General features: G+C 35.8%; 2 protein-coding genes across 2 annotated transcripts; one reads left to right on the forward strand and one right to left on the reverse strand.

Annotated features, from left to right (window-relative positions):
* The first annotated feature begins 24,946 nt into the window (after window positions 1–24,946).
* On the forward strand, window positions 24,947–25,309 carry LOC149166686 (phloretin 2'-O-glucosyltransferase-like). Its single transcript, XM_089430223.1, has one exon. It carries the CDS (start codon window positions 24,947–24,949, stop codon window positions 25,307–25,309), a length of 363 nt encoding a protein of 120 aa, XP_089286349.1.
* Window positions 25,310–28,960: 3,651 nt separating this feature from the next.
* On the reverse strand, window positions 28,961–29,323 carry LOC149166687 (phloretin 2'-O-glucosyltransferase-like). The gene has a single exon (XM_089430224.1). The coding sequence runs from the start codon at window positions 29,321–29,323 to the stop codon at window positions 28,961–28,963; it is 363 nt and encodes a 120-aa protein (XP_089286350.1).
* Window positions 29,324–72,089: the final 42,766 nt, after the last annotated feature.

A 72,089-nucleotide genomic window follows, 5' to 3' on the forward strand; every position in this document is an offset into this window, starting at 1 on the left:
GTATGTTCTAATGTTACATCATAATTCAATAAGAACATTTCCATAAAAAGAATTCATCATTTTCCATCATGAGTTTTCTCTTAAGCAACAGAAAGAATGAAGATCGAACCTTGTTTAGTATACATACCATAGATCTTTTTATCATCATGGACTATTCCATTAAAGGCATTATATGATCTGTTCTGCATGCCGCCACCAATATTTTCCATATCAACTAGAGACTTTATATAACAATACATACATACTCTGATCCTTTAAATGATGATAACCTTTAGATTCATTGGATATTACACACATCCACAAGCATATATTGATATTAATTACAAGAATACAAATAGAAGCATCAATAGATATCTTAGGCCATGGAAGTACAAAAGTGGAATACATCAAGGAAAGCAAGTTAGCTTATAGTACCTTATTGTATGGATTAAATAACATGAAGATTTGGCTTCATGATTTCAGACTTAGAACCAAAATCATTTATCAGGTATAGTTACCATTTTCCAACTCCTTAAGCATGGTCAAAGGAATATTGATATGCACATCAAGCCACAATGGATGCAATCATTTCATAAGGAAACATTAACACAGGTAATCTATTTATGAATAATTGTCACATGCCAATTTCTACCATGAATGGGTCCTAGAACTGTTACCCACTGAACATGCTTCTACAATTAACTTCACACTGGAATGCAACCTACATAATAAATCCATCATTCCATAATAGAGATAAATTCAACCATCATTATATCTGAGCTAATTGATTTTAATCTCATAACATGTAAGGATTAACACAAAACACATACCATGCAAGTGAATCTCATGAGATTAGAGGGAAACATCATTAAATCTATTAATACATAAGCATATACTATTCATCAAGCATTCTCATGGTGAAGAAAACTTAAGAACTCTTCTCATAAAAAAACTAGAACTATAACAAAGAGAGAGTAAGAATCATCATACAACCATTCCACGCATTTGACACCAACTAAAACCTCACTTGGAGGGAGGAGCAACACCACCCAGCCATGAATCACCTTTGATTCCTCTCGAGCCGAAGATCTTGCCAAGGATTAAATGTCCTCAATTGATGAGTGCACTAGGTATTTAATACCCTCTTTCATGATTTAGTTTCCATTAGCGGCCTCCCACTTTTATGGATTTTTCCATTTGCCTAGGTCTTTTTCCAGAAAAATTCGTCTTTATCTCCCACGAGGCTTTTCCTCATAAAATCTTGCCTTTATCTCCCACAAATATTTTATGTCCGATGGATCTTTATATCCCATCCATCCGATCGATCACCAATCCATCCAAGCTTATCTAGAATCACATATAGAACCTTTATCATGAAAGATTCATCTCTATCCCATTCCTCATGGGATTTGGCAAGCATGTCCTCTCAATTAATGGTCCACTCTCCAATTGATTTATTTTATTAATTTATTTAATAACACATTTGCTTTTCATATTACATGTCACCTAACGTTCCTCAACTTAGGTTTAGAATAGTTTACCCCACAAAGGAGGGTATCAAACCTAGCTTTCCTCAACTTAGGTTTACAAACATTTAACACCCACAAGGGAGGATATGACACCTAGCTTTAAGTTAGCTTAGGTTTACAATAATTTAGTATAGAAGGGAGGGGTATTACAACTAGCTAGGACTATCTCCACTCAGATAACATAATTAACTACAAAATAGATGCCAAATAACTAATATTGGGTGTTAGTGTTGGGTCCCTATAATACTAGTGATTACCCCATTACTATTGTAGTTATACCCCTTATTTATATTGTTGTGCCCCTATTACCCCCATGTTGTTATTTCTGTGCCCCATAGAATCCCTCTATTGTTATTTTTGTGGCTTTATATTATTATTGTTAGGTCGACTGGATTATATTGTGACTCCTTAGACTCCTATATATAGAAAGGAGGTTTTGTCATTTGTATCATCCAAGAATTGTTCATTAATGTAATGTAAAGGAGGTTGCCCCCTTGAAGAGGCTGAATTCTAAGGCGTTGATCTATCTTTTCTATCTTTTCTTCAGCTGGTTTCATAACATTTGGTATCAGAGCTTTGGATTCTAGGGTTTCACTGCTCCAAACAGGTCATCGTGGCATTTTCGCTATAACTTGTTTTCTGTGACATTTCAGAAGTCTCAAAAAAAACCCATTTGAGAATAAATCATGCTGAACCTTGGGCCCGAATTTCAGATCTTTTCGCGCAATATTTGCGGACATATGATCTGAGGAAGTTGGTCTTTTTGCAGACTCCTGAATTACATTCAAAACAGTTGACTTGGGGAAATCGTCATAACTTTCTCTCTGGGGATCGGATTGAAATTTCATAAGAAGGTACAGAAAGAGGATGGACTGTAGTTTCTTGTATATATGTTTCAGATACAAAGGTTGAAACAGTGACTCATGGCACATCGTACAAGTTCGCTCTACTGAATTAGTCTAAAAGCAAGTCACTGTGGGAGATTTCACGTAACTCTTCCTTGGAGAATCCAATTTGGGTCAGACTTGTGGCATTGGAAATAGGACACAGAAGGCTACTACGGGTCGCAATTTCAGAATTGGATGGTCTGAAATTACAGAGTTACATCAGATTCAATATCAGGCTTCTATAAAGTGAAAAAAGGTGTGTAGTTTTTTTAATTTTTGTGTAAGCTTGGTTTAACGGAATTCAAAGGGCATAGTAAAGCATTATTATCGGTAACTGATGCCCCGAGGAAAGAAAATGCAAACACCTAGTAAGGAACCTGAAAGCTCTAGCATGACTCATGAAGAAGAGGAAGAAATGCTACATGATATATCAAAATTACAAGAACAAATGCAACAAATGTCACACTCACAAAAGCTAACAGAAGCTAAGATAAGTGGCGTGGAATCTAAGATAAATGGCATGGAATCTAAGATAAATGGCGTGGAATCTAAGATAAATGGTGTGGAATCTAATATAAAGGGCATGGAAGCTAAGATGGATGATTTGAAGACTGATTTGAAGACAGACATGGCAGATTTGAAGACAGATTTGACAAATTTCCTACAAGAAATACTTACTAATGGTGAAAAGGTTGTAAAGGAAACTCATGATGTGAAAAAAATTAATGTTAATCATGATTCCATAGACGCTAATGTTGGATCAAAGACCCACCATATTCCAAAAATCGATATGAGCAAGTTTGATGGCAAGGATCCCGCCACATGGATATTACAGATGGAGCAGTTCTTCGATCTCAATAATGTGCAAAACACACAAAAGGTACGTATGGCAACTGTATATTTGGAACCAAATCAGTTTGTATGGTATCAATGGCTTTGCTCTCGTATAAAATTTACCACTTGGGCAATTTTTACGGAAGAATTCATAGCACATTATGAAGATACAAAAAGCAACACTTTTTTTAGCCAATTGATAAGTCTCAAACAAAAGGGTTCAGTAATGGAGCAAATTGAGGAGTTCCAAAAATTGAACATAAGGGTAAAAGATATTCCAGAGGAGCATAGGATTGATGTGTTCATAGGGCCTTTAAAGGATAATATCCAACATGATGTTCGCCTTTGGGAACCTGATTCATTAGAGAAGGCATTTAGGTTAGCAAGAAAAATGGAAAGCAAAATTATGGCAACCAGGAAGCATACCACTCACAACTATAAAGATGGAAGTGTTGTTGCTCCTAGTCTTCCACAACCTATAAGGTTGACACCACAACAAGTGGAAGAAAAAAGAGCAAAAGGGCTTTGTTACAGTTGTGATAGCAAATACACTAAAGGTCATAAGTGTGCTGAGAAGAAATTATTCTACATAGATTGTGAAGAGGAAGAAGAAAAGGAGCAAGAAAGGTCAAAAGAAGAAGATATTCTCCAGGAACAAAGCCTAGATGAAGAACAAATAAATCTGACCATATCTTGTAATGCATTGGCGGGAATTACCACTCCTCAAACCATCAAGATAGAAGGACAAATCAAGAAGAAAAAGGTAATAGTGTTGATTGATTCAGGAAGCACCCACAATTTTATTCATTGTAGGGTAGCAAAAGAATTGAATTTCTTCCTATATCCAGCACCAGAGTGTCAAGTGATGATTGCAAATGGAGGAACAATAAATTGCTCTAGAAGGTGCCATAATATCAAGCTATCCATGGGAGAATATGTATTGACTAGCCCAATGCTTTCCATTCCAATGGGAGGTGTTGATGTTGTACTAGGAGTCCAATGGCTACAATCCTTGGGTACAATAGCTTTTAATTTTCAAGAACTTTTCATCAAATTTTCTACGGAAGGAAAGGAAGTTGAATTAAGGGGTATTGTAGGGAAAATGGGAAAGATAATCAGCTCTAATGGTATGACAAAGCTTCTAAAAAAGGAGCAAAGAGGTGTAATTGCACAATTATGTTTGCTAGATGTTTCCACATCGGAATCATCTATTTCTCCAGATCTCCAAAAAGTCCTGGACAATCATTCCAAGGTATTTGAGACTCCCAAAGGTCTCCCACCTATGCGTGATCATGATCATGCTATTCATCTGATTCCAGGAAGTGTTCCTCCAAACATCAGGCCGTACAGATATCCCTATGTCCAAAAAAGTGAAATTGAACGTATGGTTGCAGAAATGCTAGAGGCTGGTATAATTCAACCAAGTCAAATTTCTTTCTCTGCTCCAGTAGTATTGGTGCACAAGAAGGATGGATCATGGCGCATGTGTCCGGATTATAGGGAGCTCAACAAGCTCACTATTAAAGATAAGTTCCCCATTCCTGTCATTGATGAATTACTGGATGAATTGCATGGATCAATTTACTTCACCAAGTTGGATCTTCGTTCGGGATATCATCAAATGAGAATGAAGATTGAGGACATTCTGAAAATGGCATTTAGAACTCATGAGGGTCATTATGAATTTTTGGTCATGCCTTTTGGCCTTACTAATGCACCTTCAACATTTCAAGGTTTGATGAATTCAATTTGCAAACCATTCCTTAGAAAATTCGTGTTAGTATTTTTTGATGATATACTAATCTACAACAAGTCTTGGAAGGATCATGTTGAACATGTTGACAGGGTGCTACAACTATTGGAGGAGAAACAATTATATGCAAAAAGATCCAAATGTTTCTTTGGAGTCCAGGAGGTGGAATATTTGGGTCATATTGTATCTCATGAAGGAGTTAAGGTAGACCCTAGCAAAATTAAAGCCATTAAGGAATGGAAAATCCCCACATCAATAAAGCATCTGCGAGGATTTTTTGGGTTGACAGGGTATTATCGCAAGTTTGTTAAGAATTATGGGAGAATAGCAGCACCTCTAACAACATTATTGAAGAAAGATGCATTTTCATGGACTCCGGAAGCAACAAAGGCCTTTGAACATCTTAAAGAGGCATGTGCCAAGCACCGGTCTTAGCTACACCGGACTTCATAAAAACCTTTATTGTGGAATGTGATGCTTCAAGAAATGGAATTGGTGTTGTTCTAATGCAAGATGAAAGACCCATTGCTTTTGAAAGTCGTCCAATCAAGGGAATGTTTTTAAGAAAAGCTATTTATGAGAAGGAAATGTTTGCAATACTCCATGCACTTAAGAAATGGCGACCCTACCTAATGGGAAGACATTTCAAGGTAAAAACGGATCATGATAGCCTTAAATACTTTTTAGAACAAAGATTATCGTGTGAAGAGCAACAAAAGTGGGTCACAAAGATGTTGGGTTATGACTTTGAAATCATCTACAAAAAAGGGAAGCAAAATGTGGTGGCAGATGCACTCTCAAGAAAGGATGAGGATGTGGAAGCATTGTTGTGTGCCATTTCTATTATCCAACCAGATTGGATAAACGAAGCAAGTGAGGAATGGAAGAATGATGAAGAAGTGTGGGCACTTATTCGAAAGCTACAACAAGGTTCCAGTAAGTCTGATACATTTAGCTGGCAAAATGATTCATTATGGTAAAAAGATCGTTTATACCTCTGTAAGAATTCCCAACTAAAACAAAAGATTCTTATGGAATTGCACACTTCTCCCTTAGGAGGGGGCATCAGGATTTTTAAAAACTTACCACAGGGTTAAGAAGGAATTTTTTTGGGATGGCCTTAAATCAGATATTCAAAAGTTTGTGGCGGAATGTTTGGTTTTCCAACAAAATAAAGTTGAAACAATTAAGACACTGGGTCTATTACAACCTTTATCCATTCCAAGCCAACGTTGGGAGGAGGTTTCAATGGATTTTATCACAGGTTTACCCAAGTCTGAGGGAAAGAGTGTCATCATGGTGGTAGTTGACAGACTTACCAAGTATGCACATTTTTGTGCATTATCACATCCATTTAAAGCCAGTACAGTTTCTACTGCATTTATGGAAACAATTCAAAAGCTACATGGAAACCCAAAGATTATTGTAAGTGACAGAGATCCCATTTTCACTGGAAATTTTTGGACAGAATTATTTTCTTGTCTTGGTACTCAGTTAGCTCATAGCTCATCTTATCATCCTCAATCTGATGGGCAAACTGAGATAGTAAACAAATGTTTGGAAGGATATCTTCGTTGCTTTGTATCTGATAAACAGACACAATGGGTCAAATGGTTGCCTCTAGCTGAATGGTGGTATAACACTTCCTTCCATACAGCAACAAAAATGACCCCATTTATGGCACTTTATGGGTATCAACCACCATCCATCACATCATATTTAAGAGAAAATTCGAAGGTTCAGGCAGTGGAACATCACATCGAACATCAACAACAAGTCCTCCAACTCTTAAAGGATAACCTCGTGTTGGCACAAAATAGAATGAAACAACAGGCAGATCAACATCGCAGTGAAAGAAGTTTTGATGTAGGTGATTGGGTATTCCTACGGCTACAACCATATAAGCAAATGTCCCTAAAGCAAGCTAAGAATGATAATAAATTATCACCAAAGTATGATGGTCCGTACAAGGTGTTGCAAAAGATTGGTACTATGGCATACAAATTGGAGCTTCCTGCAGCTTCTCGATTGCACCCAGTTTTCCATGTTTCATGTTTAAAAAAGGTTATAGGTGACAAGATCATAGTGAAAACAATATTGCCAGAACTTGATGAGGAAGGAAAAATTATATTCGAACCAGAAGCGGTCACAGAAACAAGAACTCGACAGCTACGAAATCGATCAATTTCAGAGTATCTTATCAAGTGGAAGAACTTATCTGCTGAAGATTCCACATGGGAGGATGAGAATTTTGTGCAGAAGTATCCAAAACTACTCAAGTGTTGAGGACAACACTTTTTTGAAGGAGAGGGGCATGTTGGGTCCCTATAATACTAGTGATTACCCCATTACTATTGTAGTTATACCCCTTATTTATATTGTTGTGCCCCTATTACCCCCATGTTGTTATTTCTGTGCCCCATAGAATCCCTCTATTGTTATTTTTGTAGCTTTATATTATTATTGTTAGGTCGGCTGGATTATATTGTGACTCCTTAGACTCCTATATATAGAAAGGAGGTTTTGTCATTTGTATCATCCAAGAATTGTTCATTTATGTAATGTAAAGGAGGTTGCCCCCTCGAAGAGGCTGAATTCTAAGGCGTTGATCTATCTTTTCTATCTTTTCTTGAGTTGGTTTCATAATAGTTAGTTTTCTTTACTACATGTTCACATCTCTTGGTTCTCTACTAGAATCACCACTATATTATTTTAGCCATCTAGAATATATTGTGTTGAATGGTATGGCGTCACAATTTTCTATATTTTGCAAGAGTAGAATTCATCAATTCTTTTCTTTATCAAATTTCCTTCTTTGCTCCTTACTAGTTTTGTTCATTATTTTTTAGCTACATCCTACCTATGCAGGTTCCATTACAATTTCACGTGGTTTCACAACCCACAGGATCTAGGAAGAAGGAACATAAACAATGTATTTGTAGGTACAAAATATTGGATGTATAGAATAATATGGTCTTTCCACCCTCCCAATTTTTCACACCATATGACTATTTCGAATGGGAGCCAAAGATTCTAATTCAACTCAAACATAGATGCCTATATTGGATACCCATTGCAATAGATATTGAACCAAATACCATTTGAAAAATCTAAATATTTCAGTTTCATGGTCAAGGCCTTTAGTCTACTATGCTTATTAATTTCTCTAGAGTTATTGTTTCATGTTGAAGCATGCACCATTCCAAATAAATTTTGGGCTACTTTGGAGACACTAATTAGATCCAAGTTCTTTCAAAAATGTTAAACACTTCTTCACAAGGTTCAAATGCTTGTGACTCTAGTTGAGAGAAAGAAAAATCAACAAATCCAAACAAAAAAGTCAATTAATTGTTTTCATATTGTCCAAATTGGGTCTATAATATGCTATATTTGTCCCCACTTTTGAGACATTCAAACTTGCAATACGTGAAACCTAAAGGATGCACTCAGTTGATGCTTTTATTGAGTCCCCAATATACCAACAAGATAAATCATAAATATGGGCACAATGAATGTTCCAATGCCAATGTAGTTAGAATGCATGAACAGGGGCAAGGCCAACTTGAATCCAATAAATAATCCAAGGCAAATGAAAGGAAAAATAACTAGATCTAATAAATAGATGCAATCTCAAACCTTGAGATGAATCTACCATCTCAAAGGAAAATAAGGGAAAGAAGGGGGAATCAAAATGTAGCGATTGCAATTATGGTTACTATCCAAAATCATCATGCATGAAGAAGACAGTTGGTCTTATGGTGCATAATCTTCTAGAAAACAATATTAGTGGTTGTATTCTAGAGAGTACAAAGAAGAAGTAGGAAGAAAGAGCACCTAAAACAGGAGGGAATGCACATGCATTAATTTCTATCCATACTTCTCTTGATGCAAGAATCACACATTCTAGAATTTCTCATCACATGGAATCTACAAAATATGACCTCTCATGCTTAAAATCATATTCTAGTCCTCCTATTCCCATGTGAGATGATTCTCTAGTAGAGACAACTAGACAAGGGAAGGTAGATCTTAGAGATGGAATTTTTTAGAATGTTTTTCATATTCCAAAGTTTTTAGTAAATATTCTTTTTGTGTATCAAATGACACATACTAGAAACAAAGGAGAGTTGAATTCACCCCAGATTTAGTGACTATATATGACATCCTAGATAACTACAAAATTACAATTCGTAAGGTAAATCATGTGTCATCTGTATACTTTATGAATTTGTTTCTCAATAAGATTACACTTGACTACTAACATATGAAAAGGATGAAAGTAGGATCTGGCATGAAAAGTTTGGATAGTTAAATTTCAAATACATGATACAACTTAGCAAACAAAGAATGGTGAAAGTTATGTCTACCACATAATTTTTGATGGAGTTTGTGAAGGATGTGTTCTTGGAAAGAATCCACAATAAAATTTTAGGAGTGGACGTGCATGTAGGTCCTCCTCTCCCTTGAAGCTTGTTCATAGTGATATTATGGGGCCATTTCCATATAGTTCAATAAGAAACACTAGATATGTACTCACATTCATAGATGATTGCACGAGATACACATGGATGTCCTTTCTCAAACTCAAATTTGAAGTATTTGAGCATATCAATATTTTCAAAGGACATGCAAAAATGCAGTCTAGAAAGATAGACATGATACTCCACATATATAATGGGAATGAGCATGTTAACAAGGATTTCCAACATTTTTGTGACGAAGTAGGAATACACTTGCAACATAGAGTTCCTTATATTTCGTAGAAGAATAGGGTAGCTCAGAGGAAGAACAAATTCCTTGAAAGAGATAGCTAAATTCATGTTGCATGCAAGGTACCTTCCTTCCAAATTGTGTGTTGAATAAATCAATTGTGCTTTAGATCTCCTCACAAATATGTTGTAGGAAAAACACCTTTTGACGCATGGAGTGACATGTAACCATAAGTTACACATTTCCACGCTTTTGGATCTCTTACATGGGATCCCATTCCTTCAGAAAAGGGGAAGGATTTGAAGCCTCAATATGGTGTAAAGGGATATATCCTATTAAATATTTCTACAAAATATCTTCATTGAGAGGAGTTTTAATTTGATGAAAGTCCTCTTCATGCATCTAAGGAAACCCGTGCATAAAATTATGTGCTTCCTCCTATGGTATATCTAAGAGATGACACATCTTTCCATTCATACCAGATTTCAAATCTAAGTTTCAAAGTTGGTTTAAAAGATCATGAGTGTGCATGTGAATATTTTGATTCCTAACCACTTTTAACACAAAAATGGCACCTCGTGAGTGATATATTAGTTGATCATGCCATTAGATCTCAATTTGAAGAAGAAAAACATGCACTCACAACTACAAAACTAGTTATCGCCATGCATTGCTCCATGGTTCTAACATTTGGTCCCCAAAATTATGAAGTAGTTACAAGGAATCATTTCTGAGAAGCAACTATAGATGAGATGTACAACTCCCTCATTAAGAAATAACATTGAGACTATGTTTCACTTCCTTCAGATCATAAGATTTTCAATGCAAGTGAATCTATAGGACAAAGAAAGTAGTGAATGGAATTGTGAGTAGATATAAAGGCGGTAGGTAGCCAAAGCATTTTAACATGTTTATGGCATTAGTTATGATGAAACCGTTTTTACAGTAGCCAAAATGGAGTCTATTATGTTAACTCTTTCCATTGCAGCAAGAATAAGGTGGGAGGTTTATCACATGGATTTTAAGAAGTCGTTTCTTCATAATTATCTCAAAGAGGTAATTTACATGTAGCAACCATAAGGGCTATATGTAGATGATATACTAATCACAAGTGATGTAGCCACAACCATTTCTACAGCAAAAACCACTTTGCAAGATAGGTTTTTCATCATAGATATAGTTTTTTTACACTTCATCCTTGGACTAGAAATCAATTATAATGATTCGGGGATCAAAATTTCTTATTCCAAGTGTGCAAGAGATCTCTCAGTTTTCTTTCACATGATTAAATGGAAGCCCACAACTACACCTTTCTTAGAAGAGGTACAACTTTATGATGGAAATGATACACTATTGGTTGATTGCACCATGTGAAAACAACTTGTGGGTTGTCACCTCTATCTCACTTACTCTTGTATAGATCTCTAATATACAATAGGAACAATTTCTAGATACATGCATGAGCCACATAAGATGCATTGGAAAGCTGCCAAGAAAATACTCAGATATGTCTTGGGAACCACCAACTTTGGGATTCATTATCAAGCAAGTTTTATTTTGGATATCATTGTACATAGTGATTCAGATTGGTATGGTGATAACATTGACCACATGACCACTTCAACCTATGTTATCAATATGCATTTCGGTCCCATTTCATATTCCAACAAAAGGAAATCATTGACTTCTTTATCGTCAGCAAAAGATGAAATACAGAGGTGTAGTTAATATTTAAATTCATGACATTTAGTTACAGAACTTCCTCACTAAGCTTGGTATTGTTGGCATTATGATACATATGTTGTACTTGATGGCAACCCACTCATCTTAGATGATAAATTATAGTGCAACAAAGTTCACGCACTTTCATGAAGATAAAAGTTTCTTTCATGTAGAGAAAAGTTCACGCACTTTCGTGAAGATAAAAGTTTCTTTCATGTAGAGAAAATTTCATGCACTTTCATGAAGATAAAAGTTTCTTTCATGTAGAGAAAATTTCACGCACTTTCATGAAGATAAAAGTTTTTTTCATGTAGAGAAAAGTTCACACACTTTCATGCAGAGAAAAGTTTCTTTAATGTAGAGAAAAGTTCACGCACTTTCATGCAGAGAAAAGTTTTTCATGTAGAGAAAAGTTCACGCACTTTCATGATTGGTTCATGGTATTAGTCCGACAGTTTTTGATCCTATGGTTTTGGTCTGTGGTATTGCATCCAAAAGTGTTGATCTCACACACTTTCATGGTTGGTTCATGGTATTAGTCCGACAATGTTTGATCCTATGGTTTTGCTCCATGGTATTGCATCCAAAAGTGTTGATCCCAAGTATTGGGTCCGTGGTATTGTGTTATTATGGTTTTGGACCGTGGTATTGTGAAAGGCCTAAGACTATAAAAGAGGAAGGAGATCATTCGGCAAAGCATCATCTGAATTATTGAATATCTGATAAAGTGCTAGATCTGGAATACTGTGATTGGGTTATGGTGCAGATCTGGATCTGAGCTAAAGAGGGATCTCACCGGTTGATGGAGAACAAGATCTAAGGATATATTGGGATCAAATGGCTTGAAATGAACTATCTCTATATAGTTGATTATGCTTATTCTATATCTGTATACTAACGTTTGTAATGATCTGAACTGGGTATAACTTAAGTTTGAAATCACTGCAAGTCATGATTGAATATTTATAGATTTGTACGCGGGTTGGCTTTGGTGAAAGCGCGTATGTACGCAGGTTTGGTTCATTGTAGTAGCGTATACCATTTGAGCTATGATTTTGAAAGTTACAGGTGGTTCAGGTTGTTGATGTGTTCTAATGATTGTTTAATGGTGTCAGTATTCTACATATTCAGTTTGATTGATTGTGTTGATGGATGAGATCTAATAATGGAGTAGGATCATAATGGCTCATATTTATGTGATCTAATGGACTAGATCGGGTTGCTAACACACATATTATCCTTGTATATGTATTGAGTTGGTGATTGGGTGATTCAGAAGACTGATTGATTATGTACTTCAATGATATTAATGGGTCCAGTATGAAAATTGGATGAAATGTGGCCTTTCAGATTATGTGTTGTGCTTCAGGTTTATCCAGTCTGAAAATGTATGAAACGTGGTACCTGGAGGAGAGAATATTGTAGGCCGGTGCCTACGTACTAGTATCTTAGCTAGTACAAGAGCTAAGGGGGTGGTAGCTCCATTCCAGTAGCAGTTGAAAACTTTGGAGCATTGTATCAGGTAGCAGCCTGCGTACTAGTAAATGGATCAGCTAGTACAAGAACTATGGGGGTTGTAGCTCCCTTCCAGGAGAGTCTGGAGAACGAGAGAAGGTTGTAGCCTTCTGCAGGTAGAAGCCTATGTACTGGTATAAGTCTGCACCAGTACAGAACTATTGTAAAAGGTATTTCTTATTAAAGAAGATTGAGACGACTTGCAGCAGGTGGTTTTCACCCACATTGGGTTTCCACCTTACATCATGGTGTTCATGTGTGCTTCTTGTGTGTGATGATCTGTTCTATTTTACTGCTCCAGTTTACTGCTCATATGGTTACTAATGTTCTGATGCACTCATTAGAGATCAACTAACTAAATCATATGTTTACTGGATATATACTTGTTGCATCACATATGAATCTTAATATGGAAAGTGAAAAGTTATATTGATCTGATAATACTGATTCACCCCCCCCCCCTCAGTATTATTTCCAACAATTGGCTTCAGAGCAGGTCCTTTTGTAGAAGCTTGATCGCTTGAAGGAGATTCGTCGAACAATGGGAAAGAAGCTTAAGAAGAAAGAGCTTAAGCAGAAGAAGACATCTCAGAAGAACTATGACAGTGGGAAAATTGATTGGGGATTATATGGAAGAAGCACTTCAAATTCAGAATCATTTCAGAATGAAGATGAACTATCAAGTATGAATTTGTTATCCTCTGATGTTCCAGCTATCTATCCATTTGGAAAAGATGAAAGTGATAGCGAAAAAACTGAATTTGCTTTCATGGGTGAGCAAGAAAGATATCAAATAGAGGCAGAGTTTAAAGGGCTTACAGACAAAATTAGAGATCAACAAGATCTATTGAACAAAAGGGAATGTGTTTTCAAAGAAGAAGCTGCCAAACTAAAAGCTCAACTAGAGGAAGGAAACAAGGTAAGGAAGTTATTCAAGGACAAATATCAAAAGTTGTAGGATAAAGTAACATCACTAAGAGATGAAGTCAATGAAAGAAGCACAACCATCAAGAAACTCAGAGATAGATCCAGTTACTATGAAGGTCTTGAAGCCACGATCCACTCGCTAAAAGAAGATCTTGAAGAATCAAAGAAGCAGAATAAAGAACTACTCCAAGCTCATGAAAATGAAGTTCTTGAACTAAGACGTCAGTTGGAAGAAGAAAGAAATGTTGAAGAAAACGTGAAGAAGTAGTATCTTGAAAAGGAAGAGCAACATCAAGTTGAGGTAAATATTCCAAAAGATAAATTAGAAGAAAAGGATAAACTGTTACTTTTACAAGATAGTAATAAAGTCTTGGATGATATTCTTAATAGTCAAAGGTCTCCTGCTATCAAAACTGGTCTTGGTTTTCATGAATCTATTGAAGGTGAATCTAGTTCACAAAGTAAGACAAGGGACTCTACTGCAAAATCTGAAATGCTCAATAAGGAGATGAAAGGTCAATCTCATCATCAACCAAGGAAAGAAATTCTTCAAAGAAAATCTTTTACTCCTCCTATGAATAATGTTGAATGTTATGTATGTCATAATCTTGGACATGTTGCAGCTAGATGTAGAAGAATAAGGTTTCAATACCATCATGCAGAAAGATCATCACATTCAAGGTACTTTAATGGATATTGCTTTGCTTGCAATATGTTTGGTCACAGAGCTATTGATTGCTATAGAATAAATATGAGATGTTACACATGTAACAAGCTTGGACATATAGCTAAGGAATGCAGGAACAAAGTATGGGCACCATACCAAAAGGAGAAAACATCATCATCACACTTGAAGATGTGGAAGAAGAAAGAAGTACAGTCAGGAAGAGGCGGCACAACATACAAACATAACAGAATCAGAGGGAGCTGGAAGTGTAAAACTTTAGTGTCCTAAATCTCATACGCAAGTTTCTTAAAGAGAAGTCACGTATATACGCGAGTATGGCATAGTCACGTATATGATTGTTTGAGGAAAGGCAGTAGGGATAGGTTCAAGAAAAGGTTCAGTTATGATCCGGTTTATTATTTGCGCTGTTTGATAATGGTTACAACTTGCTGATGATATGTGGAAATGACTTGATGGTTAGAAGTGTTTTGTTTCTAACTTGATAATGATGATGTCTTGATACTTCTTGCTGATATGCATGATCAGATTTGACAGTAAACAAGATGGCACAGGTTTAGGGGGAGCATATGCTTTTAATGCATTGTTGGCATTATGGTTAATAGTCCTTCGTGATGATGCTTATATGGATAAATGATTCATCGCGCTATGATATGGTTATGAGTTGTTTATATGATTCTTGGGGTTACATAGTTGATATTTAGATCAGATTTGTGGTTGATTCTCTAATGGTGCTTACATGCTGATCTTCATAAGGATAAGGAGAAGTACATAGCTTGAATTCACATATTCTTTACTTGATGATGAGTCAATCATATGCTGTTGTCGCCATATGCATGAAGATCATATTTTACAGTTATGATGCCAGATTCCTATTGTTCTTGGCACATATATGGATGAGGATTGTTGGCTGGATACATGGATGATTATTCAAAGTTGCATTGTTGGAGACATGATGATGATGAGTTCTTACCTATATGATGATAAGTTGTTTCATACATATGTTGATTGATGCAGATATTCCCAATTGATGATACTTGGTTCATGTAGATCTGGATGGCTATGGTGTTTCTCACATATGATAAGAATGTGAATGATTCTGTATATACAAAATTCTGTTCAAAAGGATGAGTTGATGCAGACATACCTTGATGATTCATGCACTAATACAAGTTGCTGGTCTAGTCGCTCTTTACAGATGCTATGGAGCAGATCATACAGTGTCGTTGCTGATGTTTATCATGATCTTATTTAGGTGATTGGTCTCTGTAAAGGTCATATCAAGACTCATGATGTAATAGTGTGTCTCTATCTATTGTAGTCATTTGATGAGATCTCTTCAGGTCATGTAACGACCTATGTTGGTTTCCCCACTATGCCTGGGATGAATGATGTTATTCTCTTATGATTTTTGGTATATCACCATTCTGATGGGAGATAGATGTATGTATGAATCTTTGGTGATAGGAAGGTCATTTATGATGTATAGAGTCATGTTCTTCTTGTAGAACATCTTTTTGCAGACCTTGCTTACAGTCAGGGGGAGCATGAACAACACACTTTAGCAGAGCAGAGATTTCATCATGTAGCATGGATAGATTGGTACACCTTGACATATACAAAGGGGGAGCTCATTCAAAGATTTTAGAAGGTACTCAGAGGAAGCATGGACAGAGTGGTACTTCTTGGCATATACAAAGGGGGAGCTCATTCAGAGATTTCAGTAGGTACTCAGGGGGAGTATGGGCAGCGGAATGTTCATCTAGGAAAGAGATTATCTTGGTCTGCCCTTTGCCCTTGATGTCAAAGGGGGAGAGTGATTGGTTGTTGTTGCCATCAAGTCCAAAGGGGGAGATTGTTGGCATTATGATACATATGTTGCACTTGATGGCAACCCACTCATCTCTGATGATAAATTATAGTGTAACAAATTTCACGCACTTTCATGAAGATAAAAGCTTCTTTCATGTAGAGAAAAGTTCACGCATTTTCATGAAGATAAAAGTTTCTTTCATGTAGAGAAAATTTCACGCACTTTCATGAAGATAAAAGTTTCTTTCATGTAGAGAAAAGTTCACGCACTTTCATGAAGATAAAAGTTTCTTTCATGTAGAGAAAAGTTCACGCACTTTCATGCAGAGAAAAGTTTCTTTCATGTAGAGAAAAGTTCACGCACTTTCATGCAGAGAAAAGTTTCTTTCATGTAGAGAAAAGTTCACGCACTTTCATGCAGAGAAAAGTTCCCTTCATGCAAGAGAAAAGTTCATGCACTTTCATGATTGGTTCATGGTATTAGTCCGACAATTTTTTATCCTATGGTTTTGGTCCGTGGTATTGCATCCAAAAGTGTTGATCTCACGCATTTTCATGGTTGGTTCATGGTATTAGTCTGACAGTTTTTGATCCTATGGTTTTGGTCCATGGTATTTCATCCAAAAGTGTTGATCCCAAGTATTGGGTCCGTGGTATTGTGTTATTATGGTTTTGGACCGTGGTATTGTGAAAGGCCTAAGACTATAAAAGAGGAAGGAGATCATTCGGCAAAGCATCATCTGAATTATTGAATATCTGATAAAGTGCTAGATCTGGAATACTGTGATTGGGTTATGGTGCAGATCTGGATCTGAGCTAAAGAGGGATCTCACCGGTTGATGGAGAACAAGGTCTAAGGATAGATCGGGATCAAATGGCTTGAAATGAACTATCTCTATATAGTTGATTATGCTTATTCTAGATCTGTATACTAACGTTTGTAATGATCTGAAGTGGGTATAACTTAAGTTTGAAATCGCTGCAAGTCATGATTGAATATTTATAGATCTGTACGCGGGTTGGCTTTGGTGAAAGCACGTATATACGCAGGTTTGGTTCATTGTAGTAGCGTATACCATTTGAGCTATGATGTTTAAAGTTACAGGTGGTTCAGGTTGTTGATGTGTTCTGATGACTGTTTAATGGTGTCAGTATTCTACATATTCAGTTTGATTGGTTGTGTTGATGGATGAGATCTAATAATGTAGCAGGACCACAATGACTCATATTTATGTGATCTAATGGACTATATCGGGTTGCTAACACACATATTATCCTTATATATGTATTGATTTGGTGATTGGGTGATTCAGAAGATTGATTGATTATGTACTTCAATGATATTAATGGGTCCAGTATGAAAATTGGATGAAACGTGGCCTTTCAAATTATGTGTTGTGCTTCAGGTGTATCCAGTCTGAAAATGTATGAAACGTGGTACCTGGAGGAGAGAAGATTGTAGGTCGGCGCCTACGTACTGGTATCTTAGCTAGTATAAGAGCTAAGGGGGTGGTAGCTCCCTTCCAGTAGCAGTTGAAAACTTTGGAGCATTGTATCAGGTAGCAGCCTGTGTACTAGTAAATGGATTGGCTAGTACAAGAACTATGGGGGTTGTAGCTCCCTTCCAGGAGAGTCTGGAGAACGAGAGAAGGTTGTAGCCTTCTGCAGGTAGAAGCCTGTGTACTGGTATAAGTCTGCACCAGTACAGAACTATTGTAAAAGGTATTTCTTATTAAAGAAGATTGAGACGACTTGCAACAGGTGGTTTTCACCCACATTGGGTTTCCACCTTACATCATGGTGTTCATGTGTGCTTCTTGTGTGTGATGATCTGTTCTATTTTACTGCTCCGGTTTACTGCTCATATGGTTAATAATGTTCTGATGCACTCATTAGAGATCAACTAACTGAATCATATGTTTACTGGATATATACTTGTTGCATCACATATGAATCTTAATATGGAAAGTGAAAAGTTATATTGATCTGATAATACTGATTCACCCCCCCTCTCAGTATTATTTCCAACAGGTATCTTATTCCATTATCGTATTGTCATATGTTGTGACAATTAAAGCACACTATTGCTTTCAAGAGTTGCAGTGCAATGTAAATGAACAAAACACATTGAGATCCACATGCACTAACTCAAAGAATTATTACATGATGTGATCATCCAATTCTAATATTATCGCAATTCTGAGTATTCTATAGATATTTTCATGAAGACTTTCACTAAGAAAAAATTTCACATTTTGCGAAACTTCCTTGGCGTGAAGTACACAACTACTCAACAATTGTATTTGTTTCTTAGTATTGTATTTTAATAGGGGGCTTTTCCCATGTGGTTTTCCATCTTTCATATTCTTGTATTTATTCTATGTTGCTTAGATGCATTGTAAAATTGGTACCTTCCATGCTTTCTTGTTGGGACCCATTCATATTGTTCTCCCTAATACTGCTTCAGGGAGATATTATAGATAACATACAATTAATTGCTCTTCAATTAACTAAGACTATCTCCACTTGCATGAGATAGTTAAATGATGACTACATGGCAAGTTAATTAGGACTATCTTCGCTTGCATGAGGTAGTTAACTCGTTACTGCATGACTAGTTAACTAGGACTAGGTGTCAATTTTATTTAATGAATGTTCACATCTCTTTAGATTCACAAATAGAATCACCACTATATTAGCTCAACCATATAGAATATATTGTCTAAATTGTTTTTTCTCACAATTATCGTTTTTTGTGCATGAATAGAATTCATAAATTATTTTCTTTAACAATTTTGTTTCTTCTTTCTTGGTAGGTTATGTTCATTATTTTCTAGCTAGATCTAACTTGTGAAGATTTAGCTACAATTTCGCAGATACTAAGGATTTATTTTTATCAAATATTTTTACTAGTAGTGAATAAAGTATTTAAATTTATGTCAAATATAATTATATCCCTTTTTATTTCCCATTTAATATATATATATATATATATATATATATAGAGAGAGAGAGAGAGAGAGAGAGAGAGAGAGAGAGAGCATAAACCATGGAATTAGCCTAGTGATCTTGAAATAAATCTAAGTTAGGAATATCCATGATAAATTGGATTGAATCTCCATCTTAACAATCTTGTTACATTTTCTATTTTTTTAATGTATAGATATTTAACATATATACTATTTTTTTAATTGCTAATAATGATAATAATTTAAAATTAAATTATAATTTAATTAATTTTTATGAATTTTTAATTTTGGAAATGTGAGATATTATTAAATAACTATTTTAATTCTAATTATAAATTAAAGTTTATCACTATTTTCAATTCATCTGACTTATATAGCCAAAATAATAATAATAATAAATTAAATAAAAACTATTTTTTAAATAAATAAATATCATTAAATAATCATAATACTTATAAAAAATTAATAAATTAAATTAGTATATATTAATCTTTATTTTATGTTTTCATATCTTTAAAAATTATTTATATTTTATATTGTTTTTATTTTTTAAAATGTTTAGTAAATATAAGTATTCGGAGACACTGCAATTGGTAATTGAATTGATACTGAATAGTGGAAACCAAAATATCCAAGGTTCAATCCCTTCTTCCAAACAGGTCGATAGAGAGTAAGACCTGTATTAAGTTGTTTGATTCCTTTAATTGGTTGGTTGTTTATTTGTTCATTAAATATAAAATAAAAATAGTTCTCGATATTCAATAAATCAATTTCGATATGCCTTCATTCCTTCATTATTTAAATAAAGTGAAGGCTTAAACTTTTAAGAACATGGTATATTTTAGAAAATTAAAATAAATTAGTTTTGACTTATTATTAGGTGTAATATAATTTTTATATTAATATATAAAAGGAAAAAAATATATAGTTTGATATTTTTTTTTTGGTAGAAAGTAGTTATTTTGGTGGGTAGGAAAACTATTTAATGGTCAGAAGTATATTGTAACATTTCAACTTATTTATGTTAGCATTGCATATAAGTCTATCATATATATCATGAGTGATGTTATGTTCCACTTGAGTGACTAAGGTGAGGCTTACCCATTGGTAAACCAAACTCTTCTCTCCCAAGACTACTAATATACCTACAAGGATATATAATTTATTTAAAGGTTGGTATTTTTTGTAAAGAAATAAAGATCATAAGTTACTTCTAACCTAGCATACTCATTAAATTTGCGGAAAGTAAATGCAAGAATTTAGGGAAAACTAGAAATAGAAATGGATTAATGATGTTGGTTTTTAAAATGCGTGAAGTTACGAAGAGGGAAAGTTGATGAGAATGCCTTGAGTTCGAAGCCAACCTCACAACCAAATATGACACTTTTCTGTTTAGAAACTCACTTACATATGGCAAGAAAAACCTGTCCTTACTTCTCAACCAATGTCCATATGCACAAGCATGTCTAGTCTCGTAGCCTCTCAGACCGTGAAAGAAAGAACGTGTTACCATCAATTTCATATGCGAATATATCTCCAAGGTTATGAAACATTGGGTATTTTGGGTGTGACTGGTAGCCATATTTGAAAGAAACAAAGAAGCTTCAACTTCACTCTCCTCATCAGTAAGTGAAACTCTCTTAGACTCAAGATCATCCTTAGTCATTCTCAATTTCCTCTAGGTTGTGAGTGTGACCTCTCTATGAAATAGCTGAGTGACCTACCTGATTATAGCTTTGAGCAGCCCTGGTGTATCGTCTATCATATGAAACGTGGCCATGAAGAACAAGACAGAGACCCATCAGAACTTCAAAAAGTGTGCAACTACAAAGCAATGGATGTAAAAAGACAAAAACGCGAAATAATCATGAGAAGGGAGAAAGGAATTGACTGTAAATGGCAAGCCATAATCTAATGTGAGAGGACCTACTCACATTAAACACTACAACATTACCTTCACGTTAGTGCTAAAAGTACCAATCTAATAAGACAATAATATTCATGATAACCCATGTAAGGAGTGGAATTACCATAATGAAACAATTTTGAAATTCCATATTAGAATATATGAAGATGGTGACAAGATCCCTTGCCTCCTATCCCATGGATCTCTCTGTTATCTAATTATGGAATTTAAATTTATAATTATATAAATAATTTTACTTATATTAAATTTTTAATTTTTTAAATTTATTTTTTCTATGTAGAATTTAAAAATGTATTGGGGAGGTAGGAGCGGAGGGTTTTTTTATCATTTTGATGATGAGAGTTGAAATTTGCTTTGAGTATTGGCGGAGCAAAAAATAATTAAGAAGTATTAGCTCTAGGTCAAGGATTAGATGTCATCATTTCAAAAGGGATCCATCGTGGTGACTTCATAATATTCATACAAAACATACATAAAATTAAAGATCATCCAATTACGAGTTTGTCTTCAATATATCTTAAAATAAGTTTGCAACTCCAAAAAATTGAAAGTGTTAAATTATATCTTATAAAAAAGACATAATAACTGAAGTGTGGATGAATTAGCCAGCAAAGAATCAACATTGGAACAAGGGATAATTATTCATTACCAAATAGATTCATTTATAATACATATCTCGTGATAAGGAAATTAAATGTCTTGGGATTCTATATCCTGATTAATTTTCGTAAGGATAATGATTAGATTGGATCAACCATATGTCAAGTATCTTAATGTCAACTGAATCTGCATTAACAGGAAGGGATTCATCGGACAACCTTCGTACAAGTCGGAAGGCATTAGTGGTTTAAAACTTTAACTAATCGGGAGAACGAGGAAAGCGACGTCATGCCTCTGGACAAATGATGTACCTCCTCATGCGGATTTATTCTTTGTCTTATGGAGGAGAAGGATCAAGCCTTACAATCGTTGGAATTGTTGATTTCACATCAGTCTAGTAGTAGCAAGCAAGATATAATAGTGATAAAACTCTTGTCATGAGATATCAGGAACAGGTCCGTGAAATTGAATGTGAGCAGGAGGATGATCGATCAGGAAGAGCTTGAGTGCATGGCTATAAATAGTGACGGTCGGTCATGGTTTGCTCGTTGGAGCATATCGAAATTTGAGTGTTTTGCAGTATGGTGAAGTCATATAGAATAGTTCACGAAGAGGATGCAAAGCAACAATGTGCTTCAAGTATGCCATACCTCTTATCTCTTATGGTCAGTCAAGGAGGAGAAATGGCCACGAAGACCAAATCTCATTTTGTTCTAGTAACTTGTCATTTGGAGTCATTGCAAGCACAGGTGGATCATTTGCGAGGGACAATGGATAATTTGGCTTTGAATATGGACAATTTGACACTAAATGTCGACAACATGAGTTGATGGTTGAAATAGTAAAGTTGGGCATCTTTAAACAAGTATTCAGGATTTCTAACATTCCCCCTTAGGGAACACAAACATAATAACAACTTTGAGGGGATTTTGGTTTGGTCTATGGATCAATAGGTGGAACCAATGTAGGAAGAACATATTGGAAGTTCGGATGCTGAGAAGGATGTTAGTGGTTAGTGAACAACTATTTTGATAGGTTTTGTAATTTTGTCAAATATCATGTAGTTTTTTTGGAGAATCTATCAAATAAGGAGGAAAGGTAGCAATAGGTTGTTTTTTTGTGCGATTTTGGAACTTTGGTGAAGAAGATCTAGGTCTGAATGTAAGGGTGTTGACCCTTATTCCAGTTGAAATAATATAAATACCCATTTCTTAAAAAAAAAAAACTAAAATGTATTTTATTTTAATAAAATTCTAAAACTCATTCATTTTCTATATAAAAAACTAAATTAACATAATCAATCTCATATAAAATTAGAAAATTTTTTAATATATAAACTTTCTAATAAAATTATAAAAGGTGTAGTCTAATTTATAGATAAAAATGATGTTTTTCACAACATTTTTTGTGGTTAATTTTAACCAAAATCCACTAGAATTTCTTACAAATTTGAGGGTATGCTGTTTAATATGTAAAATTAGAATTCCAGTGCCCCACAGATTCTTCATGGTACTGAATCCATTTATATATTCAAAGATGTATTTTAAATAGCAAAAATATCACATTCTAGCTTGAAATTGTATAGGGGATTCTAGTGAGAAAAACTATTTCATCTATAAATTAAAGTAAGTCATTATAAAATATATTTATTTTTTCCATATTTAGAAAACAAGATTAAAATAATCAAATAATACTTATTTATAAAATAATAAAAAATAAAAATCATTTTATTAAATAACATGTATTCTTATAAATGAATATTTTTTTATTACTTTATTATTATAACATGTATTCTAATATATAGAAATTATAGATTGTTTAGACTATTCTAAAGAAGATATACTCTCAAAACCCGAAACATTTAAGTAACAAGTGCTATACAATAGCTAATAGCTAGTATGTCGGGCTTAGTTTAAATATAGCTAAATCAAAGTTAAATAAATTGTCTCCATAATAACAACTTATAAAAATATAACTATAGCTAATTATAAAATCTCCATAAAAACATGTGAAATTTTAGGGCAATAAAACAAAAGAATAAAAATAAAAATGCCCCACTCTTAATAATTCAAGCATATCACAAAACCATATAAAAATTTTAAAAAAAATAATTAAAAAATCACACAGAAATTTAAATTAAAATTAAAAAAATTAAAAAAATAGATGAATAAATTTAGAAATAATTATTTACAACCAATACAACACAAACCTTAATTACAATTAAAATATGAAAATTACATATACATAATTAAAATATGAAAATTACATATTCTAAACAAAAGCAATTTCAAAACCTACTTCAAACCCAATATTTCAGCCGATCCTAATATCCTTAAAATTACCATTACAATTTTCTATTAACCTTAAATTTCAATTTACACATTTTGATAGTTGAGATTTTAACAGAATTGAAGGGGAATTTTTGAAAAAATGAATAAATAAAGCAGAGGGGCGGTTTAGACCGTATCCAAGAAATAAGTGAATTTACCATGTCGTCATACATTTTGATACTTGAGATTTTAAAAGAATTGAAGATTAACTTTTTAATAAAATGAATAAATAAAGCAGAAGGGCGGTTTAGTGACCGTATCCAAGCCATAACTGAAGTTACCATGTCGTCACGTGAACGTCATGTACCGTTATCTTTGAAAGTATTTCTACAGACCTTCAATGCAAAGGCAACAAATAAAACCCATGCTATTGGGTCATAAATGCGGTTTAAGAGTGCTATGATGGGACCTCAAGTCGGCCAGCAATCCCCTAGCATCTTCACCATACATGCATGGCATGTAACGGGACGGCAGCGCTCTGGCCGGGAAATGACTCCAGCCTCCACCAGAAAATACTGACGTGACCACTGGATATTTCAGCAACGTCGAGGAAGGGACAGGCCCATTTATTTTTTGGCAAGTGTACAGCTCCAGAGATTTCTTCGCAGATATGCCTTCAATGCTATCTCCGTGCCCAAAAATTCAAATGCTTCTTCCGCGCCAAGAATTTCACAACAGACCGGTGGGTGCCCAAAAATTCAAATGCTTCTTCCGTGCCAAGAATTTCACAACAGAATGGTGGGTTAGGACAATCTTGAAATGAACTCATGGCGCATCCTGCTACAGGGGGCTTTATGTCGCACTGCGGATGGAACGCCGTGCTGGAGACGACGACGATGGGGGTTCCCATGATTGCATGGCCGCTGTATGCAGAGCAGCACTTCAACTCAAAGTTTGTGGTGGACGAGATCCAGATCGCACTGGAGGCACCGCAGAGAATCGACCAGAATTGGCTGGTCACAAGAGAGGACGTGGAAAGAATTGTGAAAATGTTAATGATGGAAGAAACGGGGCAGGAATTGAGAGAGAGAGTCGGAGAACTGAAGGCGGCTGTCAGAGCAGCGGTGGCCGAGGGCGGATCCTCCACAAAGAATCTAAACCTGTTCGTCTCCGAAATCATGTCTCTGTAGACCTAACATCATCATTAAATCTGTAATCTCTGTAGGCATCACACCATCATTAAATGTGTAATCTCTGTATGCAATTTGAATATGTCACGCCTCTGAAAATATAATTAAGAGAGTTGCTTATTTTAGTAAAACTTCGACAGTATTGCCCTCCTTCAACCTGTATTTCAGTTATTGTGATTGTGTTAAATTAGAATTAATATATCAATTTTATGGATGCACACTTTAAGAGTTTCGAGTTTAAAAGAGAGAGTCTCTTCTCATAACAGATTCCGCTGTTTATATGAAAATGAATGCCGAAGTCGTCTTTTTTACTCTTATGGAAATGTTGCTCATAATTTGAAGGGATTTTTGTTAAATAAAAATGGTTAAATTTCATAATTTTAAGTGCTTTAAAAGTTGTTGTTGGTGCTGAATTTATTTTCATCATATGATGATTCAAATATTGTTTTTATAAGATTTTTAAAATTTTTTACTAGGATTCAGAACATTTTTGACTTTCTTCCTATTTATCTAAATTTTTGATGTTGTTGAATCTATTTTAAACACCACCTTTGTAAAAATTTTAAAAATATTTTTACAGAATTCAAATCACTTTTAACCTTCCCAGCAATTCTTCAACCGCGACAGACTACTCCAGAATAAATCTAGGCTAGAGTTCTATATGCCCTCTGGATATAAATTGTGCTTTGGAATGGAACCCCAATTTTAAATTTACTGTATTGTATTGCCCGCCAGGTATAACGCTCAAGGCCTGAATGGTGAGTTTCATTTGCAATGAAAGCTTAACAATTTAATTTTTGCTAACTATTGTATAATTAGTTTACTCATGTATATTAAATTTACTTCTTGATCTTGGTTCGATTCCCCCTAATATTGATGTCTATGAATTGCATAACTTGACATCATTGACAACAGATACTACCAACATAGGGACCCTTGTAACCATACCTTTAAATGATTATTTTGTCATTAGAAGGTGTTGAACTCTTTTTCGGAAAAGAAATGAGAGTAAAATTTTGAGTTACAACATTGTGCATGTGGCTATGAGTTCATACTTTCTTTTTTTTCAATACACCATCCATACTGACATGGAACTGTTGTTTAAAGGAGAATGGAAATATGTTCCTTTCACTTTCTATGTGTTGTTTTAATTAACATTCCTTTGCACCTTCCAGGGAAATTACTAGTCTTAGTGTTTCTCTTGTCATGAAACATGGAGACAAATGTAACACAATTCTATGTATTCTTATCATTGATGGGCATGGGACAACCATAAATCCAATCTCAATTGTGTATATGCACAAAACTATCGTCAATATCCTTCATATTTCTATCATCTCAATTATGTAAAGAGATATTTCAATAGTTAGTATTATATATATGGCATATATTGAGGCATTTCAAATTAAAATGTTTCTCCCAAAAAATACTTTGCTACTCAAGGACACTCATCACCTCGCTCTCTTAGTCATTGATCAGGAAATCTCCTCATATGGTGCCCAATGAAGGGACAACCTTCTACATGTTCTTCTAAATCATAGATTTCAATGTTTCTTTCGAGAAATAGATCAAACATGAAGTAGACAAACTCTCAAATACCAAAATACTAGAAAACAATTTTCATTAGGTTAGAATTAATTGAAATAATGAGGATTTTTCACAAGCTTTTTCAAGTTTGTGCAATCATGAGAAAGGAAGTAACTATGACTAGTGATGCCCGATTTATCATGAGATTCAAAACATTTGAACTTGAATTTTGTCTTTTCAAATCAAAATATTTAGAAGCTTCAATACAAAAAAGAATCTATAATTTGTAAATAGACTTTGTTACGATAACTATGATTCAATACCATGTTACAAGACCATGGGTGAATAAGCAGTTTATAAATACAACATATCCAAAAAAGTCATATATATATATATATATACACTCCTAACCTGTGGCTTAGCTTGGGCCACACCAACCCTTAGCATGGTTGGATTTTTACCCACAAGTTTAGAATTAGTGTCTTTTACGCCACTAAATGTCTTAACAGAAGACCCTCTCACCATCTACTCAACACCTCATAAGCTAATTATAAATACAATTTAAAATAAATTATATTATAAATAAAAAATAATAATATTGCAATATCAATATAACATTTATGTTACATGTTGAAAAGCTAGTGTAATATTGGGGTTTTATATACTTTTACATATTATTCATTAGTGATAATTTCTCTCATAACTCCTTGTACTTACACATTGTTTCTCAAGATACTTGAGAACTTTTGGAGAATGGTTGAGTATGATTTGCAAAATATTTGAATTTACATAAATAGTGACTATACATTATTGCACAAATCATTGGCTAGTTTGATCTTATTACCTAAATTTTGTGCAAAGATTACCATAAATTTTGGTGGACACTAAACTTTAATTTGCATATTTAATTTTTACTTCTACCTAAATTTGTAAAAATAATTGCATAAAATATGGTGCACAATATTTACCTAAATATAAAAAATGTCTAAAGTAACTCTTGGACGAATATTTATCTACATTTATCTATCATCTCTTTTTATTCTCACAATCTAATTTTAAATTAGTGAAAAAATAATAATATCAATCATCCCATCTATATTTTGTATAAAAATTTGCCTAAATTTTAATGAACACTATATTTAATAAATTTAAATATTTACATTTTTATTCCTACTTAAATTTAAATTTGTATAAAAAACTAGATAAATTATAATAAACAAATTTTTAAAAAATTTCAACAATAATGTTTAACTGACGCCTATTAATATACATGAGTAAACTAATTATACAATAGTTAGCAAAAATTAAATTGTTAAGCTTTCATTGCAAATGAAACTCACCATTCAGGCCTTGAGCGTTATACCTGGCGTGCAATACAATACAGTAAATTTAAAATTGGGGTTCCATTCCAAAGCACAATTTATATCAAGAGGGCATATAAAACTCTAGCCTAGATTTATTCTGGAGTAGTCTGCGGCGGTTGAAGAATTGCTGGGAAGGTTAAAAGTGATTTGAATTCTGTAAAAATATTTTTAAAATTTTTACAAAGATGGTGTTTAAAATAGATTCAACAACATCAAAAATTTAAATAAATAGGAAGAAAGTCAAAAATGTTCTGAATCCTAGTAAAAAAATTTAAAAATCTTATAAAAACAATATTTGAATCATCATAGGATGAAAATAAATTCATCACCAACAACAACTTTTAAAGCACTTAAAATTATGAAATTTAACCATTTTTATTTAACAAAAATCCCTTCAAATTATGAGCAACATTTCCATAAGAGTAAAAAAGACGACTTCGGCATTCATTTTCATATAAACAGCGGAATCTGTTATGAGAAGAGACTCTCTCTTTTAAACTCGAAACTCTTAAAGTGTGCATCCATAAAATTGATATATTAATTCTAATTTAACACAATCACAATAACTGAAATACAGGTTGAAGGAGGGCAATACTGTCGAAGTTTTACTAAAATAAGCAACTCTCTTAATTATATAAAATAAGCAACTCTCTTAATTATATTTTCAGAGGCGTGACATATTCAAATTGCATACAGAGATTACACATTTAATGATGGTGTGATGCCTACAGAGATTACAGATTTAATGATGATGTTAGGTCTACAGAGACATGATTTCGGAGACGAACAGGTTTAGATTCTTTGTGGAGGATCCGCCCTCGGCCACCGCTGCTCTGACAGCCGCCTTCAATTCTCCGACTCTCTCTCTCAATTCCTGCCCCGTTTCTTCCATCATTAACATTTTCACAATTCTTTCCACGTCCTCTCTTGTGACCAGCCAATTCTGGTCGATTCTCTGCGGTGCCTCCAGTGCGATCTGGATCTCGTCCACCACAAACTTTGAGTTGAAGTGCTGCTCTGCATACAGCGGCCATGCAATCATGGGAACCCCCATCGTCGTCGTCTCCAGCACGGCGTTCCATCCGCAGTGCGACATAAAGCCCCCTGTAGCAGGATGCGCCATGAGTTCATTTCAAGATTGTCCTAACCCACCATTCTGTTGTGAAATTCTTGGCACGGAAGAAGCATTTGAATTTTTGGGCACCCACCGGTCTGTTGTGAAATTCTTGGCGCGGAAGAAGCATTTGAATTTTTGGGCACGGAGATAGCATTGAAGGCATATCTGCGAAGAAATCTCTGGAGCTGTACACTTGCCAAAAAATAAATGGGCCTGTCCCTTCCTCGACGTTGCTGAAATATCCAGTGGTCACGTCAGTATTTTCTGGTGGAGGCTGGAGTCATTTCCCGGCCAGAGCGCTGCCGTCCCGTTACATGCCATGCATGTATGGTGAATATGTATGGTGAAGATGCTAGGCGATTGCTGGCCGACTTGAGGTCCCATCATAGCACTCTTAAACCGCATTTATGACCCAATAGCATGGGTTTTATTTGTTGCCTTTATTTATATCTCGCATGAATCTGCCGTGATAGTTAGGTAGGTGGAGCCTGAATGTTACGAACATCAAAATTATTTCACGGCCTGAATTATGTAAGTCGTGTGAGATAGAATTTGTGTAGTTTAATTATGAGTATAGTTTTATTTTAAATATGAATTTAATATGAGTGGAGTGTGATTTAATTTTTGTAAGTATAATTTTTTGAGGTGTAAATTTGTTTATGAGTAGATATTATTTAAATAATTTATATTGTTATTTAATTTTTTTATTTTTAAATTGATAAAAAAATTAACAGAAACACTTTTACATATCAATTAGATTATAAAATAAACCTCTAAACTCAATATATATTTTGCTTCACACTCAATAAAATTCACACTATATTCACACTATATAGCTGACTCATTCCTTAATTCCTTAAACGTACATATTAAATGGAGATTTATAAATTAGTTATTTAGTTATTAATATACAAATTGCGAACGGGGGGAGGTCTGTCACGAGAAAGTTTTCTTCTGATTTCACGTGACGACATATATTATGGCCACCACTGTCGAGCTACAATTGGATGCCTATTAAACACAGACTGCAATGATCCATAATTATTTCAATAATAATCCATCAATCTTCCTGAAAGAATGAATGGGTTTCATACGGTCTCTACAGCAACAGAGACATCGTGCAGACATCACTAAAGGTGGAGGGTATCACAAGGAAAATAGGTTCTTTGTATCCATATAACCTTAACTTGAGGACCCCTTTGTTAAGGATCATAGAGCTTTGCCTCCAGTGGTGTCCTAGGGAATATGATTAGGTAGAAATACAAGTGCCCTTCATAACAAGGAAACATCTCCATTATAGTTTTGTCATCAAGTCAAGGTTACTTATAAAAGCATTTGGCATCTAAAAAGTTAAGCTAGAAAGTTAAAATCTATTTAAGTAAATAATTTTTATTTGGAAATTGAAAAGCATATAGCGTGACCATTTTTGAATCGAGAAATTTGAGGTACATGTCTTTTGGTGGAGTGATTATTGGTTTGATAACTATCAATTGAAATTAAAGGCTATATTATATATAGATGAGAAAAAATTTGTTTAAAAAAATTCTCCATTACTAGTGATGATAACCATTAAAAATGGTCTTGAGATTTCTGGAGACATTAATTTTTTTTAAAAAGGTATAGAATAAAATAAATATATAAAAAGGTAAAGAATAAAATAAATATAAATTATATGATTTAGTAACCAGAAAGAGTATTTAGAATGATTGTTTATACCCATATAAAAATCTTAATGATCAAGACAGATTATTAATGATTTTTTTTTACATATATTTTTTTTTACATATAAGAAAACTTAATGAACAAGGTGATGAACAGTTACGGAAAAATATATAGAAATAGGTGACATGGAAATAATGAACAAGGTGATGAATAGTTACGAAAAAATATATAGAAATAAGTTACATTGAAATAATAAAGAAAAAAATTAAATTAATCTATTTAAAAATATTTAATTCATAAAATTAATGAATGATAGTTTATGTTAGTTTATAGATATAAATCTTTATGATTTACTAATATAATTTTTAGTTTTTCTAATTAATTATTAACGAAAGCTTGACACTTTTTTTTTGTTTTGGTTTTAAAATGGTATATTAACCAAAATTACTCTTTCTCGAAAATAATTTATTTAACTGGTTCGCTAAATATTTACATTACAATAGTGATATTTCTATTCTCTAAAATGATTTTAGATTTGAAATTATAAAATAAAATAACATTTTATGATCAAATTTTCTAATAATACTCCGCAGAAAGTGTACTCTTAACTATTTACATAATTTTATTGTCAACAATTATATTAAAGTAATTAATATACGAAAAGAAATATCTATTTTTTTTTAATATTAAAAAATCTTAATTTATGCTTCATAGAAGAAAAATATAAATTTAAATTCATTTAATTTTCTTATTCCCCAATAAAGTGTTAATGCTAATGAAAGGGAAGTTTTCGAAGTTGTCCTGTCCCACTCCACAGATATGTACATTAATGTATGGGGGCGTGGCCAGCCTTCGCATGTTATTGCATGCAGATCCGCAGTTGGTATTGACCTTTAAATACATGCCATATGAAGCGTCTAGAGGTTGAGGTTTGTTGTTGGACTGGAGCCGAGGGCTAGTTCTCAGTCTCATCATCATTTTCCTCTGTTCCAATTATCCACATCAAGAGTTTTGTCTTCGGGCTTGGGGTGGTAATTGATTTTGCTCTGCTGCCGTTACCGTTATCCACATCAAGAGTTTTGTTTTTGGGCTTGGGGTTGTAATTGAGTTGGAGCAACGAGAGCTCTCCAGCTCGCGCTCGAAGGTGTTGACGATAATACTGGAGTACTATTAGCATTCTGGCCTGTCTCTGGATGCCTAAAGCCGGGAATACGGTGGGCTACTGAGGGAATCATTCTTCTATCTGTTTTCCTTCATTGTATTTATTTATTTATTTTGGGGCTTGAGGCACTATGGTTAGTTTTTCATGTTGCGAGTATTGGTCTCACTCCTTGAATTGTGGTTGGGAGTATTGATAATCTGCATGCGTCTTTCATTTTGGGTTTGATTGAATTGATAAGGTCAGGGAAGGGGCCTATTATCCGGGTTAATGAATGTGGGAGATGTTGCCTGAATTATAAGGTAAGGCTTGAAGGTTTTTTGGGATTGGTTCTCATGAGAGTCTTAGATGTAGGGTTTTTTGTTTTTTATGTGTTATTTTTGTGTTTAATGGTGTTAGGGAATGGGTCTTTTATAGAGATTTTTGTGGTTTTTGTTTATCATGCAGTTATTTTTGTTGAGTTTAAGGTTTGTGTCTTCAGTTTTGGGATAATTTAGTGGGTTGGAAACCGAGTTCTATAGTGGGTGTGTCTGGCCATTTTTCTTGTTTTTTGTAGGAAGAGGAATCTATAGTCAGTAATCTAGGCGTTTCCCCCTGGTCTCAGCATTTGTCTGGCCTTTTCTCTTGCTTCTTTGTCGGAAGAGGAATCTATAGTCTGTATTCGATGGTTCCCCCATGGTTTGAGTCATGCCGCAAAGACAACGTATGCATTGTACATGGGTTGGATGGGGAAAATATTTGTACGGTTAGGAGGAGGGTTGTAGGAGTGAGACTCTTCACTCACAACTTGGTTGCCACTTACTTCAATGTTGTTCCATCGGATATAAGCAAGGAAATTTGGAAATTAAAGAATCATGTGGGGGTTGAGAGACAATCTCATTCCAACTTAGAAATCATGCAGGTCATGTCATCTTACATTCCTAACCCTAGTCACACCAAGGGCAAGAAAAAGCAATATTTAAATTATGTGGCTTTTCATTGGAAAACGAAGGCTCTGTTGGATCTGGTCCTAAAAGATAAGTAGGTGGACTTATACAACTTATTTGCCACCATGCATGATATTAAAGGCACTTAGAAATCAATGTTCATGCCTCGACAAGAGTGACTCTCACCTGGCTCATCTAGAGGGTCATATTGCTTGTGATTCTAACAACAAGGATTTGTCACATCCATGGGTTTGAGTGCCAGTGTACCAATAATGATATCGTCTTTAAAAAAAAAAAATATTATTGTTCTACTGAGATGGCTTTGCAATATGATTTATTTTGTTATCTTATTTCTTCCCTTTTAGGAGAGCTTTTGACTATGACGATGTATCTATTTATTATTTTTATATATGTTCGTTCAGGCATTTTGTTGTGCATGGAATATTTTTTATTTGGTTTCATTGGGAAAAATCGAGACCTAGTAATGACATGATTATTGTTATGAGGAGGATTAAAATCATGTAACTTTTATTTGTTGGGTAATACAGAGGATTAATTTAAAAAAATAACAATAGTTTTTTAATAATTAAATAAGTAAAGTAAATTAAAGAAAATTAGAATATAATATATAATTAAGAATAGCATTGTCTAATGAGGTGATAGAACTTTTTCATTGGAATCATATGTTTTATTTTGCAAAATCTTGATTTAGAAGTGTTGCAATCTAGAATTTGAATATAGAAATAGATTCAATGGCCACTAAAACCTAGTAGCACCTAAAATTTTATAAATTGACAATGTTAACATAGATTTCCAAACATTTCAACCATATTCTTCAAATCATGGGAGAAAAATCTATATTTTTAAGAAGAAAATCATCGCCTACTTAGACTACTCTAAGAATGAGAAATTTAAAACTAAATTATATATAAATCAAATTTAAATATTCATTAAATCAAATTTTTAGAATAAAATGATAGTATTTCTTTGAGGAATATAATTGTTGTTCATTGTCAAGATAAGACTTCATAGATTTTTCTATGACCACTACTACTTTAACATTGACAAATACAAATTTTAATGTTTAACATCAAAGTCATTCGACCTTAATTTCAATTGCATAACATAATTTCATGCTGATAATTGTATCACATATTTTAGGCCAAATATATGGAGATTTTTGTAATTTATGGATGTGGTTGCAATATTCATGCATAACGTTTTGTGTTGAGAGACACTTTCCAACCAACTATGAAAGAGATGTAATACTTATCCTATCCTATCTTGTTAGGTAAACATTTAGAGTCAATCAAATTACACAAAAATGACAATAAAATTAATAATTAAAATAAAATTTAAGTAAAATAGACAATTTACTGTTGGTAGATTTTAGGCTCAACCCATGGTTTTTCCAATGGTATATATATAGGCTTACCTTGGGCTTTACCAAGTGTGGAGAAGGCTCAAGTCTATTAAGGTGCAAATATATTTTAGAGTGAAAATAGATTTGATCTCCTCTATGATTGAGATGTAATTAGGCTGATAGATATTTGTGCCTTGATTTTTTATGCTTAAGCTTTGTAGGAAAACCATCCAAAAATAAAATCCTTAAAGAGAGCACATACTCAAGTAAATAACATATTTAGCATCAATTACTTCTTATCATAATTTCACCTGTCTCTTCATAAGAAATGGATTGGAATAAAATGTAAATAAATATACATACTAGAAGTTACTTCACACTATTATTTATGTTTTCCTTAGCACTTATGTAGGAATAAAATTCTAAATGTGTAGACTTATCAGTGGTTGCTACTTACCAAACGTTATGCAACTCTTTATACCTTAGCAAACAATTAATTTGTCCACTCACATCTCAATATATTACTTCTTGGCAAAGCAATTTTACTATTGATATTGACCAATATTAATTATAATTTTATATATATTTTTCCTGAAAACATAATTTCTAACATAAATGGAATAACTAATCTACCTTACCATGTCTTTAAAGACAACTCCTTATTAAAATATTCACCTACATTATCAAATATATACCATTTTTTTCCTTAATAGGAAGAGACATGCAACTTACACTATGGGAAGCACATTAGAAACACCTTTCTAAATATCAGATGGTTTGTTAAAATATTTAATCACTCCGGGTTTAACCGGATTTATCTAGTTTTGGTAATTTTCAAATAAGAAAAAAGGGTGTTTTTTAGGAGTATTTATATGAAATTTTACTCTTCAATTATTTAATAAATTTGAATATTTAATAAATTTGAATTAGACTTAAGATTTAATGTTGTTTTTTAATAGTATAAAATAAAATATATAATATTATATTTGTTATTAAAATTTGAGTTGGTTTAATGATAAAGAATATATGTTTTCTCATAAAAAGTTATATATTTAAATTTAAAGGGCTTAAAGTAGGAGTGAAGTAGAGTATGTATATTTCATATATTTTTTGTCTTAAAAAATAAGTATTAATGTATTGTAAGTTAACGAAAAATAAATTTTAGATATTTATATCTATATACATAAATATGTAAATCAATAAATATAATATGTGATGAGTTCATTAAAATATATATAAATTAATTGAGAAAGGTTATATTTCTTCTTATAAAGTTATTATTCAAAACTAAAGGAGTAGAGTATATTTACGTTTATACATTTTAATAGAAAAATCACTATGTTAAAATGAATCACTGATAAAATAAATAAAATCACATATCAATTCAATATTGAACTAAAATACAAAATCACATTATTATTAAGTTTATAAAATTTTCCTGATGGGGTGTGAAGCTATGAAAACTACCTTTCAGGTGAAGAATGAATCTTGGCTCTTGTTAAAGTGGGGGAGGGTAGGCCAATAGCTCCTCCATGACGTGGTAGTTAATGGCCTTATCTGTGTGAAAACTTTTCCCTCATCTATGTGCAACTAATTTGCATTTTTTTGGGTCCCAATGACGACATCACATCTTCAGTTAAATTGCATGGTTCAAGAAATTTTCTAGTTGTTTCTTGGCTCTCCCAGGAATGCACACCCCTCTGTGGTATTATTTCTCTTAGCCATTGAGCTAGGGTGGTGTTTGTCTACCTTTTTCTCCTCGCATGGGCCTAATATAGTAATCTCTCTTTCCTTCCTCCAAATTTTGAAACTTTCCCTCTCCTTCCTAAGGCAAAGGGCATGTCATTTAAGATTTTAGCTAGTTTCAGGTTTAGTTGCTTTGAGTTCTCTTGGTTTTCTTCCTTAGCCTTATGGTTGGTGCTTCTCGAGTTATTTGTATTTGGCATTTTCCACTTGTTTAATTGGCCTCAAGTTTGTTGGTGGTGTTGTTTTCTTTTGGGTGGTAGTTTTGGTGTTGGGGTGGTGATTGTTTTTTAGCATCGACATCCCCTGGTTCTTCCCATTTAGGGCCATAAGATTTATACTTCCTTTTGGCATTGGCTTGTGGCTTTGGTCTTGGTCTAGATATTGGGAGCTTACTTTTCTATTTTCTCTCATGTGTTATTTTCTAGTCTCCTTCTGGCCTTTGTTGTCACTGATTCATCTGCTTGTTCTTATCTAGTTTGATATTTGTCTAGTGGTGAATTTCCCGTGTGGTGAATTGTTGTGCCAGATTCCATTTCCCTCTCAGCCTGTGGCATAGTCTGCTTAGAATCTGGTGAAGGGTGGTTGTTCTTTTGGGCACTCCATTCTTGTTTGTGTATTTCCTAGTTTATTTTGGTGGTCATTAGTTTGATTTAGTTATTTCATTTGGGGCCTCTTCTTCTTCATGCACTTCAATATGAATCCTACTCTGTGCTCCTCGCGTGCCCTAGCCCACGTAAATTATGAAGGTTCATCTTCTCCTGAAGGTGTTTGAGGTGGTGCAACAAATGTGGTAGGTTAAAGCTCCAGATGGGGAATATGTTCAGTGCATGGTGTTGGGTGTGATGGTTGCGGAACCCATGGGGAGAATAGGTTTTCGTCCGACTCCATGATAGGAAGAAGTAGAAGAATGATAATTTAGAGTGCTCATGGTATTGGCAGAGGTGGGAGAGTATCGGGTTGAGAGCATGTTATGGCCTCTCGGGGAGCGCAGAACATTTGGGGTCATGCGAGATCAGAGGGTCATGCTGCTTTCAATCATCCTAGGGTTTCCATGGTGATTTAGGAGCTGGTTCAATTTGTCATTGCCCAGTTCAAATCTCTCAATACAGCTTGAAGGTAGGACCATGAGGCTGTTATGGCCAAACTTTAACAACTCCACTACTTCTGATGTCATGTTCGTGAAATAAATGTAGTTGTCTCGCATAAAAAATACGTTGAGCCAGAGTGGAGCCAAATAATTCATGCTTCAATTACCTCTGATGATTGATTATGATCACTGATGTGTTTCTTGTTCTTTTTGTTTTCTGGTATGTTAGGCCTCTAATGCTATGGACCTCTCAACTAGGCATTTTTCTTATGCTATGTTATAACGTTATTGCATTGGTAGAAAAAAACCTATTAAGAATGAGACCACATGTATTTTTTCATCTTTATATATGTTTTTTATTAATAAAATCTAAAAACTTTCAGATTTTCCAAAATAATAAAATTATAAAATTTTATATTAATTTTAAAAAATAATATATTATATTCTTATAATTATTATAATGAATTTTAAAATTATTGTATATTAAAATTAAATATATATTAATATTTAAATTGAAAATTATAGTTACTATTATCCCAAAAAAACAAATCATATCGATATCAAATTCAAATGGTATTTGGTGAACTAGTAAAATAAGGGTGAGACCACATTAAGTATCTTTGAATAAATAATATACGATATTAGTTTATTAAATGTTTGAAAGTTAGTTATCTATATATATATATATATATATATATATATAAATGAAATGAAATGAAATGAATATGAGAGTTTTAGTAAAAAAGAAGTTGAGATTCTGTTTATAAGTGTTACATTTCTTTAAAGCTATTAATATTTTTTGTGGGTTTGAGATTGAGAAAGATACTTTAGTTTAGGCTTTTGAACTAGTACCTCATAACACAAAAAATTTGATCTTTTTCTAGCTAAACATTTTAGATACTACCAAAATCAAAATACATTTACATTATATTTTCCATTGTTTTTTATTTGATTTGGACAAGCTTCTTGTTTTCATTGGAAAAAGTATTTTTCCCCTTTTCTCCATCTTGGATCCAGCCCATATTTTCTACTAAACCTGAGAAGTCACCCTTCAATGAGTGAGCATTGTTGTCTTTGGAAGATTTTTCATTTCTCTTATCAGCTTAAGAAATGGCCTTTTCAGTTACAGAGAATTCAATAGAGAAACAATGACTTTCAATGGTTTTATGGGCATCCTCTAACTCTTCTTTTGGTGGATCTATCCTCTTTGACATGCATTTCTTCCTACTTATCTTTTGCTTCCTGCGGTGGATTTTCTTTGATGTGACCTTCTTGCTGACTTTCTTTTACTTTGTCTTTGTCATGGGTCTCTTCTTCCTTGAATACAGTGTAATGCTTGAGCTAAGCACCTTCGCACCATTTGGGCCTCCAATTATTTTTACAAGCCTTGTTGTTGTGTAATCGCTTGGGGAAATTCTTAACTACATGCCCTGTTTTATATCACGCTTGGCATTGGAGCGAAGAATTTTCATAGTCAAGCTTCTAAACCATACATAATTTGGAGTCGTTAAATTAGAGTTAGACAAGAAAACCTTTGTTAACATCCATCTCCATGCATATTCGAGCATATGAGGTCTTGAGAAAATGTTTAGTCTAAACTCTAGAAATACAAATTTCCTATTGCATTCCAAATAGATGTTAAATAAAGGAGGTTCCAAATATCCTCACCCAAAATGGAACTGAGGAGATTGTGAGTTGTAACCGGATCAAATGAATGCCAGGGTTACATGAAGAGACGAACACTACTCATGAAAGAAGGCTTGGAATCCCAAATAATCATCTTATCCTCAAGATTATCAAAGACAACAATGAAAAACCCCAAGGAAGAAGATAAATATTAAGATTACCAAATAACAGAAGTTTCCATGAATCAAAAATTCACTTATGAAGATCAATAAACTACACTGAAAACCCATTATATCTCTCTATCAAACTTTGATTAGATTTTTTTTTAACATAACTAAAGCTTATTTCCATTGTCTAGCAAAGCCTTCCTAAACTACCACAAAAGAAGAATTTCAACATGACACTATAACACACCTTAGGTTTGAATTGCCTTAAAAAATGAACATGCAGATCTAGCCAACATTCCTTCAAAAAATTGATTTCACCACTGAATCACATCACTGATAGTCATGGTTCATTTACCAAACCACGCAACAACGGGCTACCCAGACTAAACGTGTAAGGCCTCCAGGCGATATTGCGACGGGAACCAGGCGAAGTCGCCGTGCACGAGGGCGCGGGCGGGCGCGTGGGCGCACGATGGGCGCGCAACAAATGGGCATGCAACAATGTGCGGAAGAAATGCGACATTTGTGCGAGTCATGTGCGATGAAAGCAGAAACGATGGTGCGACACTTTGAAGTGCAATGAAGTGTTGAGCATTTTATATGACGATTGGAAGGAGCTTGCAAGCCGACTTGGAAAGGAGACTTGTAGGCGCATTATGATGGTTTTGGGGGTCGGCCAAGGGGCTGCCACCCACATGTAAACCCAGGTAGGAAGGGTATAAACATATGAGCATGAGAACTCATTCAATCATCAACACATTCACTCACATCTTCACAAGGAACAAGAAGACAAGTGCGCAGTTAAGAGGGAGCTGCACATATCTCATGCGCACTGCTCTAAGAGGATTGTACACTTGGGTGTAGTCTTGGAATTAAGTCGAAGGTTGGGCAAGTGTGCCCGGGGTGGATTCTGAAGTACGGTTTTGGTGTAAGGCTTGGCTTGGGATTTTAGGTGGCTCTGGTGAGCACCATCCTTTGTGCGAGAGGTGCACAAGACTGTTGTAAAAGGCAGGTTTGCCTCTCTTTGTAAATTTGGTTAAGTGTGAGACTTGGTTCAGCCAAGACACACTTGTATGTTGTAAACTGATATTCTTAATATATTGTCGGGCAAACTCACATTACGGGGAGTTGCCCCTCCCCTTTATATTTGTTGCAATTGTTGATGTTCTTGTTATAATTACATGATGATAATGAATGAGTATGGGCTTCATTACGTATAAAGGATAATTTCATGTTTACTTGGTTGCGAAATACAAGCTAAGTAATGTTAATGTGGAAGTACGCGTAGTCCATGAATGTTAGTATTGGTGAAAAGAAAGCGTTCGGTGGTGCCGCACCTTGCTACAAGTGGTTGGAAGACTACCGCAGATGTAGGGGCATGACAATTGGTATCAGAGAAGGTCTGAAGACTTGGAGAAGTCTTGCCAGAAGCTGGGTGAAGCAAGTGTGCATACACTTGGAAGTTGATGAAAGGTGATATTGAGACTTGAACAAGGTTTAGGTGTTGAAGCATTTGAAGGTAGTTTCAAGACTTGGTTTGAGCAGGGTTTCTCGTGACGGTGGAAGCAGGTTTGGTAGAGGTAAAGCTTAGTGCTTGGACTAAGCTGAACGACAAGGCATGGAAAGTTTGGCATAAGGCGAAGGGAAGCTCTTGCTTACCTTATACAGGTTGAAGAGGTTGAAGGAAGAGAAGCCTCGGATCCGAAAGGAACTTGAAGTCTTGGAGAAGACTGTTGAAGATGAACTTCTTCAACTTGGTTGGACAATGGAGCAAGATGAAGTTGCAGATTGTGCTGACCAGGAAGAGGAAGCCATGATGATTGAAGATGTTGCAGACATGACCATGATGGAGTATGAACTTGAGGATGATCAAGTTGGACCAGGATCGTGTAGTTTGCAGACATGGATGGATGAGGATACTCATATGGAGGAACCTCATGATCATGATGAAGTAAGTATTGATACTTGTGTTTCATTTGAGAATTTGGTAGGTGGACCGTATGCAGGGAAGGGAAAAGCCAGTTTGCCTATGCTATGGAGGATCTTGCCATGGATGACTAGGATGAGACCTTGTATGGAGAAGCAAGGATTGTTGATTGTTGTAGGACTTGTTGGGGTTGTTTGTGACCTTATGGTAGAAGGTGCAAAGGCCCTTGACAAGGGAGGAACATGATGATCATCGTGGATGAATGGGTCATGCTTTAGCCACATGGCTAAGTGCCCGGCATGACTCATGGATAGATTGGAAGGCACACTCTTGGGTGGACTTCTCATGGCTGAGACCAAGAGATAGTCTTGGTGGCCACTTTGGTGGAGAAGCTATGATGGAGGGACTCATGACATGATGATATGGTTAGGTGACTGAGTTCACTAGACCGAAGATTGAAGACTTGGATGAGGATGATCGATTGTTGTGATGGGTCTACTTGGTTGGACTACATGGACAACTTAGTCATGGACATTAGGTTGGAGACATGGAGCATGGCAGTCTTATGCAGGGACATTATGTGGGAGCACTTGTAGAGGTGTCATGGACATCCAACGGGGAGTGCCAAGGCAAGGATGTTGTGCAGGTAGATTTGTTGGTGTGACATGGAGACTTACTACCTATTAGTCGATGGAGAGGTTGTGCACTTTTGTACAACAAGGCCATGGACTTGGATGGATTTGTGAGCAGATTATGGAGCTCATGATGATATGAGGTTGTTGTGACTTTTAGGGACTTTATATATGGTGGACTTGGAGGATCCAATGCATTGAGGAATTGAGGTCAAGAGACTTTGATGCAATATGGGATGCATACTTTCAAAGTACATGTATGGGCATGGCTTGGAAGAGTGACTTGATGTGTAGGATCGATATGAGACACTTTGGAGTGATGGAGTTACGATGATGATGATGCCTTGACTTGGGCATGAGTTGAGCAGAGACTCAACTACTTTTGGCACATGGATAGGTGAGACAAGTGCATACTTGTTTCTATGGCAGACTTGAGGGATGGCACATTGTAGATATGATGAAGGATTGCTTCATGGACCTAGATGTGGCACATCGAGAGTCGGTTTGATGAGATGGTCTCTTCACATTGAGGAGGCACACATATGATTGATGGTGCAAGGATGGCTTGGCATCAAGCATCATGAAATGTTGCAGATGAGATGGATGGAGTTCCATGGACCTAAGCATGGATTATGGAGATAGATTCTTGATGAGTCGAGGATGTGGCAGATGTTTGAGGAACAACTAATGATGGCATGAGGATGTTCACTCTCATTGTTTGAGCGTGATAGTTGGACTGATCACCCGACTAGTTCAGACATGGGGTCTGGAAGTGTACAGAGATGTGTTAGCATTATGTTGGAGTATCATGACAGAGGTTCACATGGGGACACATGATGAGGAAAACATGAGATCTTGCAATGGAGATTGTGATATGGGGTCGGTCATCATGGATCGAGATGACATCTGATGGAGAGCATACCATTGAGGTGCATACCTTGGTATGGTGAGCTTGGTGTCAGTTGGTCACTATGTCGAGGCATGATGGAGATGAGGCTCTACATATGTTGCAAGGATGTTTGCTTTGTGTGGAGAAGTCAACATCGTAGATGATGATGATCTTGGTGGATGGCTACCGGGATGGTATGTTGTCGAGGACGACAACGATTTTAGGTGGAGGAGGATGTAAGGCCTCTAGGCGATAGTGCGACGGGCGTCGGGTGAAGTCACCGTGCACGAGGGCGCGGGCGGGCGTGCGACGAACGGGCGTGTGATAATGTGCGGAAGAAATGTGACATTGGTGCGAGTCATATGCGACAAAAGCAGAAATGATGGTGCGACACTTTGAAGTGCAATGAAGTGTTGAGCGTTTTATATGACGATTGGAAGGAGCTTGCAAGCCGACTTGGGAAGGAGACTTGTGGGCACATTATGATGGTTTTGGGGGTCGGCCAAGGGGCTGCCACCCACATGTAACCCACGCAAGGAAGCATATAAGTATATGAGCCTTGGAGCTCATTCAATCATCAATGCATTCACTCACATCTTCGTAAGGAACAAGAAGACAAGTGCGCAGTTAAGAGGGAGTTGCGCATATCTCATGCGCACTGCTCTAAGAGGATTGTACGCTTGGGTGTAGTCTTGGAATTAAGTTGAAGCTTGGGCAAGTGTGCCCAGGGTGGATTCTGCAGTACGGTTTTGGTGTAAGACTTGGCATGGGATTTTAGGTGGCTCGGGTGAGCACCGTCCTTTGTGCAAGAGGTGCACAAGACTATTTTAAAAGGTAGGTTTGCCTCTCTTTGTAATATTTGGCTAAGTGTGAGACTCTGTTTGGCAAGACACACTTGTATGTTGTAAACTGATGTTCTTAATATATTGTCGGGTAGAGTCACATTATGGGGAGTTGCCCCTCCCCTTTATACTTGTTGCAATTGTTGATATTCTTGTTATAATTGCATGATGATAATGAATGAGTATGGGCTTCATTAAGTATAAAGGATAATTGCATGTTTACTTGGTTGCGAAACACAAGCTAAGTAATGTTAATGTGGAAGTGGCGTAGTCCATGAATGTTAGTATTGGTGAAAAGAAAGCGTTCGGTGGTGCCGCACCTTGCTACAAGTGGTTGGAAGACTACCATAGGTGTAGGGGCGTGACAAAAACCCTAGCAACACCGAGAGCTAGCACAGTGGTCGCCATCTAGTTTGTTAACATTTTAAATTATTATATTTACAACTCAAGTGAAATGTGTTTTTTGAGAAATGTTATTTTTATATTGAGTAAACTATTTCTAAAGTAATTTAGATGGGTTTTGTTTTTTTTTCTTAAATATTTAGATGAATTTTTTTAATAAAATTAAAACGTATTGAATAGAAATTTTAAATTGTTAAATTTATATAAATTAAATGTTTTTAGGATTTTTAATATGTTTATGCATTAAAATTATATATGAGAGATATTAGTCTTATTAAATATTATATCACCATTAAAATAAACAACAATATCAGTAATAAGTTTTTGTTTTATTAATTATTGAAATATAAGAATTATTGTATTTTATTATATCTTTATTTAAAAATTTAAAATCTATACTAATCATTAAAGGTACAATAATTATAATATGGGAAAAAACCACTGAGGATATAAACATGTTGAAGAGGGAATTATAATTTCATGTATTAATTAATACATTGATTTTGAAATGATACAAGATCTAAATGAAAAAGGGATCCAGAATTAAAATGAACAAGAGGGGTTGCACGGTAGCTAGTCACTTCCCTAAGCGTATTGAACAAGTAGCATGGTTAATTGAACAAGTAGCATGATAGCACAAGCAGCATAGAAGACAAAAACCAAAAACACTAGATTTTGATACTATATAACTGTAAGAAAAGAAATTTAGACTCAAAAAGTTTATCTCAGAAGAAAGCAGTGGACATAGGAAACCTTAAATCTGAAATTGAGAAAGTGAAATGAATTAAGTGCCATTAAATCACTAGAGAGGTTTGGAGGAGATTGAAATGAATGGGAAAGTACAGTAGTTGGAGGAAAAGTTGTTTTAGTTGTTCATTGAACCAATAGCATGATGGCACAAGTAGCATAGAAGAAAAAAACCAAAAACACTAGATGCTGATACTATCTAACTGTAAGAAAGAAATCTAGACTCAAAAAGTTTATCTAAGAAGAAAGTAGTGGATGAAGGAAACCTTAAATCTTAAATTGAGAAAGTGAAATGAATTAAGTGTCATTAAATCAGTAGAGAGGTTTGGAGGAGATTGAAATCAATGGGAAAGTACAGAAGTTGGAGGAAAAGTTGTTTGAGTTGGAGGTTGAAATTGAACAACTTCAAAACCAAGTCTCAATCAAGCTTGAACCATCCAAAAGCTCAAAAAACTAGTGTTTTCTTTAGAATAGGATAAGAAAAACCTCAACTGTAGGTTGGATCCTTGACAAATCAGATTCAAAATCTGCTATTGCTGGTAAATGCACTTAAGGATTTCAAAGAGATGACATCAGAAGCTCTAGCAATCAATCAAGAGCATATACAATAGTTTGAAATCGCATTGCAGGAACTTAAATAATTAAGTAACAACTTGATGCTCGATAAAACAACACCAGAAGCAAAGCATCAAGACATATATGAACAACTTGGAGACTATCGGCATAAGCTGAAGCCACAAGAACATAACTCTTAAGTGGCAACATCAGAGAAACAAACTTGTTTCAGTTGCAAGTAAAGGAGCATGTATCTCTAATCTTGAAGAGGAACTTTTACACTTAAAACAAGAAAATTCAGTGAGAGATTGGTGAGTTTGACGATGTCAGGAAGCTGCAAGAAGCACTTAGTAACTTGAAAACAAAAAACAAGAACTTGAAGGTATTAGAGGACTGCAAGAAGCATATGGTAGCATAAAAATAGAGAATAAAAGCTCAAGGCAGAGCGTCAACCTCTAATGGATGATTTCCTTTCTGGGCTAAAAAAACTGAAAGATATTGATAAGGATTTCCCTTCCAATTAAGGACCATTCAGCTCCCTTTCAATGCCTAACAAAATTGTTTGCAAAAAATATATGCAGTGAAATTAAGGGGGGTTCACACTAAATACACCCTTCCATGTGTATGATGGGGTTTGTCGTTCCTTCAGAAACATATTGGAAGTCTACAAAAAATTCTACCACTCTTGAAATATCTATCACCTACTACTCGAGCAAAGAAGTGAATTAGTGTCGTAAAGCTAATCCAAAGTTGGTGAAGAAGATGAGTAGGAGGTACGGGTCGAGGGTCTGTTGGGGTATTTATTGCAAAAACTGAAATATATATAAGTGGAGAATTAAACACCCGAAGAGAATTGCCAATTACTTCTAGACGATTTTGGCACTATTGAGGATAACTTGGCCCTGTTGCAGAATGATTGTCTGCTTTTCATGACAACAGCTTCTGTAAGAATGATGCATCACAAACTATACCAATGAATTTAATTCCGATAAAAAATTAAAGCCTGCATATTGTATTTGGGCAAAAGAGAAAACTATGAAAATAAGGATTTCCGACATAAAATATTGTTTAATAACAATGATGAGTGACCAAAAGCTATTGTTGGATACATTTCCCTTATTTTTCATCATCATAATAAAAAGCACAGGATTTCTTATCTCAAACCCTTCCGCGATCTATTAATCTAATGAAAGTTGAGGGAGAATATGTTAATAGGGATCTCAATGTTTTAGGAGGACCCGACCATAATGAATCTTCGTGCTCTACTTCGTCCAAAGATAGCAATGAATGCCATGTTCATAACATCATAATAAATAAAGGTATTTCTCAAGTTGTATTGCTCAAGTTTATAGAGAATATGTGGTACTTCTCTTCTGGTGATGGAACTATTATACCTCATGAGATGGATTCTCATGACATTATGCCATAATATAAAGCCTCTGCAAACTGGAGTATAGTGCACATACTACTACAACTAATATTCAAAAGCATCTTGTTACACACCTTGTGCATATTCACAATGTCAAAAGCCATAATTGGATTGCGTATGCACCTAGATATAGACTAGGATGTTGTTATTGATATCATTCTCCCGGTGCAATTCTTTGATGTGCACCAGAAGATGATGTAGCCAACTAAGTATAGATTGGGACAATGAATAGATTTCAGACAACCAAACTGAAAAATTATGTCGATGATCAGAATGATCCTTCAAACTTGATAGGTTTATCTAGAATTTATCCTTTCTTGCATTATGCCTACATTTTTGCACAATAAAGTTCTGTAGACAGAAAACTTAAAGATTCTTACATTTTGGAAAACTTATACATGTGAAAAGTGGGAACATAGCTATAGGAGAGACTCTTTCTTGCCATGTGAATTGTACTGCAATTCATCATCCATGAAAACTTGACATGGAAAAAGAATATCACACAAGAATTGGAACAAACATAGCATCAAAGTCGTCTGCACATAAAAATGTGAGATATGTCAGTCATGGATATTATTGTTGCCACCAGTGCTAGAAATGCACACAACTATCCTTGATTTCCACTCAGCTCGTCCATACTCTTCCCATTTGCATCCAAAGATGCTACAAAAATAGACCCAAAAAAGTAATCATAAGTAAAAATAAAAATCTATCGAACAATAAACATTTCCCTTTAAGAAAAAGATCTCTACAAACTAACTGTAACTAGCAATAAATTTTTATAAGGCCTTTGATAACTCAAGAAAAAAAAAATTGGCCATCACATAGCCTCCTTGGTTTGTTGCAGCCATTGTTGTGGCACTAAAAAGAATGACCAACAAAATATGGAGACTAGAGATTTGTTTGTGTGTCCACTAATTCCAATGCGCATCTACAATTTCATGCTTACTAATGGCATAAATATAGATACACTCTACACAAATCTTGTTAAATCACGAGATTCTCTCGGGCTCCATATTTAAACACCAGGTGGGAGGGCAGGCATGAACTGAAAGGTAGTCCACTACTTCACTATAATATGTTAAGGCTTTGGTGCGTCTGCCATTTTTATGTAACAAAGAGCTTGAAGATGGCACCGACTTTTTTATGTAACAAAGAGCTTGAAGAGGCCACCAGAGTGCAGACCCTAGAAGCTAAGAAGGATATATTGAAGAGCAAGTTATACCCCATAGTAGACGATCCGAAGAAAGACACAGAGGCAGGTTGCAAGGTCGAAGCAGTAAGCAAGCCCAAGTCCATTTCATTTCATCTCCCAGCCTGAGTTTAAGGTGGAAATTTGTCAAAATCCAAGATATGGTGAATAGTATGTTAATATATGTCAACTGAAATCAGATAAATAGAATATTATTTGCATTAAAACCGCTTTTAAATTCGCCTCTAAATTTAGATAAATAAAATCTTATTAGTCCCTGACATCTGGCAATGGCCAGGGACTATAGTAATCGATTATGCCCATCTTAGCATTAGTTCACCTGTTTGTTAATCCCGCTGATTACGATATAACCAAAGTTTCTTGACAAAGACCGATTCGCCATCCAAAGTTTTTCGATACAGATTTATTTTCCTTCTTATTTGGCCTCTTCCCGAGGCTGAAGAGAAAAACCATATGTTATAATTAGTAATTTGTTTTGTATTTTCAAACTAGTAAATACTAGCTGAATTAATGCTAGCATTAGCGGAGCACATTAAATGCTAGTTCTATTTCATCGGCATACATGGCAAGTTTAATATGTTTCCATTCCTAGCTTTCCCTTTTTGATGTCTAGATCTTTCTGACACTGCCATTTTGGCGTTTGTAACACTTATGTGGCACTGGGATCTCCAAATCTGGGTTTAATACCTTATTGCTGAGAATCCTAGGCCTCTGTCTTCATACCATAACAATCTCGGATCTCCAGAGCTCATTGAGGGCATGGCTGGATCTTAATGCCAGGTTGAACAAATCAATGCTTTTCTCGATTGTTCTTGACTTGATATGTTCTTCATATTTTCTTGAAAATTGGTTGTTGCAGAGGTCCAAGTATGTCAAGCGAGTCAAATGAGAAGATTCGAAGAGCGAAAGGAAGATTTCCTCTACTATTTTTTTGTGACTGAGATTTAGGAAGTCAAGATTCGCAAGCTTACTGATTTTAGCAGAGATAAGCAGGTAACTCTCTGGATATACAATTATTTCCAAAAAAATAGAAAATTCCGATGCTGCTCAAGCAAATATGAGATAATAGGGGCGTTGAAAGGATGCTTCAGGTTTACATTAAAACCTACAAATTTTTTTTAACAATGAGAACAAATTTCTTTGAAGTTATATAAAGGTCATTACATGCTTGCGTTGTAAATCGTTTTGTGACAATTACTAGCCAGAGAATAAAGACGTCTCGATAATAATATTGGAAACAATGTAATATGTCGAAGGCTATTATATGTTATAATATCATATGCATAGCCTGTAGCGCTCCTGTGTGTGTAGATTTCTGTAGCAATAATTCCGAATTTTAATCCGAGATTAACAACTAGAATAAAGAAATTTATCAAACAGCCATATAATATTCCCTAACAGTAAGGACAATTAGCATGTGCTAATTTTATGAGAGAGGGCATGGATGTTCTCTGTAGTTGACAATGTTGTGTCTTCTCTGTTAACAATACAAAGTCTTCTAGCATTTTCAGGTAAATATGGATTAAAAAATTAGCAGCAGGCAATACACAATCTAAGCAACATTTTCTGGAAAAGATGTATCAATAAACTATAAGGCCTGACCTCACAGATTGATCCAAAATATTTCAAAACAAAAGTAGTAGTTTAAAGAGAAATTTTGCAAAGTTATAATTTCAAGGAAAAATAAATCAATAACTAAACCTTGCAGAGGAATAATTAGGAGTCACGCTTCGTCGGTTTCTTTTCCTGCAAATTGCTCCATCGCAAGTCTGATTAGCAGGTGTTTGGTCGCCTTTCTAAAAATTTGAAACCTTCAAAGGTGAATTTTCACATTAGTATTTTGCAAGTAGAATATAAAGAAGATTATTCAAGTAACCAAATTAAAGAAAGAATCAAAGTTGAGCTTATAGTTTAACAAAATAATGAATCACATTATTTTACTCTAAAAAGCTTATTGTTGCAAACCCTAACCCTAAGGCGGTGAGAAGGAGTGGAGTAGGATTCACAGCGAAGAAGGCACGACAACCTCCTGATTCATGATTCAGACATCGAGAGCTACATATTTATACAGCTAAGAGGCACTCATCTCCTCTTCCTGAGGAGTAGGGGGCATGACACCGCGGAGGGGCACAAACAATGCCACAAGCCACACAACCAACACTGTGTACCTGATAATTTCCTATAATTTCCCATCCTTGACATGCATAGTAGAAGAACTCTATATACTGCACAACTACACTAGCCGAGGTTATCATGTTTTACTTCTGAACGACTTGCAGCAAGAATACGACTGACTTCCAGGGGACTTTTTGGCATATGATAGCGTGCGTCTAAAACATTTTCAGAATTCTTGAGAGTGAAGACTAATCTGGCATAATTCGACATTTTTAGAATTCTTGAGAGTATGAAAACCTCTGAAGATTGAGTCGCTAGAAGCTTTTGAATTCCACCGATGCAAGGCTTTTGATGAATTCCTGGTTAGGAAAAGAGGGGATGCAATGGAAGTTTTGTTTAAGAAATAGAAAAACAACACAATCACTGTTGCATCGTCTGGACACGTGAAATGCATGCACTGCTACTGACACGTGAAATGCATGCAAACTCCTACTAACAAGTGCTTTTCTTCCTTCGTTTCGTATAATAATATGTATTATTCATTACTTCCAAGGTGTCACGTCATATGACATGCTTCAATTACAAAACTTTAAAGAATTTTAATTTATCTTTTGATTTCATAGATTTAAAAATAATGACTGAAGTCAAATCATTGTTGAATTTAGCTCAATATTCACGAAATGACCTACCACTGGGTTGGGTTCCACGTTAAATGGTCCCTTCTATATTTAGCAACGATGGTAAATGCCGCTAAAAAAGAGGAAACACCTCTGAAATCAGACCATGAACGTTTCTCATCTGGTTTAAGACGGATTTCTCATGGCCTCTATAAACCGATGTTTAAAGGCAATGCACTGTTCGATTAAGATCGTACAGGACAAATGTTGTTGTGTAAGTTATTATTATTTTGCTTGCTTTTGTCTATAAGTTTTGTTTCTCTGTTCTCAATTATTGGTACCAAGTCTTCTCATTTTGCTGAGCTCTTTTTGGTTTTATTCCCTTCTCTGATTCACCGTCAGGCTCAAAGATTCTATATTACAAGAATTTCGGTGTTCATTGAACATTTGAAGAATGAAAAATGCACATTTGAAGCATGAAGCATGATTCAGATGATCGATTTTTAGAAAGAAATTGAGGGAATAGAGCTCGAAAATTTAGTCATTTTGCTAAAGTTTGTGAAGATTTGATTTTCTTGTGTTGTGCTTTGTTTTCTTCCCAAGATTTGCCATCGGCGAGCGATTCTTTATTGCTAGAATTTCGGCTGAATTGATTTCTTGTGAATATTTAAGCATGACTCCATTGTCAGTATCTATATCTAATTTGAGAGAATGCAGGTTGGAAATTTAGTTATTTTGCTCGATTTATGCAAGGACATGATTATTTGTTCTTGTTTTTCAGGCAGAATGGGAGAACGCAATGGGATAAGACTGGGAGATGAAATTCAACATTTGAATTCACTTCCTTTGCGAGATTTGATGAAAGAACATGATGAAGGTGAGATCAGAGAAATTGCAGCGGAGGATGAGGGGATTTAAGAGGGGCAAAGGCAGACCCTAATAGTCATCACAGTACCCATCTCCTAACAGTACTCACAGTCTTGGAATATCCAAGGCCATATCTCCTCTGGCTTGTTTGGTTGCGCACTGGGTCATTGGAATTCTCTTGCCCCCAATTTCATCTTGGGTCAAAAGACTTCAGCTATATCATTTTTCTTCGAGGTATGATTCAAATTCTTCAGCTGAGGAAGAAAAATCACTTCTTAAGCTCCTCATCAGGATTCCTTTCACTTGTCCACAATAAGTCCACTTATAACATATTGGTTAGGGTTTGCAAGATCAAAATGTGTCTCTAACTTGAAGACAATTTCCTTTCATCTAGAATTTATGTTATATCACTATACTTTTCATCACAAGGGAACTCAGAACTTGTCACAGGAATATGCCTCAGAAGTCTTGGCTTTCATTTCTAAGATATACCATAGGGAAAATGATGCTCAACCTTTGTTATAAGATTGAGGTTTCTTAATTTATTTCATTGAGTGTCTACTTAAGGTATTTTGGCCTCTACATTCTGAGCTTTTTAGCCTATCAGATCTGAAACATATTAATATTTGGATCACATGTTTTGTGGTTTGTTCAAAGTCCATCTTCACTACCAATTTTTTATCCTTCTCATAAATGAAAGGAGGAGAGAATCTTCGATCTTGGATTAGGGCTTCAACCCTTTTCTTCACTATAAGCCCAGAATATTTACACACCCTAGTAAAGGAATATTCAGGATCATCAAGTAATTTTTCTTCCTTTACATCATCAACCTTGCTTATTGAAGTTGAATCACATGTCTCAAGATGACTTGTAGATTTTTCAAACTTAGAGATCTGGGAGTGCAATCAAACTTCCCTGGCTTTGTTTATGACTGAAACAATTGATTCCTTTCCACTTGAGACTTTTTCATTCTTCTAGTAGACCAAGTAATGAGTATTAACATCTTCTAAAGATAAGAGAGTCTCTAGATGCATAGCCTCGGTCACTTCAAGATCATTCTTCCTTGGAAAAAACACTTTCTATGTTCAGGACTTACCAATAGGTGTTCTTTAATGATTTTGTCCTTTTGATAACCACAACAATCAAATCGAGTTGGCTATGGATATCTTGGTCCCTTGTACAAAGGTCGATTTGAGGTATAACATTTCTAAGATTTTCTATTCTAGCCAGAGAGGCTTGCACATATTTTATGTCCTCAAAATTGCCTTTAAAAACAGTGACCAAAACAAGAATTCAGGGCAGAATTTTTGGATATGGTCTCGAGCTCTTTGAATCTCCTCATGCTACTCAATCATTGTAGAGGTCTTGTGGCTCAAAGCTTTAAGACTTGAGTCATAGATAAAACTTCTATAACAGATCTCCTAAGATGATATTTGACCTTATAGTATTCTGACCTTTTGCAATCTTCTTGATCTCTGAGGTTCTAAGACTGAAACATAAATCTCCACCCAATGCAGGGACTTGCTGCCTTACAGCTTCCATTGTTTTCATTAAAATCACACTTAAATTTGCCTCTAAATTCATTATTTTAAGAGAAATTTGTAGAAATTCATCTCTCAGAATTAAAGAAAAGTATTGTTCTGATTTACAGTTTACCTAATGAGAGGGTTGAGACTATGTTCGTCCATGTATGCCCTAACCCCTCCCTGGACAACAATTATGGTGAAGTCATAAAGGTTCTCAACAATGGCTGAAACAAAATATTTGAAATATTTTATAGATTGTTCACAACTCGTAGGACGGGTGAGCGGACTTCCTTGAATAGTCGAGCAAGCAAATTATATTATATATTTTATTATTTGCATTAATTTAATATATAATATAAATGTAAGTTTCAATTATTTATAACAGAAACTTCGCTTACATGCATTTTGACAGATGCTTCCCTACTCCTGATGCTCAGCATGTACTTTAGCAAATGACCTTCCACTTCCTGAACTTTGAAAATGGAAGCGAAAACATGTCAAAGGTGACCCTAAACACATTGATAGACGCTTGTCTAAAGAAACACCCTTGAAGCCTTAGTGCCCACAATGAAGGTGTCATCTGCTACAACAACCATGCCGATGGAGGCTCAGTACGTGCCACGAAGGTGTCATCAGTTGCATCAATGTCAAAATAAAACTATATGGGAGCGACATATGCTTCTAAAACCTCCTTTACCGTTGGAAGAAATGTTCTTAGTCTCTTTTTTTGTATGCTTTCATAATCCAAGTTAGTAGGTGTGGGAATGAATTCATAGTGAACCCTAAGAAGGCATTTTTTTTATGGATATTGGAGGAATGAAGGTTTATGTATATGGGAAAGCATTAGTTTTTGAATTTGTTGTAGGACATTATAGTTTGGCCTTCTTGTTTGGATTTTGTAGGGTATTGAAAGAGTTCAGGGAGCCTTAGAAACTGATGAAAATGCTGAGAACAAGAAACAGAAGGTCGACCGTGGCCCTACTGACACTAATTATGAACATTCAGTGAGCATATTAAAAAATGAAGCAGTCGAATTTAGGGAGAATGGTCAAAATAGTAGCGCTTATATAGAACCCTTTAAGTTTATTGCAGTCATCAAGAATATTAAGGAGCATCTCCCTGTAGATAAGATAAAACAACTATTAAGTGAAAATGGGTTCGATGTTTCTAGCTCTGATGAAGCCATAGCCCAAAGATGGTAAGCCTATATGTGGGCGCTTTTCAGTTTTAATGATACGAATTCATGCCAGAATTCAATGTAATGTAGAATTGACATTGAAGAATTTTTCCCCCCTACTCTGAACCCTTTAAGAAACTCAATCTCTTCATGCCATAGCTAGATCTTTTCATGGCTCTGCCTCTCTTCAGGTCGCAAGGTTGAAGCAACAAGCAGGCCCAGGTTCGTTTCATTTCATCTCCCAACGTGGGTTTATGTGAGCCATCCTATCCAATTTCTGAGGCCGACAATCTAGCCAACAGCGACATCATTTGTGGGTTCATTGTTTAGTCCACAGGAAATCCCCAACTTCCCATTCTACTCTTTTGACTTGATCAAGACTTACAGGTAAGTAAAGAAGATTTTAGAGAACGAAGAAACCAATCAGTCATTGCTTTACTAGATTCTATAGATACCACTAGTATCATTTGTTCCCATCAAGTCTTAGCCCCGCCTTTGTCTTTTGGTAAAATAGGCAAGCCTTGTTAGATTTTGCAAGGGCACAGAGATTGAAAGGAAAGCATAATTTCATTCAAAAGTGTGGGCGTGTTCAAAGAAATGTAGATCATATTGATAAGCCCTTCTATTAATTCTACATACTGCCATTAAAGGTTTTGGTTGTACTCTACTCCAAATTGAAGACTTCAAAAGCCCATGCCCATATCCCCAGGCGAGGGAAATTTCAGGTGCTACTGCTGGTTCTAGAAATTTTAGGTGCTATTGCTGGTTCTGTCTAATGTTTCAGACTTGTTGGTTCTGCCTAATGTTGTGCTGTGTTTCTAGACTGACTCATCTCACCAGAGCTGCCTCAGAAACTAAACGTTGAAACATTTCTCGCTCACAAGTAGTATGTACAGCCAATGGCTTGTATTTATGGCTGACAAGTAGTACATGCAGATCGCAGATCGCTTGACAAGTAGAGTGCCTTGTGCTGTGCAATCGCCAATTTCCATGTGGTGTAGCCAGCAACCTGCTATGTCCTGCTACCTTATACACTACCTTCTACAAGCATGTTCCTAAGCTCAGCTGAGCTAACATTTAATGTTGTCGACTAGTGTCAAAATTAGATTAGGTAGTATTTTTACGAGTTTCAAAATATCAAGCAAACAAAAAATTATAACCTATTCTTTTAGCTTTGGATTAGCTTCTATCCTCGGGAAGAAGCCAAATAACATGATAAATCAATATGTATCTGTAAACTTTGTTTGTAGTTGATAAGTGAGGACTAAAAACAACTCATATAATACTAAATGCTAATTTCCTAATACTATAGTCCCATGCCAAGATGGTAAGGACTAAAAGAGAAATTATGCCAAGCAATGTTCAGTGCGTCATTTGAAAAGATTAAAAATGGCATCTAAAACAAAATGGATTGTTCATATATAGATTTAGTGATTCAAATGAACCATAAAGGTCATATAATTATTAACAGTTTGAGGCAAAATGGAATAATGAATGCTCGTTAAGTACAATGCAATTCATAAAAATGGGCCACTCAGCTGAGTATAAAGAACTTTTCATGAATTTCAAAAAGAAATATTGTTTGCAAGCTTCAAAGGTTGAGCAACATTTTGACGACAACTGTTATTCATTTCTTTCTCACTTGACTCTTTCCGTGATAGTTAGGTAGGTGGAGCCTGAATGTTACAAACATCAAAATTATTTCACGTGGCCATGGACTACCCGAGTGGTGTGAGAGAATTTGTCGAGCTTAATCACAAATGTTTTACCTAATGGAATGAAAAATTTCATAATCAAACTTCTAAACCTATGCATAATTTGGAGCTAACAAGATTTCTTTTTATTAAAGTCCATCTCCATGTATATTTGAGTATATAAATTTTGATAAAATGTTTAGTCTCCACACTCTGGCACTAGAATTTTCATATTAAATTTGGAATAGATGTTAATGAATGGAGATTTCAAGGATGCAGGGAAGGTTTAGAAATATTACAGGAATTGGTGTTGAAGAGATTGTCAGTTGTAACAGAAAGAGATCAGAGCTGCATAAACAGACCAACACTATCTGAAAACCAAGACTCAAAATCCCAAATAATGTTCTTCTTTTCAAGGTTATCAAAAAACAACAATGAAAAGTCCGTGAGACAGAAGATAAATATTAAGATTATCAGACAATAGAAACGCCCACAAATCAAAAAAATAGTTATGATGATCAATCAGCTACCACCAAAATCATTAAATTTAAGTACTATAACTCGACACGAAATATTTTTTGCACAATTGAAGCTTCTTTCCCTTTCCCCGCTAGAACATTAACAACACCACTGTAATGCCCTAGGAAGATGTAAATATTTGAATTTACTGTGGTTTAAAACTGAATATGACATTGTTAACTGTTTTGGAATTTAATAATATTGTTATTATTTTTTTTATAACATAAGAGATGTTTTTGGAAAATGTTGGCAACTTCTGAATGGGAAGTTGGGAGAAACAGTTGTAGTGGATGCAACCCTAACTATCTCTTCTGACTGTAAAGGTTTCCAGGGGGGAGGGAGGAAAAAAAAGAAAAGTTAGACTGTGCTGTAGAGGACAGACAGGAAAGCAAAAAAAAAGGAAATGGCTAAGTTTTGTAAGGACCAGATAGCCAAGCACTAAGTGCAGATATCTTGCAAGGGACAGTGGTCCTGCAAGAGAGCACGGGGGGAGATTCTGATCCCGAAAGAGGAATCCCAAGGTTGCATGGAAAATTGAAGCAGGAGACATAGGAAAGCTCAGAATTTGGAAGGTGTTACGAGTGGCTGAAACTCCAAAGGGACAGAGGTGAATAGTTCAGTGAAATAAGCACATCACAGGTATCAAACAAAAACTCTAATTGCTATGCACGATTAAGTCCTATATTATTATTGAAATAAAAGAAGAACTTTAGCAGAAAGAAAGCATTAGAGTTAACTTTGTAAGTTTTGTATTATTCTTGAAATGAAAGAGAGAACTGAAGTAGAAAGAAGACATTAGAACTAACTCTGTAAGTTCTGTATTATTCTTGAAAAAAAAAGAAAGAACTGTAGCAGAAAGAAAGCATTAGAATTAATTCTGTAAGTTCTGTATTATTCTTGGAAATAAAAGAAAGAATTGTAGCAGAAGGAAAACATTAAGCCTCTGTACAAGATTAACTCTGTAATTAAAATGTACCCATTAACAAAAGGAAACATGAGCGATCCCTTCTAGAGGATTTAGGGAGAGAAGAAGATATATATAAACTATTTAACATCTGAGACAGGGTGTCTACGCTAAACTCTGTTGAGGGGAGAAAAGTGACCCTAGGAAGCGGTCATTGTAGTAGATTGACAATTCACAATTTGAAACCCTGGTGGGTGGGTGTAATTTTGAAACTATTATTATAAATTTCATACTCAGTAAATGAGTTAAGAGGCGAGAACCTCCCTGATAGTGCTAACCAGAAAGAGGAGGGTAGAAACCAAACGATACTGGTTCATAACATTAGTTGAGTACTATATGGAGGTATGGTATGGCGGAAACAGCGATTGATAAACTGCACACAGCTCTTACAACTAACAGGTGGATACGCGGACAAATATGTACATATACAGTATATAAAATGTAAAGAAAAATTCTCGGCTACGGATTGTAACCATCAAGCCACAGAGTGCTGCGAATGGAAAAACCCCATAACAGGTAAACAAGCCCGTCAAGGGTCACCGTGTACATAGACCGCCAAGACTGTGCTGGGTGGGGTTCCACAACTATTTTTACAACAAATAATTAATTGAGAACACCAGATTTAATCAACAGACATAAGCATGGGGTGGAAGTACCAGAAAGGAACCAAAGACGATAAGCACAGAGAAATGGAAACAATGCCATACATTTCAACCTTTATTTCAAATTCAGTTCAACCATTAAATCGTATAACAGTCTGAGCAGGGACTGTTATGCTTCATAGAACTAAAACATTTAAACAGTAAACAGGAATGAAATCCATATCATTAAATACACAGTTGTACATAGCTTGAAATCATCATTTAAGAACAGTTGGGGATAACTCTGTGATGATGGGTTATACAAATAAACATTGCAAAGAGAGTAATTAACCAAGGCGCCTCTAGCAACTACACTCAGGAGTTCCTGAGAGCGCTTCATGGCACCTGGTAAGCACATTTGATACAACCTGGTAGGTCCCAGAAAGGTTCATGATGGGTAACCAAATATACACAAGTTACATCAGAACAACACTGTTCAACCGATGTCAAGAACCTATAACAAAACCCTCTACCGAGTAAAAGGGGAACAACTCTCAACCCCGACAGCTCGTGGTTGTACAAAAAAATTACTCTGATAACTCAACCAGCCATCAAACCCTCGGAATGTGGAAGGCTGTGCAATAGAATTAGTGTAACCAACCATATCGAAATCACATCCTCTGAAGAATCAAACTCATTCCAAAAAAAAATTAACCATGTGGGAGAAAACCCTTACCTCGGTTTTGTGAGAAAGGAAAACCAGTGAGATGTTGCCCCATGGCCTCACCTGAGGTTCTCGGACATGGGAGACAAGCTCTACAACCAATTGCACAACATTACAAATTTGGTTAGCAGGTAAAAAAATTGAAGCGTTCAACAGTAAAACAACTCCAGTTATGAAAATGCCACAATGCAGTAAAACAGAAATATATATACCTGGAATTTTCGACATGAAAGAGTCACCATATGCTCTTGCCGAGTGGTTTTCCAAATCATTCCAAGGTCTGGTGATGGACAGAGAAGAACTGCAGAAAACCATGAGGAGGAGTAGAGCCAAGCCAAACGGTGGAGGCGATAATGCAACCCGATAACCAAGCGACAAATGAACCAAACCATGTAAGGGATTGTACCATCAGATAGTGTGGCGATGGGCTCGAGGTAATCGACTGCGGGTAGAGGAACCTGCTTGTGCCATGCAGAGGGTTGAGTAGGGAGAATTAACATCGATAGCCAGAGCCTTAATTGCAATATGTACAACATAACCAAAATGTACTCAATAAAACTGCCAAGTGTAATAAACATCTGCTATGATACTGATAACGAAAAGGCGGGAGATTTCTAGGTACACTTGGAGTTAATGAACCCAGATCCTAATGTACCAGTCAGCAACTCCGCCATGAAACAATAGTTTAGAAGCTGGAAAACTTCACCGATGACCGGAATAGTAAAAGAGTGCGGGCTTATTAACTCCATAGTGTTATTCCTAAAAAAATTTACGAGGTAGTTTTTGGGAGACATGACAGTTGGTATCAGAGCCCAGTTACAAAATTGAGGCCTCTGGGAATGGAAGGTTGACTACAGAAAATAACATATACAATTTATTTTGACTTTATTTGTGCAATTCAAGAAAACAGTGAGTGTGTTAACTTTTTCCTTTCTGTCACCTTCTTTTTGTCAAGAAACAGAACAGGAAATCAGGAGACTACCAGTATGAGAAGAGCGGACAGTACATCGCGCAGGTATGGGATGGGTCAGGGACCCGTACCTACTCCTGAGAGTAATCCCGAGCTATGGGTACAGCTCAGAGAGGAAGCTCGCAATACAAACCAGGCTACTTTGGAAATGGTGCAGGAATTGAAAAAAGAAATGGCCCGGTTACGTGAAGATAATGAATGACTAACGATGGAACAAGAAAGAATTATGAAAAGCCTGTCTGACAGACAGAACCAGCCGCCAGCTAATCCCAGTGTGGAACAACAGAGAATATCAGAAGAACAGAACCACCATACAGAACCTGAAGGGTCCGAAGAGAGGGAGGAACGATCTGATAATGCATCTGAACAACAGACCTCAAAAAGGCAACGAATAGAGTTGCAAGGAGAGTTTCATAAGATTAAACTGCCGCACTTCGACGGGGAATAGGAGGAAGCAGCCGAGGCATGGTTGATTAATATGAACAAATATTTCGAGTTATACGAATATGATCACAACCTTAAGGCACGGATGGCCATTTTCCAACTGCAAGGAAAAGCTACCCTGTGGTGGGAAGAAGTTAAGATCGTAAAGGGAGTAAGCAAACAGACCATAACTTGGGAGAAATTTCAAAGGTACTTCAAAGAAAGATACCTGACTAAGTGCTTTTACGACGAAAAGGCAAGAGTGTTCCATGACTTGCGGTGGGGCAACAGACCATGGATGAATTTATCAGTTGTTTTAATTCCTTGCTTCGTTAAGTGCCTTATATTAGAGAAGAAAAAGCTAAGGTGCAAATATTTGTTAGTAGTTTACCACTGTATATGCGGGAAAGGATTGAGTTTGACAATCCAAAGACAATGGACGAAGCTATCCGTAAAGCCAGGATTTGTTACTAGCAGAGTAAACAGAAAGGAGAAGTTCCAGGCAAAAGATGGAATGAGAAAAGAGGTAATAAGTCAGCTGGAAACAGTAAAGGAAATCGCAGTGGTGGAAGCAAGGGATTTGGCAAGGGGCAGAACAGCAGAACTATACAGAAAAACTCATTCAAATCCAAGCCAACCAGTGAGTCCAGAGTCGGCGAATAGCTTGCAAGATTGGACAGCGAAGGTATAGCAAGACCCCCAGTACAGTGTTGGGGTTGTGGAGGGCCTCACTATGTCAAAAACTATCCGCAGCGAAAGGGAACTGAACAGTTATCCCAAATCCATGAAGCATCGACAGTCGGCGATGTAGGACATAGCATACCAAGGATTAATGCAGCCCTGGATGATCGTCAGGTGAAGTACCAGCCGACCATGGTGGAATTTGAAGGTAAAATTTCAGACCTTACTGTAGCTATTTTAATTGACCCTGGAGCCACATTAAGTTATATTAGTCCTAAGGTAGTAGAACATTGTAAACTGCAACCTATTAAATTCAAGAATCTATGGCTAGTACAGTTGGCTAGAGGGGCCAAGAGGCGAGTGCGGGCAAAAGTCAATAACTGCTCTTCAACAATAGCAGGGCAGCCAGTAATGGCAGATTTGAATGTGCTTCCCCTTGGTTCATATGATGTTCTAATCGGTATGGACTGGTTAGAAAAGCACTGGTCATTGGTCAATTGCAAGACAAAGACTATTTATTATAGGGATGAACTTGGAGCTAGGCAAGAGATGCAAGGAATTAAGCGGCCAGTACAGGTTCGACCAATAACCACATCTTAGTTAGCGAAATGAATCAGGAAGGGGTGTCATATTTATGCCATCCAAGTGGGCTATGCTGACTCGAAGGATAAGACAACCACATTGGACAACATCCCAGTGATACAAGAATTTTTTGATGTGTTTCCGAAAGAGATTCCCGGACTGCCACCTAAGAGGGATATAGACTCTACTATCAAATTAGTACCGGGGGCAGCCCTAGTATCCCGAGCACCCTACAGAATGAGTATACCTGAGTTGACAGAGTTAAAAATGCAGCTACAGGAGCTGTTAGACAAAAACTATATTCGTCCCAGCGTGTCTCCTTGGGGAGCTCTAGTATTGTTTGTTAAGAAAAAAGATGGGACTCTTCGCATGTGTATAGATTATCGTTAGCTGAATAAACTGACAATAAAAAACAAGTATCCTCTACCTCAGATTGATGAATTGTTTGACCAAGTGAAAGGTGCCACAGTATTCTCCAAGATCGATTTGTGATCAGGTTATCACCAAATTAGGATTAAGGAAGAGGACATCGCTAAAACAACTTTTAGAACAAGGTATGGGCATTACGGGTTTGTGGTGCTACCCTTTGGGTTGACTAACACCCCCGCAAATTTCATGTGCTTGATGAACAACATATTTCATCAATATTTGGACAGATTTGTGCTGATATTTATCGATGATATATTGATATATTCCCATACCATGGAAGAGCACAAGGAGCACCTCATATTGGTGCTGCAAACCCTCTGAGAACACCAGTTATATGCCAAGTTCAGCAAGTGCGACTTCTTCAAGGAAGAAATACAGTATCTGGGCCATATAATCACAAAGGAAGGGATCACAGTGGACCCTGAAAAGATAAAGACCATAATGGAATGGCCCGTACCGAAAGATGTAGCAGACATCAGGTCCTTTATGGGGCTAGCTGGTTATTATAGACGATTTGTGGAAGGCTTCTCAAGGGTAGCGTATCCTATCACCTCCTTACAGAAAAAAGGAAGAGCGTTCAGATGGACCCCGGAATGTCAGAGAAGTTTTGAGCAGCTTAAGCACCTTCTCACCACCGCACCCATTTTGAGCATAGCTGATCCTAATAAGGACTATGTGGTGTGCACTGATGCAAGCAAGGAAGGTGTGGGAGGCATGTTGATGCAAGAAGGGACTATAATTTCTTATGAGTCAAGGAAACTAAAAAAGCATGATAAAAAATATTCTACTTATGACTTAGAGTTGGCAGCCGTCATACACGCCTTGAAGATGTGGTGAAATTATCTTATGGGAAGGAGATTTTTGTTACTAATAGACCACCACAGCCTGACCATTTATTTTAGCCAACCCACTTTAAATGCTAGGCAAGCAAGGTGGGTAGATTTCTTAAGGGGTTTTGACTTTGAAATCAAACATCTGAAGGGGAAAGAAAATCGGGTGGCTAACGCGTTAAGTCAGAAATTACAATGTTTGTACGAAATTTCCTTCAGCGAATGGAAAAACCCCTTCGAGGAAATGATAAAGAAGGCAGCAGAACAAGACACTGTATACCAGCAAGTAGAGCAATCTACCAGCAAGGAAAAACAGCAAGGCTACGAGGTGGATGATGTTGGAACATTGTACTACAAGAAAAGGCTATATGTACCTAATCAAAACAGCGTTAAAAACCTGATTCTGGATGAATTTCACATCAGCCACTATGCTGGACACCCAGGATATTAGAAAATGATCACTGCACTTCGAAAAGAATATTACTAGCCAGGTATGAAGAAGAATGTGGCCGAGTATCTGGCATGATGTTTAGAGTGCCAACAAATTAAGGCAGAGCATCAACATCCAGCGGAGCTGTTGCAGCCATTACCCATTCCGAAGTGGAAGTGGGAAACCATTTCCATGGATTTCATAACGGGGCTGCCTAAGACAAAGAAGAATAATGATTCTATTATGGTGGTGGTGGACAAACTGAGTAAGGCAGCACATTTTATACCTATGCAATCTACCTACAGAGTTGTACAGATTGCCCATATCTTCATGCAGAATGTGTTTAAATTGCATGGACTCCCGAAGATGATAATTTCAGACCGTGACGTGAAATTCATGTCGGCCTTTTGGAAGACATTATTTGTGGAATTAGGGACACAGCTGAACTTCAGTATAGCGTATCACCCCCAGACCAATGGACAAACAGAGTGGGTGAACCAGGTGGTAGAAGACATGTTAAGGGCGTATGTAATGCATCAACCAATGCAGTGGGAGGAGTATTTACACTTGGTTTAGTTTGCATACAATAACGGCTATCATACCTCGTTACAGATGAGCCCCTTTGAGGTTTTGTAGGGGCGGATGTGCCGCACACCCTCAAGCTAGGGTGGGCCTAAAGATAAATTAAGGTTAGGGCTAGAAATGCTTAAGGAAATGGTCAAAAAGGTGTGGTCTAATTTGAAAGCTGCTCAGGATAGGCAAAAGAACTTTGTCAACCAAAAGAGGAGGTTTAAAGAATACCAAGTCGGTGACCATGTGTATGTGAGAATTCAAGCAAGAAGGAGTACACTACAATGGAGCGGGTGTACCAAGTTGGCACCCCAATATTGTGGACCATTCCAGGTCATTGTAAGAATTGGGCCGGTGGCTTACCAGCTCACCCTGCCAAGTCACATCCAGGTCCACAATGTCTTCCATGTCTCTGTATTAAAAAAATACGTCTATGACCCTAAACATGTGATCAGATGGCAGGATATACAGGTGAGGATTATTTCTAGTAGACCAGTCTAAAAGTTTTCTTTTTAAGAAACTGACTTAGAATATTGCACATTGCAGGTCGAACTAGAAGGAGAAGTCTTGGTCAAGCCGCTGAGCATTCTCGACCGGAGAGAAGTACAGCTGTGGAAGTGAGCTATTACCCAAGTTAAAGTGCAATGGCAGCACTATGGGCCTGATGAGGCCACTTGGGAAGATGAAGAGTTCATGAGGAAAGCTTACCCGGAGTTGTTCTTGGTCAACGGACATCGGGACGATGTCCAATTTCAGGAGGGGGAGATGTAATGCCCCAGGAAGATGTAAATATTTGAATTTACTGTGGTTAAAAACTGAATATGACATTGTTAACTATTTTGGAATTTAATAATATTGTTATTATTTTTTTTATAACATAAGAAATGTTTTTGGAAAATGTTGGCAACTTCTGAATGGGAAGTTGGGAGAAACAGTTGCAGTGGATGCAACCCTAACTATCTCTTCTGACTGGAAAGGTTTCCAGGTGAGAGGGAGAAAAAAAAGGAAAGTTAGACTGTGCTGTAGAGGACAGACAGAAAAACAAAAAAAAAGAAAATGGCTAAGTCTGGTAAGGACCAGATAGCCAAGCACTGAGTGCAGATATCTTGCCGGGGACAGTGGTCCTGCAAGAGAGCACGGGGGGAGATTCTGGTCTCGAAAGACGAATCTCAAGGTTGGGTGGCAAATTGAAGCAGGAGACATAGGAAAGCTCAGAATCTGGAAGGCGTTACGAGTGGCCGAAACTCTGAAGGGACAGAGGTGAATAGTTCAGTGAAATAAGCACATCACAGGTATCAAACAAAAACTCTAATTGTTGTGCATGATTAAGTTCTGTATTATTATTGAAATAAAAGAAGAACTGTAGCAGAAAGAAAGCATTAGAGTTAACTCTGTAAGTTCTGTATTATTCTTGAAATGAAAGAGAGAACTGTAGCAGAAAGAAGACATTAGAACTAACTTTGTAAGTTCTGTATTATTCTTGAAAAAAAAAGAAAGAACTGTAGCAGAAAGAAAGCATTAGAATTAATTCTGTAAGTTTTGTATTATTCTTGGAAATAAAAGAAAGAACTGTAGCAGAAGGAAAACATTAAGCCTCTGTACAAGATTAACTCTGTAATTAAAATGTACCCGTTAACAAAAGGAAACATGAGCGATCCCTTCTAGAGGATTTAGGGAGAGAAGAAGATATATATAAACTGTTTAACATCTGAGACAGGGTGTCTACGCTAAACTCTGTTGAGGGGAGAAAAGCGACCCTAGGAAGCGGTCGTTGTAGTAGATTGACAATTCACAATTTGAAACCCTGGTGGGTGGGTGTAATTTTGAAACTATTATTATAAATTTCATACTCAGCAAATGAGTTAAGAGGCGAGAACCTCCCTGATAGTGCTAACCAGAACGAGGAGGGTAGAAACCAAACGATACTGGTTCATAACATTCGTTGAGTACTATACGGAGGTATGGTATGGCAGAAACACCGATTGATAAACTGCACACAACTCTTACAACTAACAGGTGGATACGCGGACAAATATGTACATATACAGTATATAAAACGTAAAGAAAAATCCTCGGCTGCGGATTGTAACCGTCAGGCCACAGAGAGCTGTGAAGGGAGGAAACCCCATAACAGGTAAACCAGCCCGTCAAGGGTCACTGTGTACATAGACCGCCAAGACTACGCTGGGTGGGGTTCCACAACTATTTTTACAGCAAATAATTAATTGAGAACACCAGATTTAATCAACAGACATAAGCATGGGGTGGAAGTACCAGAAAGGAACCAAAGACGATAAGCACAGAGAAATGGAAACAATGCCATACATTTCAACCTTTATTTCAAATTCAGTTCAACCATTAAATCGTATAACAGTCTGAGCAGGGACTGTTATGCTTCATAGAACTAAAACATTTAAACAGTAAACAGGAATGAAATCCATATCATTAAATACACAGTTGTACATAGCTTGAAATCATCATTTAAGAACAGTTGGGGATAACTCTGTGACGATGGGTTATACAAATAAACATTGCAAAGAGAGTAATTAACCAAGGCGCCTCTAGCAACTACACTCAGGAGTTCCTGAGAGCGCTTCATGGCACCTGGTAAGCACATTTGATACAACCCGGTAGGTCCCGGAAAGGTTCATGATGGGTAACCAAATATACACAAGTTACATCAGAACAACATTGTTCAACCGATGTCAAGAACCTATAACAAAACCCTCTGCCGAGTAAAAGGGGAACAGCTCTCAACCCCGACAGCTCGTGGCTGTACAAAAAAAATTACTCTGATAACTCAACCAGCCATCAAACCCTCGGAACGTGGAAGGCTGTGCAATAGAACCAGTGTAGCCAACCATCTCAGACTCACATCCTCTGAAGAATCAAACTCATTCCAAAAAAATTAACCATGTGGGAGCAAACCCTTACCTGGGTTTCGTGAGCAAGGAAAACCAGTGAGATGCCGCCCCGTGGCCTCGCCTGAGGTTCTCGGACGTGGGAGACAAGCTCTACAACCAGTTGCACAGCATTACGAATTTGGTTAGCAGGTAAAAAAATTGAAGCGTTCAACAGTAAAACAACTCCAGTTATGAAAATGCCACAATGCAGTAAAACAGAAATATATATACCTGGAATTTTCGACATGAAAGAGTCACCATATGCTCCTACTGGGTGGTTTTCCAAATCATTCCAAGGTCTGGCGATGGACAGAGCAGGACTGCAGAAAACCATGAGGAGGAGCAGAGCCAAGCCAAATGGTGGAGGCGATAATGCAACCCGATAACCAAGCGACGAATGAACCAAACCATGTAAGGGATTGTACCATCAGATAGTGTGGCGATGGGCTCGAGGTAATCGACTATGGGTAGAGGAACCTACTCATGCCACGTAGAGGGCCGAGTAGGGAGAATTAACATCGATAGCCAGAGCCTTAATAGCAATATGTACAACATAACCAAAATGTATCCAATAAAATTGCCAAGTGTAATAAACATCCGCTATGATACTGATAACGAAAAGGCGGGAGATTTCTAGGTACACTTGGAGTTAATGAACCCAGATCCTAATGTACCAGTCAGCAACTCCGCCATGAAACAATAGTTTAGAAGCCGGAAAACTTCACCGATGACCGGAATAATAAAAGAGTGCAGGCTTATTAACTCCATAGTGTTATTCCTAAAAAAAAATTTAGGAGATAGTTTTTGAGAGACATGACAACCACCTTCTTGAACTAATGGAAGAACAAATCCAAAAATCCAAATTTTAACATGACAGCATAATCCAAAAATCCAAATTTTAACATGACACCATAAGATACCTTGACTTGGGTTGCTTGAGAAGAAAAGCTTGCAAATTTAGCCAATCCTTAAAAAAGCAAAAAACGGATTTCACCGTTAAATCACAGATATTCATCGTTCTGCCGGGGTCGGAGGTCAACAAAACGCTAGCTAGGCTACAACCCTAACTACCGAGAGAGCCCGCAGAGTGTGATCCATCTGGTATGTCAACATTTTAAATTATTACATCTATAATTTGAGTGAAATGTAACTATTTTTTAAAGCGATTTAGATGTGTGTTCTATTCTTTTTAAGTAAATATTTAGATGATATTTTTAATAAGATTAAAAGATTTTAAAAGGAAATTTAAATGGTTATATTTGTATGAATTAGATGTTTTTAAATTTCTTGTACAACTTTTTATATGTTCATGCATTTAAAATATATATGAGAAATAATAATTTATGTCCCCATTAAAATAAACACAATAATACCAGTAGTAAAATTTAGTTTTTTTAATCTTTAAAATATTATATTTATTTTATTTTATTATATTTTTATTTAATTTTTTTTGAGTTGAGTGGTTCATCTTATAATTTAGTGTGAAGTTGATGAATATTTGTGTCTTAAAAATAAAAATAAAATATTTTCGAAATTAAAAAATAATATTATCTATAATAATAATAATAATAAATAAGTTATGTATATTTAATTAGTTGTCTATATAACATGATATAATTTCATGTAAAGTAAATAAAAGTATATATATATATATATATATATATATATATATATTACATTTTGAGTCGGCTTCATAGTTAAGAGTATGTATTTCCTCTTAAGAGGTTACAGATTCAAAACTAAAGGGGCTAGAGTATCTATGCTTAGTAGACTTAGGAGTCAAATAGCTCCGTGGAGGTGGGTCCCTTGTCCCACAAAAAGGGGGTCACATAGACCAATTTGGTGTGTGATTTGGCCTTGACCTTAAAATTAGACTATATATATATATATATATTAATTTAATAAATATTTATATATAGAAGAAAATATATTAAAAAAATATATTTTAATGTTGTCTATAATCAAATATCTAATTAGCTTTAACATTCTAAAATAAATTTATATCTGAAAAAATTTGATCTTTTAAACTCATATTCAATGTTAAAATGATCCATAATATAATAACTATAAGTTTAACTAGAAAACTTCTAAAAATATATACATAGTAAAAAAAATTATAATTACAAGTATGAATTAATACAGGACAATGTTCAGTGCGTAAATTGAAAAGATTAAAAATGGCATCTAAAGGACTCTACATCTATAGATTTAGTGATTCAACTTAACCATAAAGGACATATAATTATGAACCGTTGAAGCAAAATGGAATCATACATGTTAGGTAAGTACAATGCAATTCGTAAAAATGGGCCACTCACCTAAGTACAGCGAGCTTTTCATGATTTTCAGAAAACAATAATGCTGGGAAGCTTCAAAGATTGAGGAACATTTTCACGGCGACTGTTATTTACCTATTTTTCACTTGAATTTTGCCGTTATAGTTAGGTAGGTGGAGCCTGAATGTTATGAACATCAAAATTATTTCACGTCGCCATGGACCATTCGAGTGGTGTGAGAGAATGCGTGCCCCTTACTCGTAAATGTTTTACTTCACAGCAAATAGAATTCACATTATATAAAAATAAATGCCTTATTACGGAAATTTTAATGTGCATATTAAATGGTGATTTAAAAATTAGTTATTCATTTATTAATATACCAATTGTGAACTGGGAGGGTCTATCACGAGAAAATTTTCCTCTTTTTTCACGCGACGACATGTATTGTGGCCACCCCTGTCGAGCTACAACTGGATGCCTATTAAACACAGACTGCAATGATCCATAATATTCCAATAATAATCCTGTCCAGCTACAGCAGCAGACATGCAGACATCGTGCAGACTCACTGGCGTTTTCATAAATACCCACCCTTGTGTTACAGTGGGCGGAAGAGATTTCTGTGGGCTGAGGATTCAGCCGTGCGACTGTGTTATGCAATACAATTGTCCTGTGCTTATTATTAAGAGAAAGTTCAGTGGACAGCCCATTGTCATAAAGTCGTTGGAGTTCTCGGCTACAGATTTGATATGTGATCAGTTGGTGCTTCCTCTTTGTTTTGCTTGTTAAAACTGACCGAAAAGTTTAAAAAGCGGGAGGAACAGGGAGAGTCCTTGTTAGGGAAGATGTAATGGGAAACGAGAGCAGGCTTAAACTTATATGTCCTAAGTTTCTGGTTGATATTCTACCTATGTTTAGGTACCAATGAAGCAAAATCATTTAGAAAAGAGTCAGTATATAGAATTATAAAGCTGTTAAGAGTGAGAAATCTTAAGATTTTTAGGTTAGAAAAGCACCTTTCAAATATAATGAACTTGGGTTAATTAGTAAAATATATCGCTAAATTATTATAATAATGAAATTATTAAATAAACCATTATAAAAGTTAAATAGTTTAATGGATTTTAATAACCAAAACCATTAAACCCATAAGACTTTGAATTAAGGATAAATAAGTACACATTAATATTAATATTAATATTAATATTAATATTAATAATATAATTAAAATATAATTTTAAAATTTAAAATTTATTCAACTAACTATATATATGAAAGAGATTTTTTTTGAATAAATATAATTATAATTGATAATGAAAATGAAATTTATAACTTGATCCATAACTGAAGGTCTATTTGGGTTTTATTCACATGAAAAATATTTTAATGTTTTGGGGTGGTGGGTGATATCCCCCATGCTCTCACATGGGTATTCACTATGATAATATGCAGTGTGGCAGATCCACAAAGTGAAAGTTGGTAATCCATCTCACCTACACCTAGTGGGAGTGAAGGTAGAGCTAAGACTTCATATCCGGCATATGAACTCGAGTCATTGTCTTTTTAAGGAGCAAGTTTTTTAGTTACAGGTTTGCGGAAACGGGAACACGAGAGGAATACCCAGCTCTAGGGAAAATTTTAAGGATGAAAATTTATCATAAAGTTTAGAAATACTGGCCAATGTCACTACTCCATAATATGCAATATGTAAAATATTTGGTAGTAATTTTGTAAAAATATTCAAATTTATGATAATTTATATATTCTCTATATAAAATAATGGTGACTATTAAGGTAAAACAATTTTATAACATAAACTTTGGGTGAATCATTTTTAGAAAAACAATCTTTGTATTTGCGAATCTTTTTTCTGGAAAAAGTATAGAAAATTAACCCACCTGTGAATAGTATCCCATTTTCCCTGCCTAGCTGATGCTTGTTTCTTCTCAAGGTTGGCGTATAAAGGCTTGTATGTTATAATGTTATCTCTATATCCTGGGTGAGAGGCAATTACTTGGGATAAACTTCGCGTTTGAAGGAGAAAAGAAACACTGATTCAATTAGCATGAAACGCTGGTTAAATTAGTAGTTTCTATGACTGGCAATATAGGCCTTCAATATTATGTGATGTTAATTTATATATCTTTTGGCAATCTTCTTTCTCCCATGGGCATATTTACTAGTTTCCAGCTTTTTATCATGATGTTTTCTCTGCATCTTGATAATTGGGTTTCTCGATTTAAGCTTGAATTGTTGGGGCAATCCCTGTGGAGAGTAAGGGTTCTGGAAAATGACTAGGGCCATGTCTACGGACTCAGGGGTGAAGGGGGTATGGGGAATACCGTTCTTTTTCTGGTGATACCTCCCACCATCGGAGGGTTATTAATTATATAGGTTTGCTGGCTCGGATGGTGGAATTCTTAAAGGACATAGTGTTGTCCAGTGTTGCATTTGTTTTTCTCGAAATTCATTAAGTTAATGCTTGTTTTTCCACTGTTTCTCTGTACAAATTATATTCCAGGTCTGTCTACCCTATCTACACTCCTGGCCTCTATACAGTGGGTTTGGTCACAAGAACGGGAAAGTGGGATAAGGGTGAAGAAAGGGGTGGTGGCCTTGACAAACATGGTGAAGTGTCAGCTTCGCGGTGGAGTCTCAGGTCGAGAAGAAAGAGGCAGAAGACAACAGGAAGATAAATGAAAAGATGTAGATCCATATTCTAGATGAACTGAGCAGCAAAGAACCATTTGGCAAAGGACTCAACGTTGGGAGACCACGCTGCAGGTGATAGCAAAACAGATGACTATGCAACGGGAAACAACAAGGCAGGGGAATGCGCAGTAGGGAGCTGCGCTACAAGGGACTGTGCGGAAAGGGACTGCATGACAGATGGGTTGGAAAACAAATTTTGAGAATCTCCAGGCCACGCTCAAAGTTGACTGTGAAGGGACCCCGACATAGGTGAAACAATTTATTGCGAATTGGGAAGCCGAGTTGAATTTGCGAGATGAGCTTGAAACACCAGTCAAAGACTAGGGGGAATAATCTAGATCCTAGCTACATGCATGACTATCTCACCTTGTTTAGACAGTCCATTCATCTTTAATGGTTAATAAAGTGCATAGTGGCCAAATAAATAGTTGCGACCACCAGCACAACGACGACACACAATGAGGCAGAGCTAAGTCTAGAAGACATTGAAAATGAGATATAGCTTATCCAATGTCAGTTGTAGAACCAAGATGCCCATCTAGGCTGCATCAAGCAGCATATCCCATGCTTGCCGCAATCTGAATTACGAGGATCAAGTGGTGAAGATCCTACTCCGGTGAAATCGTTGGATGAGTAATGGGTCAAAGCTATGACTATTAATTTTGGCTCATTTTCTATTGTTTATGTTAGGTAGCATTTATGATTCAGTTTGATGTTTATCACTTAGTCTCCAAACTATCAGCCTTATAAGGCTTGGCTAAAAGGATTTAAGCTATTTATGTTTTGGATGGATTATAATGCGATTTG

The sequence above is a fragment of the Pinus tabuliformis genome, chromosome 5_1 (genome assembly GCF_031772625.1).
Source record: "Pinus tabuliformis cultivar Carrire ecotype Pingquan chromosome 5_1, CPIR1, whole genome shotgun sequence".
NCBI lineage: Eukaryota > Viridiplantae > Streptophyta > Pinopsida > Pinales > Pinaceae > Pinus > Pinus tabuliformis.

Bases quoted from the DNA above. Each gene is read 5' to 3' on its own strand.
- LOC149166686 (XM_089430223.1), top strand. From the start codon at position 24,947: ATGGCGCATCCTGCTACAGGGGGCTTTATGTCGCACTGCGGATGGAAC.
- LOC149166687 (XM_089430224.1), bottom strand. From the start codon at position 29,323: ATGGCGCATCCTGCTACAGGGGGCTTTATGTCGCACTGCGGATGGAAC.